Below are 72,089 nucleotides of genomic sequence, written 5' to 3'. Positions count from 1 at the left end.
CAGATTCCATATTTCTGACCTATTTTCCTGTATCATGTCATAAAAACAGAAAAAAAAATATACAGCTGTCCACCCTTAACAGAACAAACTGCTGAGTTTTTGCATCAATCTGACAAGCAACCCAAATGTTTGCCAGTCCTGCACTGGTTTTCTTCCCCTTCCTTTGTCTTTCAGCAGTGTATATCCGTGAGCCCACGGGCAACACTTGTTGCAGGGACAACTGAAGGCACCATATTCCACTTGGGACCCTTCATCACTGTGACACAAACAGTAACATCCACTGAGTCAAATCAGTTTTCAAACAGGACTCTAAAATTCTCAAAGCCAAGTGAGTTAAACAGGTAAACCACGTTCATGATATATGATTTGATTTTGTCCATTTATTATTCTCTAACTCTGCAAGACAGTTACTCTCCAGTTCCTAAATTTATCTTTCTTAGATTTAACTTAATACTAATAATATACATTAACAATGCATATTTTGCTTTCCTTGTGAGATGCTGCTCCACAATTCATTCACTATTTGTGTTCGTTTAATATGCTGTAGACAGCTGTTATGCAATACACTGGTTTCACCACTCCAAAACATCTTCAAAAGGCATGATGGAACCTCTGATTTCCCTTTAAGGGATTTTGGGTAGAATTAATAGTACATATTAATAATTCAAATTTTCCTTTTGCCTGTTGGTGAATAAGTAGTTTTCACAGTGGCTGAACTGTTTTAGCACAATATTACCAATCTGCATTATTAATGCTTCCCCACCACCCGCTTCCTAGCTGGTTGATGGGGAGGTTGCTTATGAAACAATATGCTTTGATAATAGGTAGGTTTGATTTGCAGTGACTCAGAACCAGGACAGACTCATGATGTGTTGTAAATATTCACTAAAGATAGTATCTATCAATCTACTACAGTCTTGTCAAGAGGAGCACTGAAAGTACGTATCTACCAAGCACTTCTTTTAAGGCTTTTCAGTACTGTCTAGGTAAACACTGGAAATGCTCCTTGTGATCAGTGGTCGGAATTTCTACCCCCATCTACTGGTAGAAATGCAATTTAATATCATTTCACACTCATAAGAGAGAAGGGGTGTGTGTGTGTGTGTGTGTGTGTGTGAATCAGTGATAATCATTACATCGCTCTAATTTGTTACCAACTTAACAGGATCTAAAGGTTACAAAAAGACCCCCAGAGGATCTGCAAGGACGGAATTTACATTAAACCCAAGGGCACTCTGAGCCTTAAGATTTTTTCTTTGGAATTCTATTACCAATCCCTTTCCATTCTTCCTCCCCCTGACAATTTTTTCTGGTTTACAAGAAACCTGCTTAGAAGTATTACCTGTACTTAATGGTTTCCTGTTTTTTTTGTGTGGTGTTATAGGGCAGCATGTTGTAACAAAAGCATATGATAGATTTAGGTATTGATTCTCTTTAAAGCTGGTTTATCAGATGGGAGACAGATTTTTTTATTTCCCAGCCACCTTGGGGCCAGAGCTCTTTTAGTACATTAATGATTATGAGTTTGAAACTGTCCACTTAAAAAAGATATGAATATATCATCCTATATTTATAAAATACATTAAACTTAAATGCTGCTTAATTGCTTAATCTTTACAGCTGCTGGAAATGTTCAAAACATTTGAATACATAAGTGCACTCATTCCAGAAAGACAAAACAAGAATAAACAAGGAAGAGAAGGGAAGAGTTTTATCTGCCTTTGCAGTTTAACTTGAATTTATTTTTAGTTAATGATAATAGACTCAAAAAAATCCAAGCACTGAGCAATACCAGAAGTGTCATTCGGAACAGAGTTAAACACACCTTTACTATCATTAATCATACAAAAGTGACAGAAGAAAAATGAGCTGACTTGGTATATCTAATATATTAACTCTCCCTGCAGATTTGATCAATGCATGAGCAACTAAAAGCAGGTAAACCTTTGGAAAACTAGAACGTCAGTATGAGGCTTTCTGTTAGTAAGAAATAGTATGATCTTTTCCTCAAAGAAAGCCGCAAGTGTTAAAATATCCAAAGACACTGCTTTTAAATATGAGTGAATAATTACAATGAAAGAAATAGCTAAACCGAAACAGCTTAACCCCATTTTCAGAGTGGCTGAGCACATCCTCCTCCCCCCAGCTCCCATGTTTCCTGCAAAGCAGGATTCATATTAGTTTGCTGGAGATCTGGATGACTTCCTTCCTTACAGCTACCCCAAAGCTGTGACTTTGTGAATTCTCCTCCACATTATTTCATTTTATTCCTGCTTCTTAGTTATATTTACATAAACAAATCTTATTTGATGCTTTTTATTTTCCCCAATTTTAATAAAATTACAGACATTTGAGATGATCTTTGCCTGCTTTTGAAACACATGCAAGGTAAGCAGAGGAAACAATAGGTAATTTTTTTTTCTTTAATTCAGGTGAAATTCAAAGGTGGTAATTTCAGATCTGAACTTAAAATTCCTCTTTATTTCCTGATATGTTTTAGCAGATATAGTGCACATATGGAGCTTTTTCTAAAATTATAAAATGGAGACCTACTTGCAGAACTGGTGACTTTGCTGACATGATGAAGAAACATTACTGTACAACTTCTGAAATCCAAAAATAATGAATTAGAATTCAAGGTTGACCCAAAGGCACAACGGAAACAAGAGCAAAATGGGGAAGTTAAATACATTATAAGGATCGTTTTCTCTCTGCTGGAAACATAAATTTCTTACTCATTTTACCGAAGTTTTTATACACATTTATTTTACTGCATCACATCATTGAATGATGAGCTCCTGGCAAAATCAAGAGCTGGATAACTTTGTAAGATTCACAGACTGTTCTCTCCAAGGTATTAGTGTAATCCACCTGCAGCTCAGATTTTCCTTTCCTGGCCTGCTTTTCAGTCTGTAGGTTATAGAAAATATTTTACTAATAAACAAAAAGTGCTAAAAGCAGGATGACGAAAACAGGCACAGTACTGTAAGATATAAACCCACAAACAATAAAAGCATTTCAATTAGGAAAACTATAAAAGGCTTAGGGAAAAGTTCTGTCTGCACCTCCAGATTTGTGTGTCCTGTGCTATATTGATGCTGTCATCTTCTGGCATTGTTAAATAGCAGACAATTTACTGATCGATTTTTGGACAGCATCTGTTTGCTACTCAGACATGGCAATGACAACAACTATTTGGTGGAAGCAAAGCTGAATCAAAAATGCTTCAGATAAAGACAGGAGGTACACACTGCATTCACGCACCTCAACAGAAGTGGTGACAGGAACGTTCTGAGTGAAATATTCAGCAAACTACATAGAATCACATTCTTAGTTATTAGGAAAACCAAATTAAGTCACATTGAAATCAGAAAGAGTGATGTAAAAAGTAATAACAAAATGATGGCAAAAATGGGAAGGATGCACTGTGGATGTCATATGATTCCATTTTACAACCAAACAAGTTGAAACAGCTACTTTAAGGTTGATTTACAGCAAGCCTACAGCCCATCTGCTTTGTAGAGCCAAGATTCTAAAGATAATTTCAAAATTAAACAAAGATAAACACTGATCAGGAACAAAGTTTTCTTTTTTAATCTGATAAACTTTTTTTGCATCTCATCTACTAAAGGGTAAATAAAGTGGAGAAAAGTAGATTAAAAGAATTTGTTGATTTAGTTTAAAAATTAATTAAGCAATTAAGCTATCACTTCAGTAATCAATAAAAGAAAAACTCAGCTTTACAACAATTATTATTATTATTGGGTGGAACCCTGTAGTGGTTGTTTCGGGTGAGAGGGAAAACATGTCAATAGCTGCATTGTGGACCCCTGTAGTGGTTGTTTGGAGTGAGAGGGAAAAAATATGTCAGTAGCTGCATTAGGCTCTTTTTTTTTTTTTTTAAAGACCTATGTAAGTAGAGAACTACTGTCCTCAGGGATAGCTTTAGAACTACTTTATCTCAAAAACACCTCTCTGAATCCTAATTTTCTGTCAGCTTGATACTGAGGGAAAACATTAATAAATCTGGTGTCAGAATTTTTTTGTTTCTACAAATAATTTGAGTCAGAAAATGCTGACATTATCAAGCCAAAACTTTTTTCCAAGAAAGACAGTTCTGACAGATTTCTCACACTTTTTCTGTAAAATAGCATTTCAATTTGGGAATCACACTATTTATAGCAACGGAAGCAAGCCACTTGAGGAGATTTATTTCATTTTCAAATTTCCCTCACTCCCTATGAATTCAGTCTTTCATTCTGATTTGAGGAATTGTTTGAGTTTTATTGCTGACTTCTATATCCAGGAGGTGGTAATTCCAGGAAATTCAAGGCAAGTACGATATAGCGAACGAGAAAGTGAGATCAGCTCCAGTGGGCTGAAGTAGATTCTCAGACCATAGCAATCAATCACAAAGGTGAAAGTCCACTTGACTTGCCATAAGTGGGTTTGCAGTGTGAACATACGTTCTATGTGTTGTAGTATACTAGCTAGAAAATATGCAAAGTGAAACTACTTTTATCATGATTTTTATCAGATTATGCAGTTTCATATCTTTCTTGAACCTCCTTATAGGCAGAGGTGAGTCCTGGTTTTCTTTATTCCCATGTAATGCAAAGGACTGTGCCAGCTGCACAGAATATATACAAAACTTATAAGCTTTTAAGGTTCAACCTTCAATTTCACCACAGAAATTTATTCTTTCTGTTTCTTCTTGACTAAATAAATTCATTGAAATTGCAGACTGACTTGACATAGGTAAACAAACGTGTCTTCAATCAACAGCAGAACCCAATTTATTCTAGATGCCTGGATAAAATATTTGATATTAGGTCTCAGAAATAGAATAGCTGCATAATTTTGAGCCATTTTCAACTTTAAAATTATTTTAAAGGCAGGTGGAAGTTGCAATTTAGCTCTGGATCTAACATTTCCTATCTGAAAAGGTTGTTGTGGATCCTGGATATAGGTTCATATAGTGAAGAACAGATATACAAAAATTGGTTTGAAGAAAATTACATACCTGCATATAACAGGTTTTAGTTCTTGAGCCTAAAACCTGTTACATGCAACTCTGAGGTCTTAACAGTGTAAAATAAATATGCAGATATAGTTAACACTTTTTTCAATTATTTAACATTATGAGGGTCAAAATATAGTGTGGAAGTTCGTTTTCATGCTCTTTAATCTGAGAGACAAAATACAGAAACTTTACACCACTGTCCCCAGACTATGAACCTTGCAGTTTTGGACGTCACTCAATGTATGAACACTAAGATAGCTACCAGTGGGTGTTGGAAAACAACCAAATCGCAAAAGGACCTCTGCATTACAAAATGCTTAACATGAAGAAAAGTTTATAAATCTTCATTCATAGTTATCAAATCACTGCAAAAACATTGGGTTAAAAAGTCACAAATAAATGCTAGTTTAACCTTCTGGCACTTGACAAATACTTATCTTCTTAGTTCCCCATTTGTTCACTAGCTATTACACAACTTAACAAAAAAATACTTATACAAAAAGCCATATATATGTCTTTGCCAATTAGGAACCATATTTGAAAAACTGCTCACTAGAAAATATTGTTGCCTAAAATGAGATTCATCATGTACTAAGTTATTTATTTGCCTTCATAACCATAGAGGAACAATCATTTTACTTAAATCAATCTTACTTAAATGGAGTTTCTTTAAGGAGCATTTTGTTTCAATAAGATCATTATGTTTATTAAATAATTTGAATAACAAAGGCTAAATTCTTACTTGATGTAGTAAAAAGTATTTTTGTCCATCCTTGAAAAATAGATAAAGTACAAATGTAGGTTTGAAGAATAGTGAACAAAACACATTTATATACTTTTTGACACTTTCAATTGTTCACTCATATTTCACATTGACACCACTCAACAAGAGGTAAGGACTTTTTTAAATTAAGCCCCATTTATGCCTTTCAATTTGTTTCAAATAGATGCATCTATAGGTATGGCAATTGCCTAGATAAATAACACAGCCTTGACACACCCTGTCCTGAGTTCAGCAGTAGCAGTCATTTTTCTCCTTCTTAGTAGCTGGTGCAGTGCTGTGTTTTTGACTTTCATTCTGTGAACAGCGCTGATAACACCGATGTTTTTAGTTACTGCTCAAATGTTTAATCTGGCCAAGGACTTTCTGAGCCTCATGCTCTGCCAGGGAGGAGGGGAAGCTGGGAGGAAGCAGAGACAGGACGCCTGACCCAAACTAGTCAAAGAGATATTCCATACCACAGCATGTCCTGCCCAGGATGTAACTGAGAGTTACCTGGAAGGGCTAGTTCACTGCTCAGTCAGACTGGGTATTGATGGGTGGTATTGTATTCTCTTCCCTTGTTATTTCCCTTATCATTATTATTGGTGGTAGCAGCAGTGATTTGTGTTATACCTTAGTTACTCTGCTGTTCTTATCTCAACCCCTGCGAGGTACATTCTTTTGATTCTCCTCCCTGTCCCTCTGGGAGTTGGGGGGGGGGGGGGGGGGAGAAGGCGGGGAGAAAGGGTGGGGAGAGGTCATACTAAACATCGGTGTTATCAGCGCTATTCCCAAGTCAAAACACAGCGCTGCACCAGCTGCTAAGAAGGAGAAAAAATGACTGCTACTGCTGCACCCAGGACAGTATGGACCAGTCCTGCACTTAAACCATGACATACCCTAATATCAGCATATGATGTTAACTGGAGGTGATTTCACAAGTCACCTGGTATATAAACTTTTACACACAGAAAGATAACATAAGAACATAAGCTGTCCATATCTTCCTTTTACAGTACACTTATAAATAACTTTTAAAGTAAGATTTTTGAGTTTTACTTCTCAAAATATTTCCCTCTTTGGGACTGTTATTGACTAATATATCAAAGAATACAGTTCCCTTAATGATGCATCAATTCAATACATCATTATAAATGCACTACTATCCCGATGATGTATCACTCAATAACACGGTAGCAGCTGGCAAGGACTTCCACTGAATTGGATGATGCTAGTTTTAGCCCATTTAATTTACATAGTTAAGAATAAGGATGAAGAGTTGTTAACAAGAAGAGAAAGCAAGTTCAGATACAAAAAGTTACTAACTGGCTTAATAGAAGCTGACAGCTGTGGTATCGTAGTTTGGAAAAGCAGATGTTTTCAACTTTCCACCAGTTTCTTAAAAAAAAAAAAAAAAGCTCCCCCACGAAACAACCAAAAAAAACCCCACTGTATCATAACCCCATATCATTCCTCTTTCTGATCTACTACTACTACTACACTTTCAGTTTTTCAGTTTAGCACCTTAAACAGGGCTGCAAGTGATGAGCTAGCCCCATGCTTACCACTGGCATTTGCAGCTTTTATTTCAGACTGCTGTGTTGAAAGCAGCAGCACGTTCTTTAAGCAGCTCCTACTGTTCTATCAGCCTGCTCCTGGCTATTCATTCATTTCTATTTCCTTTGCCAGGCCTAGGGTCCTTTAACAGTTTAAAAACTCTTTGATGTTTGTGTCCATCTAGGAAAGATTAAACAATAAACTTAATCTGGTGGGAGCAGAGTGAAGTCTCTACTCATCAGCCTGCCCTGTTCTGCTCTCATCTCTGCCACTGTACTTGAGCTTTCTATTTCCGTGTTCGCTGTCTACATTTACCAAGGTGACATTATTTGATCTAACAACATGAAGTCTGAAAGTGTAATCTAAAATGAAAACTATACCTTATTTCCACATACTGATCACTCTTCCTGTTAGTTTTGAAGAAAAGCTTAACTAACTGGAATTAGTGCTTAACATCAAAGCAAAGCAGCTCTGTCTGGATGCTATAGCACATTTTGCAATTGGGAAAAAGGCACTTCCACAGCCCACACTGTCAGATTGAATACCACTTGGATTACTGCATATCTCCGAAAAGATAAAATGATTACACAGGTTACAAAGAAGAGAGAAAGAAGCAAAGGAATAAAAAGGCTGATAAATCAAAAAGAGGTTTGTGGTTCAGCCAGAATAGGAGTTAGGAACAGCTACTGAAATTTTCCAGGGAGAAATATGGCATATTCATGAAGGAAGCTGAAGATGTAAGAAGCCATCAAAAATAGTAGACAGAATGGACAATTTGGAGAGACCACAGATGTTACTGTGCAACACTTTTAGTCTGAAGTGGTGATCAGCTATATAAAAGCAGACCCCAGAGGCAGCTGAAGTTGCAAGCTAGGTATACTGGGGGAAAAAAAGGATATAAAGATACCTAAGATCTGCGGATTCAGACGGACTTCTTATTGAGGCACTTAATAGCTAGAAGAGCTTCTGATGGCAAAGGAGAAACAAAAGGTTAGGCAGCATTACAGTGGCTCTTTTGAAGCAGATTGTTTTGATGTGATCCAGACCTGACTACATGGGATGATGTTTATAGAAAAATCCATTTGTAACAGCAATACCTTCATGGTTGAATGAATGAAAAGATATTTTCTGCACTTAAATGAAACTCAGATGTACAATGTAGCTGGGAAGCTAAGTTCTACGAATGCCTTTAAAATAGAAAAACAAAAGAACTAAAAAGAGCACAAGGGTCAACAGCCTTTGCCTATAAGACTTTTTAATTTCTGGATTTTCATTTTGTTTACTGCTATGGAAAATTATCCTGTGCCAATTTTTTTGCTGTGGTATCCATGAATTGGAAATGTAGGCTTATGGAAACTGTCAAGTGCTGCACAGAGGACTTGGATTTCATTCAAAAAGCAATCTAATCATAGTGCTCAGATAAAAAGGCAAAAACATGAGATCAAAAGACAGGCACATCCAAGGATGAACACAAGTTAACTAACTGGATGTCTCAATTGAAAATAAAGACCTGAAATCATATTCTGGAGCTAGAGATAGAACAGGCCAGAAACGCTTCACAGAATATTCACACCACACAGGAAACCAAAGGGGGGAAAAAATAGCTAAAATATACTTCTCTCTGTACCATGAAGACATCAGCTGATACATGTCTCTGCAGATGAATCAACAAACCAAGTTTGGAGACAGCACAACTAGTGACTGCAAGTGTATCATAAAGAAGAAAAAAGCTAAACCACAGTGGCCTGGTATCATACAACATGCTTCACAGTTCTGTTCATGTGTTCCATCACTTATTGCTAGTGAATAGCATGGTCAGAGCAGAACAGAAATATGAGCCTTGCAGTCCCAAAGCAAGAATCACCTTTCAGGACTTTATTTCTCATGCTGAAAAACAGTTGGTGTACAAGCTTTTCATATGGCACAAAATCACAAAGAAAGATAATTCAATTGCAAGAGCTCACCTTTCTTTTCCCTTACCCAATCTCTACCATGCCTTTGGGTCTTTCCTTCTCACATTGCAGCACTCCTACTACTGCTGATCATTGCTGACACTTCAGCAAGGGCTGCTGAATCGCTCAGGAAAACACACTGATCTCCTGTAATTTGTATGGATTAGAATTCTTTAAATTTTTAAAGGCACATCAAGATTACTAATTGGAACAGTGTATTTATGAAATCAATTCCAAAGTGACTGCAAGTGCATCATGGCCTCAGTTCAAGCATGTACTGGTATTTAGTGAGGATGTATTTTCCAATTGATGAAGAATAATAATTTTAGGGGAACACTCTGAGAAGAACTTTATTCAAGTCATTGCAAATACTTATTAAATAAAGACTTTGCAGTTTGACAAAACAAAGAAATGGAGGTTCTTAGCACAAAAATCAAACATATAAAATAGAGAAATAAAACAGATCTATTTACTTTCTTTCACCATTTCTAGTGATAGCACATTTTGATGTTAATCCTACCTCTTTCTCAATGACTAGTAGTTTCTAGATTACTTACAAAACAACTTGTGGCCTTTCTGTTGAAAGATTGATTTTCAAGAGACTATTTAGAAGACAAGTGATGGATACCTATTCTTCAAGCAAAAGTCATTTCCATTCCACACAGAAGACAACAGAGGCAACAATGTTAATCAGATCTTGCTTAAATTTATTTTTGAGGATAACAGGACTCATAACTGCTAACAGAGATTTTTCAGAGAATTTGCAGGCGCAAACAAGCATTTTATAGTTATGTTTATTTGATAAACCACAGCCACTGCATGGGAACTGCTATCCTAGCCTCAGTACGTGGGTCAGCATTGCTGCAAAAATAAATACTCTCTACCTTTGCACCACAAAGATTGAATTTTGCCCAGGCTAAAAATGTTTTGCAACCAAGGTACAACTAAATCACATTTTAACCAAGTTCCCTACTCATCCCTATTTTTATGTCTAAAATGTAACTTGACTCAGGGGCAGTGTTATAACATGGTACCCATCTACGCTAAATAGACTAAATCACATTATCCATATCAAGTGATGACAGTGGTCTAACTGGATTTCATACTACAGAGGAAGCCCAAATGTTAAAGAGAAAAATCAGTATCAAAAGTGTTTGTGTGAAGACAAGTATAGAACCACATCACCTGATGAATGGCAGAGATTTATGGTAGAGGGAGTGGAGGGGCTAAGAAAAGCAGGGAGAGGGGGGAAAGGAAATATTTTCTCTAGTCCCTCTAACTAGTTTATTAGGAAAAAAGATGGTGGGCCATCAGATGAGTCCTATTTTTACTGTTAAAAAATCTGTATATGCTATGCAAGTATAAAGGAAAAGAACATGAATTTCCAAGGATTAATTGAAATATTCTTGTATGTAGGTGAGGCCAGAGGTACTGGCAAACAACAATGTGTTACAGGGAAAATAAGCATCTAAAGGAAATCTATTGGGTCAGCATGTTGGAATTACCTGGTAGACAAATGAGACAGAAGTGTTCAGTTTCCAGAACGACTACTTCTAACAAAACCACAAAAACTGTAAAATACCACAGACCTACCAGATACACAGTGATTGAGTAGATTTGCTTCATGGGTGGATAGAGACAACCCAGTGTTGGCAAAAGCAAGGCAATCATCTAGGTACCAAAAATAAACATGGAAATCATTGCTGAATACAGAAATCATATGGGAGATCTTGTGGTGATTGCAAATAATAAAACCATCTGTCCAGTAGTAAGAAGCCCTACACTGGGCAAACAAGAGAACAAAGCATAAATCACAGAAAGGTACCCTGGCAGTGGGAAAGTTGCTACTGAAAGCTCATTTGGAAAATTATGTGCAATTCTCATCACCACATAAAGTCATTGCAGAAATGAAGCAGGTGCACGTCAGAGCTATCAATTCACACAGAATTTTGGGGAGTTTTAGCTATGCAGATGAATTTGCCAGGCTAATTCTCTCAATCTTAGAACAATGGAACCAAAGTGGGATTTTTTGCCAGTGTTTATGAGACCTTGATGCTAGTATGAGTTTTTAAAAGCAACCAATTCAGCCTATGCATCCCAAGGGGTGAAGGAAAAGAGCAGAAAGGAACAGTATTCACAAATTCACCGAAATTAACAGGTGTCCATACACAAAGGTTGATCTTAGTCTTATGCAGAGATCTTTCTCCTATTTTATTTAGGCTTCAAGTAGGCATTTCCAACAGTATTCTCATACCAAAAATGTGCGGGACTATACATAGAATCATAGAATGGTTAGGGTTGGAAAGGACCTTAAGATCATCTAGTTCCAACCCCCTTGCCATGGGCAGGGGACACCTCACACTAAACCATGTCACCCAAGGCTCTGTCCAACCTGGCCTTGAACACTGCCAGGGATGGAGCATTCACAACTTCCCTGGACAACTCATTCCAGTGCCTCACCACCCTCACAGTGAAGAATTTCTTCCTTATAGCCAATCTAAACCTCCCTTGTTTAAGTTTTAACTCGTTACCCCTTGTCCTATCACTACAGTTCCTAATGAAGAGTCCCTCCCCAGCATCCCTATAGGCCCCCTTCAGATACTGGAAGACTGCTATGAGGTCTCCACGCAGCCTTCTCTTCTCCAGGCTGAACAACCCCAACTTTCTCAACCTGTCTTCATACAGGAGGTGCTCCAGTCCCCTCATCATCCTCATGGTCCTCCTCTGGACTTGTTCCAACAGTTCCATGTCCTTTTTATGTTGAGGACACCAGAACTGCACACAATACTCCAGGTGAGGTCTCACACGAGCAGAGTAGAGGGGCAGGATCACCTCCTTTGACCTGCTGGTCACACTCCTTTTGATGCAGCCCAGGATACAGTTGGCTTTCTGGGCTGCGAGCTCACACTGCCAGCTCATGTTCATTTTCTCATCAACCAGCATCCCCAGGTCCTTCTCCGCAGGGTTGCTCTGAATCTCTTCTCTGCCCAACCTGTAGCTGTGCCTGGGATTTCTCTTTCCCAGGTGTAGAACCTTGCACTTGGCATGGTTAAACTTCATAAGGTTGGCATCAGCCCACCTCACGAGTGTGTCAAGGTCCCTCTGGATGGCATTCCTTCCCTCCAGCTTATCAACCAAACCACACAGCTTGGTGTCATCAGCAAACTTGCTGAGGGCTCACTGAATCCCACTGTCCATGTCTCTAACAAAGACAGGCATATAGACAGATGGATTACCAGAGACAGGTTTCCAGCTTATTTTATTCTATTTCTAAAAAGCAGCTCAAATGGACAGACAATCCAGAACTGGATCTTCCTCTACTGACTACATACTGCTCCTGGTTTGATTAACTTACCAAGAGTTGTACCTGGGTCCCACTCCCTGATGTCCTCTTGCTTACTGGCCAATGGTGGGCAAAGATGGAAGAATACAGATCACTGCATGGTATATTCTGTGGTTTACACAGTAGATCCACAGATGATAGGATCAGGATGAATTTTGACAAAGAGAAGGAATACAGTGTCTGCACTCTGAACAGGATGTATTTTATATAAGAAGGGATCCAAATATTCTTAAACTATAATTCAAAAAAGGAACTTCTGTGCACATACTACTACTGCAACTTAAAGTACATTTCAGGTTTCTGGGAATTTAAGGTTGAATCATTGGTTTCTTTCAATTTATTGCTGTATTCTATTTCCAGAAAGGGTTGTAGCCTTGGAACAATCAGAGACCTGGGAACTTATTATCTCTGGTAAGAATACTTAAACAATTTTACCCATTACATTTAAAATTTTGTTTCATCCACATGCTTAGTGTGACTTCACAGTTTCAATAATACATTCAAAATAAAAAGCAGGATGCACAACTGTAAAAAGGAACCATAAAACAAATTAGGTGAGAAGAAAAAGAAAGTGTTGTTTATTTTTCTTTCATATTTATGTTTCACTTAGATGATGGCAGTGATTGCTGAGAAGATGGAGCAGCTGGAAGTACGTTAAAGGATATAGCTGATAATGGAAAGATATACCTTTTCTTAATTTCTGCTAGTGTTTGTACTTCAATGTTAGCCCTGTAAAAGCACACAGATGCTACCTAAAGCATTAAGAACAATCTAATCATCATGCTATGATAAATAATTCTTTTAAAATCTGCATAGTTAAATAAAATAAAAATACATAATCTTCCTATTATACTTAACTAAATTATAGATTTATTTTCAAAAAACTGACTTTTGCCAGTGTAAAGAGGTTATTCAAACCTCATCTCACCTTTCTAACAAAATAGATGTAAGAATACAAGAAAAAAAAGAGAAGATACTCAAAGTAGCCTGAGCACCTAACAACAGAACACAGCACTGCTGGGGCTGACAAGTTATGAAGCAGTCTAATGGGGGAGATGTCAGTTTTTACATGCTCTCCATCTCTCCTGAAGTGCAGTACGTACGTATACAAATATATAAATGGTGATCTTCTTTTGATAATGTTTTTTAATACAAGTAGCATCAGTTTGCATATACCAAAATAACAGTATTACAAGGTAAGTTTCTACTTCCGTTCATATATTCCTGCATTTCTTTCAAAATGTTAACGCAGACATTGTTCTTTTAATGATTCAGGATAAGTCACACATTACATAGGAAGTGATAACACTTAACTCTGCAGAAGGCTTCATTATTCCTATTCATTTCATAGTAAAGTATGAACCTTTAAAATTTTCCATTTTGCCTGCTTTTTATCTGTGAACAATCCTGGATAAGATTTACACATCTGTCAACTAAACTAAGAGCAACCTAGAAACTGAATCTTTCAGAGAAGCCCACAAGATTTATGCCCTGCAGTAAAATAAAAAAAATAATGTGGGAGTCAAATTGCCTAACAGTCACAGCTTCAAAACACAATTGTTGACATGAAAGTTAAGAACAAATCTTTATAAAAGGATCATGCTACTTGTAAGGAAAACAGTTCTCAATATTTCTTGCTTGACTATAAAGCAGTGGAAAACCAAGACACTATCTCTTTAAATGACATGCAACAGTGGAGTATTTCCAGAGTAGAAAGTACAAGTAAATTCACTGCTTTGAAGTATATGAGAAGAGAGTAAGCTCTATTGTCCACATAAAAAGAGGATCTCTTCATTCTTTAGAGACAGACTGGAACTCCATGGGACACTTTTGTAATCTGGCTGGCAGGAAATGATACATTAATGAAAATTATAGTGCAACTTCAAAAAAGTTGGTAAAAAAAATATTAAGTAACCTACCTACTATTTTTGAAGTGGGAAATACAGAACAATTACACCTCTTCTCTCTAAAAGGGCCATTTTCAATAACAAAGGTGTACAGAATTCCTCCACTCTCATTCCACAGTATTCTTCCAAACAGTTTAACTAAATGAAAAATTCACATATTTCACAATGGTATACGTGTATTTCCACAGTTTGGCAAAGAAAGAAAGAAATCAAGCAAAAACACAAGCTACAATCTGTCAAATGACAGTAACCTATATAGATGGAACCCTTCAAGTGATGCACAGAGCCCAAGTCAGAGTCCCAGCTGCATCTACAGTCATACGAACTGTGATCTTATTTTTAGAAAATAATGAACTACCATTCTCTGCCTAAGTTCAGCATGCCATAACTTTCTTATCTGTACTCACAAGGCAGTGTCTTTGGGCCAAGCACTGTCTGTCTGGGCAAAGTTATGTCAAGAAATGCTGGCACAGTGGGACTCCCACTATAGCTGAGTCTGTGGGCTTTCTAAAAGACATAATAATTGAAAATATATCCAACATTTTAGAAATATATACAGATATTTCATATTACTGTAAAAATAGCTTTAAAGCAAATTAGCTGATGAGAGGAGCAAAGGCAATGAAATAACACTGCTGTGTCATAACATTATATCATAGAATCATAGAACAGTTAGGGTTGGAAAGGACCCTGAGATCGCCTTATTCTAACCTCTGTCATGCACAGGAACACCTCATCATACACCATGTTGCCTGAGGCTCTGTCCATTAGAATTTTGCTTCAGAACCAGGTAGCCTCAAAAAAGCAAATTAAACTGAGATTTACAAAGTCTGGTAAGAAAAGACAAGGGTAGGTATAGAAGGGACAAGACAGAGTGGGTTAGAGAGGAAAACGTATCATAAAGGAAGTGGCAGAAGGTGCTTAACCCAACCGACTGAGGCATCCTAAAGATGTTAAAACAGAGCTGCTAAAATAAAGCTTGCAAATTTATAAAATGTATCATATTGTTATGAATGGACAGAGGCATGAACAATGTAAGTGCCGTGTCAACCCTTCTTTTTCATTTCTTTATTCTCCTTTTCCTTTCTAATGGAAAGAGGGTTTCTTTGGGGATGGTCTTGAGGCATACTCCTCAAGTACTTAATCTAATACCTGTTCCAGAACTCCTCCAATCCCACATCTCTCTAAAGAACAAGGTGGACTTAACTGATACAGAAAGATTAAAGGGAAAGCAAAGACCAAACTCTAGTCTTCTACAATCCCTTAAAATATTTAAAAAAATAAAAGCTATGAATCCAAGTCCTAACTTTGTAATCTATGACCTCCTCAACTGTACACCTAAGCTATAGCATAACCTTGCATTAATAACATTTTCAGATGATTTTATACCTTTTTAATAATGTATGTCACTTATATATGGGTTTAGGAAGGATAGTATTCATTTATCGATCATGGTGCATTATCTCAAAACTGGAAATTTCTAAGCAGACATCATCTCCTGTGCAATTCTAAATAATTCAGAATGTAATTTTAGTCAGGTTATTATGTTTGTATTTTTTCTTATTAAATTTGAATTTTTTAATCAGAATAAAAGCTGACAGACGTATAGCAAAGGGTCAAATGTCCAGCTCATATTACCCAAATAGTCCCTGAGAAATCATCTTGAAAAGTCCCATGAGTGAGGATACTGCTATTTAATTCTTTGGTTTTAGAACACTGACCTCTGTACCCACTGGATTTGTACTGTATTACATGCATATTTAATAATGCTTATAATAACAGTAACAAGTAACTTTTGAGCTCTCGTTAAAAGGACATACATTATCATTTCTTAAAAGCTTTTGGTCATTTTGCCTTAAGATTGAAACAATTCATCCCTGCCAACTCTCAGTATGAAAACAGAAATTCTGTTCAGGTTTCTAAGTTGAAAAGTAAACCTAAATATGCAATAAATGTTTACTAATTTGTACTGCAGACCTTCATTCACTCCAAAGGTGAATTCCTGAGCAAGATACTGAAAACTACGCACCTTAGAGATTTACAGGCTTATCTGGGGAATAGTTTAATATTAATGAATTCCCAGCAAAGCAGATTTCTTTCCCTTCATATAATTAGCAGAGAAGAAAAGTTGAGAGTAAAGAGATACCACAGTGACACTAAAAAATAAAAGAAAAAAAAAAAAAGGCAAATGGAATAAACAGTGTCTCAGAGAAGTTAATTAGGAGCACTCTGCAGTTCCAAAGGCCTTTGAATGGTCAGTTCAAGAGATAATATTATCATAAAGGGATTACTGTAGGATTTTACAAATCAATGGTCAAGGATTACACAAGATTTTAGGGAGAAAAGTTGTGCTATGTGAAACTAAGAAGAGTATGTTTTCATCATTACAATCAGAGAAGGCACAGGAACAAATCCCAGAGTCATACATCAGTGGATGCAAATTAATCACCTTACAATAACTAATATTCTCCTTCAAGATTTCTCAGATCATCAACTAAAGTGATGTTCTGAGTGCTTCTGTGATAAGAGAAGATTTAACAAGATGTAAAGTCATAAAACAATAATCTAAGAAGTTATTTGATTAGATGGCTGTGCAATTAGAAACCCTGTTATTTTCTAATTTATGCCCACTCTCACTTAACTGGTGTCCCTTTCATCTTCCCAGAAAGTCACTTGCACCAATTTTGACCACTATACATCAGGGCATTTGATGTGATTAAGCATAAAGAAATTTAATTAAATATTTATGTCATCATTCAACTGCACATCTATATATGGACTGTTATGACAACAGGAGAATGCAGATATTCCCTGGATAGTTTTAAACTTCTTGGTTAGGCACTGACAGAAGCACATATGCAGCACCCTGGAGCTCAGTGCATGCTGCAAAGTTGAGCGAAGCACCCGGGTTATAAAAATGCCCTACACACCCCTGCTAGGAACAAATAACACAGTGTTCTTGTTTCCTATTTTGGAATCATCACAATTTCTTCTAAAACTGCTAAAAAGCTAAAACAATTCTGTTGTGTTCAACTATCCCTGAATTAAACTTTCCCGTCTTTCATACTATTTTCACACTTTGGACTCTTTCTTTGGCGAACTGACATGGCTAAAAGGCATTGCTGCTCCTACAAGGAATTCAAAAGCATCTATGAACTTCCACAATCTTCAGAATTGCCTGGCTACCTTAAATCAGCTGGAGATGAAGCAGGCTCTGGGAGTGGTTGTTACATTTATACAATGATGGAAAACCTGCAAATATCCAATTCCCATCTTCCTAAGCATCAGAGTGAGCAGGAAGTTCAGATATAAACATACAGATATTCCAAAAAGAGAGTGTAACTCTGGAGAGGTAAAATCCATGGTACAATTCAGTCTATCTGAAAGAGGAGCTTGGACACTTGCTAAAGCTGAGCTCTTCAGTTTCTTTCTTACTAAAGACAAACCCCAAGTGGTCACATTTTCAACATAACCTGGTTATGTTGGGGCTGTGTGAAGGTCCAAAATCAAAGACAGAACTGACAACCCCTTGTCATGAACAACATCCAAACCCACGCACATAGAGAAACTCGAGTGTTTTTACAACTCCAAACAGCATCAGCAGCACTCAAATGTAATTGCTGAGGTTTGGGTTTCACAAGGCAGTACCTCTAGTCATAATGCTGCAAGGAAATTAGATTAGAAACAGTTGAAATCATGCTTGTTCTGTTCTTGATTGTGTCTGGGAGCTCCAGAACATCAGTGAAGACCTATTAACAAAGTTTCTGTCCTGGAAATTCAATTATCAGTCCTGCTTCCATGTTCTACAGCAAAAGTCTGCTTATAGAATATCTTAATTGCTACACAAATCTAGGGAAAGCTTAAGCTGTCATTATCTCTCTAGCAGTGCAGTGAAATCCTCAGGGCAGAAATAACTTCTCATTGGCAATAAAGCCAGATGACCTGTATGTGTTGACCACCTACCATCCTACAACTTCCAGGAGATGCTTTTGCAAGGCCACAGAAAACCCTGGAGGCAGAGGAAACCCACAGGCCCCTCACCAAGCACCACTTGCATAGTAACACTTAACATCCCCTTCTGCTGACAGCATGACACTGAAGCACTTCCTGCACCTACGTGGCCCTGACGTCCCTCAGCATAGAGGAGATCTATAGGATACAGATTTTTTTTGAGATGCAAAAGGTACCTGTGCCCGTTGCAGACTTTTCAGATCCCACGCTGTTTGCTAAGGTGAGTGACAAGAGGGAGGTAAGCACGAAAGACTCTCCAACATTCCAGTCTGAGAGAGAGACAGCTCCAGAATTAAGACTGAGGCATTTCAGGGGCTTTGCAACAGCTGAGCCCTTGCCATATGTAACCTCAAGGGCCAAAGGAAACTATCAGAAAAGTACCTGATGTTGACCATAAGTTAAGGCAATGGACTTCAATTTATGCCGCTATTCAAGTCAAGTTTAGGGCTTAACTTTCACTTGGATTTATGTTTAGATGGAACAGATAAAAGGATAATCTCTGATTTTCTACCTGCAGTCCATGTTTCCAGAAAGTAGTAAGGAACTTTGGTCCTACCAGGTATAAATATTTTCACAGCTAAAAGCTTTCCATAACTTACATTGGCTTTAGTAGTACATCTGAAGACAGACCTTGCAGGATCAATGTCACTGCAAAGCATGAGTCACAGAAAATATGTATCATAATTCAGACTGGTTATGCCCAATCAAATTGGAAGAAATTGAGAGCAAAGACATGGAGATGTGAACTATGAAGCAGAGATTTAGCATAGCACAGATAATAACCAACTGAAGAAACTAGTAAGTAGTGCAAATCTACATGTAGTCTACACAAAACCATTCCACAGGACAAACAGATGCATGCAGGGTCCAGCAGGCATCAGCTAATGCTGAATGTCAGGATCATCCTTGTGAATGTGTATTTGGAGTTTTCTCTTTAATATATCTGAAGGCCTTCTTGCCCACAAGTATTTGATGCTTTACTGGATTTATACAGCTTCGGTTTCTCCCTCATTCTCTTCTCTTTCTTTCAAGCAACAGAGTAGATGGGAACACAAGCTGCGCAATCATAGGGAGAACAGGAAGCTGAAGAGAAAAATAAAAGGAAAAGAAAAATGCTGGTCCATGAAATCTGGCAGGTGGCAAGTACACAGTAGATTTCAGTAACTATTTTGCTATAGTACAATACAAAAGGAAGTAATCATTATATGCAATGTTGCTGTACAATACAATACAATAAGCAGGAAGACTTACTTTAATAAAAACACATTGTGATTTGTGATATAATGAACTAAGCAGAACATCCTCAGATGTAATCATCTTTTAAGATGTTATTTCTTCAGAAGAAACTATGAATTATTTAGAAAGAATCATAAACACACCATAAAAGTCAGATTTTAAATTGCCCATGCTTATGCCATCTGTCAAAATAATTTTTAAAAACAAGTTGAAGTTTGTAAATTTATTTCACTGCTTATGGCATACGGAAGAGGACTGGGATCAGTATGGTGATAGCCTATATACAAAAAAACACTCAATTTAATTTCTCACTCAGAGCCTGGCCATCACAGACAGAAGATGAATGAAGTAATCATCCTTAAAGAGCTTTGGATCTAAAAGAAAATGATTTAAATGGCAAAAATTAGCAGTTACAAAAAATAAAACTGTTTTACTCTACTGTGTCTGTTTAAAACACTTTTAAAAACTACCAAGGATTTTTAAAGTGGATCACAGAATTTCTTTCTGGAAGCTCAAGTTCTCTAAGTGCAGTTCTTATTGCTTCAGTTATTAAAATGTAAGGAATCCAAAACCAATATACTTCTGGACTTTACAAAATGAAGAAACAGGAGCTATGAGCATTGAATTAAAAAAAAAAAAAAAAAAAAAAAAGAAAAAGACATCTGGGCTTCAATACAGACATCAAAAAGATCCTTCTGCTTCCCCACACTGCCTTCATGGGCATAGTGATTTCCATTTCTTGTCTTCTGATCTTCACAGCATTCAGATGCTCTGCCCAGACTCAAAGTTAGTTCAGGACCTTCTTTCTCAATGATAATCCAGATTCTAATTTAGGCTTTTATTTTCATATTAAGATGTACAAGCTAATAGTAATTTCCTTTCAATATTTAATACCCATGAAGCCAGTCTACTCACAGCCCAAGACAGCCCTCTCTGATGGGGAAGATGAGACAGGCAAAATGATTATGTAATTACTTGAGGTGGAAATGCATTTATTTAGGGAAAAGGGATTTAGGAATGGAATTCCAGTCTTCACAAACACTCCACTGTCTCTCATCCTAGTTGTACCTCCAACCAGCTGCCAAGGAGTTCTCCCCCATGTCCATGGACTTGCATTACTTTTGGGACACTATTTTCGTTTTTCCATGCCTTGGTTAATATACATTGAAGTTTACACCAGAAGCTATGATAATCTACAAACAAGCAAATATAACCTACAAAAATTATAAAGGAAAGTTCCAGCAGGAACTCAGAATAATGAAACATTCTCCATTTAATTCATAAACAGGCATAATAAAGCATATTATTGCTTTATAATTAATATTGCTCCATTCATTTATTAAAAGCTGCAGTGCAAAACAACTGTGAATTCCTTCCTCACTAGTAAATAAAGTGGCTCCATTTTATGCCCGAGTATAAAAACCCAATGCCATAAACTTTAAAAATTAAACTATATACATTTAAAATAGTAGAGAAATGGGATCAAGTAGAAGGTGAAGATATTTCTGTGAATTGATTATCACACTAATTTTAACTTGTGAATTTAGTTTCTAAATTTTAGTTAATTAATAGAAGCAGGTTGTTATATACACAAACACAATTCACGTACAGATGACAGATTAGGGAGAACACTGAGCAGTGAACAGTTAAAGAATCTCAGTTCATTTTATGCCAAAGGAAATTTTGCTCCCAGTCTCTGTATAACAAGGTTTCCACATGCAGAAACTACAGATCTCATTCTTATGTATGTCTTGTGATTAGCTTCACTGGAAGAGGAAACAAAGGAAATTGCCAAAAATACACACTTTTCTTTACTATTTTCCCATATAAGCACAGGACAACATACGAAAGCATATGTCACAGATCATCTGAAAGACTGCCTGTTCAACGAAGGAGGCATAAGCCTTCATTCACATGCAGCAGAAACATAGCTTAGGTAAACCTGCAGTCCATCTCCCAAGACTCACCTCCCTTTGCACAGACTTGAGAGCACAACCACAATCTCAGACTTTCAATTCCTTATTTTGTATTTATGGAGCAATATTTTCTGTTTCAGTTCTGTTCTAGATGCAGAAGACTGTTTATAGGTAGAGTACCTGTGATGAGCAGATAGATTGCAGAGGTGCTACTTGCTGCTCCTATGCCAAGTTTTAAAACAAACATGCACACACAAAACAAAAAAACCTAGTAAGAAACCAAGAAAATCACAAATCACATACATGCTCCCTGGGTCTCCCCACTTTCAGGGTTTAATACTGATGCTTTCCATAATCCCATGAGTGCTCTCACTGACGGCTAAACACATACCTCCCACAGAATACAAATCTTTACATATTATATATAATGTTATATAATGTTATATATAATATTATACATATTATAGATATGTAATAAATTATATTGTTATTTCAGTGATTTAATATCAATTCTATCCATCACATGACATGAATGGAAATCCTACATAGTATGACTGAGCTGGGATTTTATTTTTTTTTCCTTACTACACTATTAACTATTCTAGAATCACTACATTTAATTTTTATTTGCATATACAATCCATGTTTCTCTCGAGGTGTCATTAGAAATTCCATTGCACTTGTTTTAAAATATGTATTTTATTCAAACTATCTAAATAAGTAATAAAAAGAAAATCATCAATAATTCTTAATGAAGTCATATATCAGCTGGTTACATTAAGAAGAACTTGCATTTATTGCTCATCTTGCACTATGGACATGGTGGAAACTACTAAGCAGCTTCCGCCTCCTGTCAATACTCTAAATAATTCAGAAAGGAATCTTGATTGACTTTTCATCCATGCATATCCCATTTAAAATGTGTGTACATATTTTTTCAGTATAATAGTATCAAAACTATTCAAGTAGTTTCCTCAAATTTTCAACTTACTTTCCCGAATCACAGAATAAACACTATATTATGATTCTGGGAAGTTTTTGTATGCTGTATCCCTTAAAATTCATGTTAAATAAGGGCATCTCAATTACACTGGCAACTATAACTTTCCTCTGTGACACCTTTATGATTCTCCTCCCCATAACTCTAATTTGTGAGAGTGCAGGAGACATCTCTTGTTCCTGATGAACAACTTCTCAGATGAACTTTTAACTTACAGTTCTTGAAGCTCTCTTTTGATGACTTTCTGTGCCAGCCACAAAGCATATGCAGAAGAGAACCCAACTCTGCCTCATTTCAGCTGTGCTCTCAACCTCCAAAACAGCATTTTCCTTAATAACATAAACCAATTAAGGGCACATTCTTGAAATGCTAAACATACAGTCAGGCAATATAAAATTTTAAATACAAAATTCATTAAGACTTGATTTGGTATGTTTAAGCATATGGGCAAGCTGAAATTGGGATCCTTGCCACCCTCCTTCCCGGTATTACAGTAGGAACGCTGCTCTAGAGACAGAAAAAAAGTAAAGACCCTTGCAAATAATTAAACACTGCAGTTCAGTATAATAATTTATTAATGAAGACAAAGTACACTAGTGCTAGGACTTTTAAAACCTGTATTACTGTTATGACATAGTTGATCTTTCCATGCATCAACTAAAGATTGTCTCCTTTAGCTACTAGCAATACTTAACTACCTTCCCCTGCAAAACTTTGACGAGGTCTTTGCAGATCAACATTCCAGTTTCAGCAAGGTTCTTTTAGACCTTGTTGTTAATATTAGAAAGGGGGAGTTAGTCCTGTGTAACTGGGCTGAAGTGCAGCTAAAGTGGTATAACTAATTTAGCAGTATTTTATCAACACAGGGGTGTCAGTATACAGCAGTGATGAATTTCCCTGGTATGGTCTGTGCCAGCAGAGCAGGTCTTGGCACTTCAGAAGAGCCTGAGTTCAGGTTAATTCCCTATTGTGCAGGCTTTAGGGCTACTTAAAGTGCAGGGAGACCATCCAAAATGTCTTGCACACAACCCACAGAAAGCACTGCCTGGCTTCACTGAGGAAGAGGGAGATATTTGCTCCCAGGGGATGACAATACTTGCAGCAAAAGCAGGGAACACTACAAGCAAACTGGTTTCAGGACCAGTTTACTTTTCTTACTTGTTTTCTTTGATTTATGTATTTGGCTGCCAGAAACAATACGGATCTGTTCCTTGTTTCAACATAACAGTAGTACAGCACTAATGGTTGCTTAATAGCATTACTACAAAAACAAATTACTTTACATTTCAAGCTTTACTTACTAGTTAAATTGTATTTTAGCTACTTATGTTTTCATTATTTAATGTTAGTTTCAATGGAATCCACACACATAGCACCTAACAGTAAATAAGTAAATTAATTTTCAAATCTCAAACACTGTAACACATATACAGTAAAACTTCTTATTAGAATAACTTCGCTATTTTTTGCACAACAGATATTATCTGAGCAAAACTTATACCTATATTCCAGTTAAATGTGTTAGCAGAAATACAGGATAATATTTCTAATTATTTCCTTTGTGGATAAATTTTAACTTTAATTGCCAACTATTTCTCCATGATATAATGAATGAATATGCTCTTCCTGCGGCAAGGGAATTCTTTGAGAATCCTTCAATCTTTGCAACTGAACATGTTCTACATATTTATTTCCAAAGAGCAATAGTCAGCCCATCATCTCCTCTGCAACTGCATACTTGAGCCAAGCTCCAGCACATCCTAAACAGGTTCATGCTCAAAGGAGCTACACCCCAGCGACACGTGGGAAGAAGAAACCCCTTGTAACACAGACAGCACAAGTGTTCATGACAACCAGCTAGCATACTGGAAAGTGCATTGGAAAATTCAAAACCACAGCTGATGTACAGTATTATTAAATCTGAAAGTGTATTTTCAACTTGGCCAATTTAAAATCCACTGAATTGCCAACGTTTTGAAAAACATGGCAGAGCTTTGATTTCTGGTTAAGATGTTTGAGATGAACCAAAGGACAGCCTCAAAGAAGGATCCTGAAATTAAAAGGAAACATATTACAGAAATAAAGAATTTCCTTTATATCCTACAGGATCATTTCTTTATATTACATGATACATGACTGCTGTGGAGACTTTGCTTTCTCTGAAAAAGAGAACCTGAACAAGGATCATGGTGCCAGGAAAAAAGTCTTTTGTAAGTATAAAGCTTCACCATAGTCATCTGCAACTACTGCATCCACAGAAGCTGAAAAACTGCAAGAGAAGTACAGAAGTGGGAAAATTAAGACAAAAAATCATTACACTCTAGCCAAGTTTTCAAGAGAAATAATTGCACTGAGAAAGCACAAGATTGTGCATCTCCAAGGACTTACAAGGACAATTTTTCTGTTTGCTCACTCAGAGACAGATCAAAGACCTTGAAGTCCTGAAACGTTCAATTTGAAGATTCATTTCTAAAACATGCAGGTGGGGGTGTCTGCCTACACAGGTCCCAACAAAACCAGTCATGCTTCCAGAGCTACTAGAAAGTCACAGATACCCCATTGACCTAAGTGTCACTATACACAGTGGTGGTCATCACACCAACTATCATTTCTTTATTTTGGGAGAAATTCATTTTTGTTACCAAGCTGACCTTGGGTTTTCTATTTTAGGTTCTCCATGCAAAAGCAGTTACCATCTGTGGTGCATTACAACACCCACTGTCACTAAATCATGCTACCTAATGGCAATCCTTTTTTCATCCCTTTTATACAGAGGACTCCTTTCAGGCTCAGGTAGTACACTTTGAAAATGTGACATCTTGCTTTTGGCTACATTATATGGACCTGACAGCACTGCAGACAAGTGACATAGCTTCTCCCTGCACATTTCTGCAGGTACAAGTTTGAGGTTTCTACATCTCCCATACCATTTGCAAAAAATCTTATTACATTTTGATAAGCACTTTTCCTGCTTTGTTCAGAGTTTAAGCTGAACACATACCTCATCTTTATAAGGGCTTGTTGCCTCCAATTTTGTTTTATGTTTTTTATAGAAACTCTAAGCTTACTATTAACTGGAAGTTACTCTTCAATGCTGCTTTGAAAAGTATCACAACATCAGTTAGCAGCAAACAGCTAAATGTACTACTGACATCTGTTTGATATCTCTGTATCTGAGGAGCAGCTGAGTTTACAGACATAAAGCCTGCTGCTCAGCTTGCTATCAACTTATCACCAAAGAGCTCTCACTTAGCACATACCTTGCCAATGACTATACAGTATGTATAATCATCAAACTGTAATATACAGCACTGCAGCTCTGTCTGAAATTCATAAATGCAAAAGCAACTAAGATTCAGAACGCCTTGGTAGCACAACTGCTGTGTTTATGCAGGCATATATCAAATAGGTGCTGGATGTGGCTCCTTTTAATGAAACTTTTTCTGTAGTTTGCAACTGATCTAAAGATCTTTTAAGTCTCCCTGTCTATTGTATGGTCTCTTATTTTTGGAAAAGACAATCAGTATTATACTTGTTTGTGACTAAGCACCTATGGTGACTTCTGAATTTGCACCAACACTGAAATTTGCATGTTTTAAAGTCCCTCCAGAATGGTAAAACACAAAATACAAATAGCAAGAAAGCAAGCAAACACAGCTGTGTAAGCAATACCAACAGTATTGTGAGTCATTGGCTCATTTTATACATGTAAGATCTAGAAAATACAAGTTCATTTCAGTACATTGGAGACATCCCTCTGGATTCAGGTGAGCAGAAATTGGCAGCTGTATATACTTTAAAATTCTCTAGCATTTTACATTGCAAAGAATGAGCTCAGATTTTTTTTTTAAGTTTTTGCCTGATCTCCTGTGACAAACACTGTTATTTTAAGAAGCCTGCTGCATTGCATTAAGATAGTCTAAATGTTCATCGAGAAAGACAGCTTCATTTTTTTTAAGTGACCACATCAAAGCTGATAACACGCACAACTATTAAAACCTGATCTTTACAAATTTCAGAAACAAGGGAACCACCTTATTGGTTCCCTTCTTATAACACTCATCCTGGATTTCATAATATCAGTTAAAAGGTTTAGGGCCTAGCATAAAGAAAAGAAATGCAAGAGATCAAAGATGAATTATACATGGAAAAGTTAGAGATTTGCTTTAAGTTTTTAAGAAAGTTTCCAATGTGACCTTCTCAAGAAATGGAGAAGTATCCCTAATAAATCTGAGCTAGTTCTTTCCCCATTTCCTCAGGGGATTGACTCCCTTACATGAAATGTCATGTATGCTAAACACCAAAGGCTCAGTGTTTTGCAATAACAGTAGGCTTTTTTGCCTACCTCTTCTCTTTTGGAATAGTTTAATATGACCTAAATAGAACAATGCAGCCCAGTATTATTTTACTTCAGAAATCAATGCCATCCAATTATTTTCCTTCTTGCATTCCACCCATTAATTTATTTTTCCTAAGACACCATTTTGTAAAATAAGGATTTTACTGATAAGGTAAGAACCGTTACTTTATTTCAAATGTTGCAGTAAATAATTTCATCAGATCAATTGACTTAAAAAAAAAAAAATCAAACCTGAAATAAGAATTTATTTACTTTTCTAGCAGCTTTTACTTATACCTTCAGCTTGTTATTCACCTGGAGTTTTAAAAAAGTGCAGATTTAGCAATACTTTTACTACTACTGAAGTGAAACAATGCAAATAAATATTTTTCTTTAACTCTTTGGTTATTTTTTGGTTGGTTTTTTTTTTGTTGCTTTTAAGTCAGGGGTAGCAATCTGAGGAGAAATCAGCAATTTACAATAAACAAACTCCTCCTGCTCAGGACTTCAGTGGGAGAAAGTTTTTCAACTTCTTGTTATTGCTAACACAGATTTTTGTTTCAGATTTGCTGACCAAACTGAGGTTCACCATGCCTGAAGTGCAGGAAGCAATAACTGACCAGGCATTAAACTCACCTTTCGGGTTTGTGCTGGTATAGACTGGTGTTTTCCAAATATTTGTTTTTAAACCAAAAATCAATTTAATTGAAAATTAGTTGTTAAGAGAAAGGATGTTATTTTGGGGGTTTATTTAATACATTACTTACACATGTTTCAAACCTTTATTTTAGCAAAGTACCTGTGAGCTTGAAGATCTTCATGTGCAAAATTACATCAAAATCCCTACCAAATCTATGGGTTTGCTGTTCACTTGGGTAAGTTAATAAATTAAACATCTGTTACTCTGAAGGATATGAATAATTTAATCAGGTTCTATAAAATAAGTATAAAAGTACTATTTCAAAATATACTAATGTTGATACTTGAACATTTTAAGTTAGCATGACAAAAAAAAGTATTTGAAAGATCTGGTAAATTAAGTTTGGAAGAGTTATACTTGTGTTATTAACTCAGAAATTGGCATACTAATATCTTATTATTTAAAAGAAGAAATAACTCTGGATAGGAGATAATCTACTCATCTTATATTCCACATCTCCCACCAGAATTTTCTTGCTCATGCATAGACAGGGTCTTATCTAGTCCTTACTGAAGTCAATAGCAGGCTGCTTGTTTGGTTTTTAAATAGCAGCTGCATTGCGTATCTACAGGGAATGAAAAAGTGAAAGGATTACAGTTTTGACCTGTTAAAATTGATTTATAAGAGATTTTTTTTTTTTCCCCTCCTATTATGTCCAAGTGATAAATTAGTCTTTCAGTCAAGGCTGTGTGAAAAACTGATCTGTCAATTGCAGCCTCACCAAAAAAATAGAAAATTACCTACTTCAATTAAAATATGTAAGGATTTTGTGGTTTGTTCCTTCTCCACAGACATGAAAAAAAAAAAGAAATATTTTTGGAATGTTTAATGGTGGGAAACAACAATAGAAAGACTGAAGGAGGCACCATTTACAAAGGGAAGGATGAACAGAGGACAGACACCCAGACAGGATTGCTGGCAACATCTCACCTTCTGCTTCAGAGGAACGGAACAACTCCAGCAGTCTCTCAGGACTGCTGGAACCAGTACAGCATCAGACCTTTTCATAATCTACTGAAACATGCATTAAAGGGTGGGGAAAAGTAGTTAGGAACTTGCACCACAGGGGGGTTAGTAAATCTGAGGAGCGTTCACACATACTACACCTAAAGTTAGGGCAGTAATTTGAAGCCAAAACCAAATAGGACTCACCTACGTAAGAAGAAACAGGAGGCAGCAAATTCCCAAAACTGAGACATGCATTTCAAAATATGTTTGTGTATATATATATATATGTATCAGATCCACACACAGCAAGACCAAATTGTTCCTAGCAGCAGTATATTCCCACAGCTTTCTAACCCCATCAGATCATGTTTGTACCTAACCATAAATTCCAGGAAGCAGCAAAGCATTCAAAACTTCAGAGGTTAAAAGAAGAGAAAAATATTTGAAAGAATATTTTCTGAGATCCAGACCTACATATTAAAGCACCTAAGTTCCTGTTATTCAAAGAAAACAAATGACACAGTCAAGTTCCGCCTATATTTACTGGTAATAAGAACTGGATGGGAAAAATTCATGCCCATGGCAGGAGGGCTGCAACTAGATGATCTTGAGATCCTTTCCAACCCTAACCATTCTATGATTCTATGATACTATGTCCTGTATGAAGGCAAAACTAAACTTGAAGCCTTTTGGTTCCAGCTCCTGGACCTGCAGCAAGGCATAGCATGTGTAAAGCTGGCATTCATCACTATACCACCTGGAAAATTTTGTCTAGCACTTCTGCTGAAATTTGCAGTGCCACATTACCTAGTGTGGTATAAGAATTAGGTTACAGCCTGGAAAGCTCCCACCGGATGCATATATACCTGCTGAGTACCTGCAGTAAGTAATAAGGGATGGGTGGGAGAATAATAGGATTTTACAAAGGTGTAGCAGTATTACATGAAAGGAATTGAACTGCAGCCTGTACTACAGGAGTTAGGAATGCTTCAGACACCAAGAAAATTTGTCTTTGGGCTGCAGCAGGTAGTGACTTTCAGTCCAGTGTGTGCTCATACATAAGATTCTTGCATACAGTTAATCACAGAGTAAAGCAAATCATTGACAAAAGTAGTTGCAACATAAAAAAATATCATTAAGGAGTCTAAGGAAGAAAAATGAACAGTTTATATTTATCCATTGTTTGGTATGGATGATGACATTCTTCTCAGTAACCCACTGAATGGCAAGTGACAGGACCAACCCTCTGGGTGCCAGAGTGCCACATTGAAAGGCATACATGACCCATGCGAGTCTGATTACCAGTGTGTAAGAGCAGTCCAAAGATAACAGCAAATAATACAGCTTACTTTATGAAGCTAGAATTTATTTGCTGTCTAGTAGTATAACATTGTGAAATTTGTGTCTATGCAGTGCATTAATAAGAAGTGACTTGCAGTATTCCCACCCAACCCATTTGACCCTCTCTAACCAAAGACCAGCATCACAAGCGAGATGTGCCTGCTAATGGCTCCAGTGATCATGGGACCACTCTACCTCAGCACTCACCTTTGGGGTTGCTACCAAACACTTGGCATGTTCAAATGAAGGGGCAACAGCCTTGCTGCTTCTGAATAATAGAGGAGTGTGAAGTCAAAAATGGGTTATGAAGTAACAGATCTGATTTCATACCCCCCCAAAAAAAAATAATTTAAAATAAAAATAAGCTTAGAATATTGGCTGCAAAAGCTATCAGTAGCGTTTAATCAGAGCAACACTGAGAATGACACAGATGAGATGCTAACACTGAAAATCAGCGCAGTCCCAGGCTTGCAAAGCCAGAGCACTATCAGCGCAGGCCATAGGTGACTCCAGGCATGCAGCACCCAAGGATGCACACAGGAGCCTGCCCTTACCATAGAGCTTAGACTCACATTTTCACTGCTACTGTTTCCAGCAAAACCTGGGCCCTCTTCACTTGGGCTTTTCAGACCCTCTGCTCTGTTGAAATGATGGAAGAGCCACACAAGTCTTTTCTAACCAGACCCAACAGGCAGTTCACAGCTGTTTGCCTGGTGGGTGGGTTAATGGTCCATTCTACCAGGCAGAGAGGGGAGGGTAAACACAGGTTTGGAGACACCAAACAAAGAGTCCTGCAGCTGGCCTGCATAACACAAGCACCCTGTTGGAAATCTGACTGCTGTCTCCTCTCCTGCACCCCACCCAGGTGCACGCAGGCACCCCTTTGCCCTCCTGAGCCACAGACCCACTGGGGCAGCAAAGGGTTTATAAACACACTCAAACAATTTTCACTCCTGACTTGTGCAGACTTCAGTTCAGTAGAACTGGGATTTTGCTTGCTGCATTTTATTTTTTTCTTCCTCTTGTGATATATTTCATTTCAATAAATATGAATAATCTGAAATTAGTTCTCTCATCTTTAACAACAACAACTACTTAGAGGCACATTGAGAGGATTAATTCTGAAGTACTCTGAAATGTCAAGTGCTTATTAATTGTAAGTTAATTGGAGTTAGAATTACACTATGGTAAACAATAAGAAATTAACATAGCTGATGGGCAAGAGGAAAGGAACAGATTTTGAATAGTATTGTTAAGATGCACTCTTTAACAAGCCTTTTGAAGAAGCAAAGTCTGACTGTTCAATAAATTTACCTCTATAGAGTAGTCTTAAATATGTGGAGAAACTAAAATTATTTCTTCTCATATGTCAGCTTTGATGCACTCTCTGATCCATGGCTAAGCAAAAGGCCTCCATGACTTTTAGGAAAAGTACAAGCTTTAGCATCCATTCATCTCAGCTGAGAGCCTTTTAGAGAGTGCTAAATGGCTCACGAAGGATAAAGCATATATGGAAATCATCTTTATTCTTCAGTGGGAATAATAATAGCCATAGCAATCGTGAGGGTAGCATGGGTGTAATAAACCAGTTGAGTGCCTAGAGGTGACTGGAATTGAAAAAATGAAACTGAAATCTTTCCTCCGCAACCAAATCCCCATCTCAAGTTTTATCTGTGCTTAAAGGCTCCAGACAGGCGTCATCTACATGCTCAAAATAACAAACAATCACAGAATCAACCAGGTTGGACAAGACCTTTAAGATCATCAAGTCCAACCGTTACCCCAGCACTGCCAAGGCCACCACTAAACCATGTCACTGAGGGCCTCGTCTACAAGGTGTGTGAACACTTGCAGGGACAGTGAACCCACTGCTGCCCCAGGCAGCCTGTTCCAAAACCTGAGTATCCTCTGGGGAAGGAACTGTTCCTTCTTGAGGATGCTTCCTCTTGTCCTGTCCATTGTTCCTTGGGAGCAGAGACCAGTCCCCTCTTGGCTCCATCCTCCTGTAAGGCAGGACATATAAATGTGTTTATCCTCCAACAAACTACTTGTAGTCAGGTACAGCCAAGATCAGATGGTGCAAATAACTCCTTATCTTCTTCCATCTCCTCCATCCTCCTCTCCTACATTCCTTCACTGGGGCATTTCAGAGGTACCTCTAAAACCAGAAGATTTCATTCAGTGCGTAATCACATTCATGCTAGAAAAGGACTGGGCATGGAGCAAAGGAAATCTGAGGGACCTTGAGCTCAAGCAAAGGCTTCAAGAAGTCTCTTTTGCTCAGATCATTTTTCCTGCTTGAAAACAAAACACACCTCCCTTGTGGTGCTCAGAAAAGCTTTAGTGGAAGAACATGTAATGAGATGAATAGCTGCTTCAGTAACTGCTTCCCATCTGCAAGGATAAACACAGCTTATGGTACTACACCATTTCCTTTTCTCCCCTCCCTCTCTATGGTCATACAAACTACTCACTGCTGGGGAGGTAAACCCAGGAACCCCCCAACTTGGGAAGTAAAACAGAAGCTCTTGGGCTTTCCTATCAGTGAATCCCTGAAAGCAAAGTGAAAAGGAGCTTCCTTGACTAGTATTGTCATAATCAATTCATTGACTAGATTATGCATGAGGTTTTACCACCAGTTACCATTTCTCTTTTTCACATGAGACTGTTTTTTGTTGTTTCCTCACAGCAGTCAAAGGGCCAGTGAATATTAAATGCGACACACACTTTCCTGACAAAAATGAAGCTGTCAGCCAAGGAGTTACTTCCATATCCAAAGCTGCTTTGACCTCCCTCAACTAAGCTTTTTCTAGATGCATCCAGGGGACTGTGCATCCCTCATCTGCAGCCTAGGGAATGATGAAATTCTTCACGGAAGTTTTATTGCTGAAGGGGGGGGGGAGGGTGTGCTAAAAAGCTGACAAAGTTATCGGTAATAGTCTCCAAGCCGCCATGTCAAAGAAAAACAGAGGGCTTCCATACTAGAAAAACCTCTATCCCTCCTTATTTTGGCTCATCGCCTTGAGGATGCTGACATAGTATTTTTCTGAACTGGGCCTTAACATTATTTCAGGGAACCTTTACTGAAACATTAAATTATTTCAAATACATCTTGTCATTTTAGATTGAGCATTAAACACTTCAACGTATTACAGACCTGTTTTACCCTTAATGGTATTAATGAACTGACAGTATTAAGCTTGAAAGTCATAGAATCATTTAGGTTGGAAAAGACCTTTAAGATCATTGAGTTCAACCACTAACCTAGCACTGCCAAGTCCACCACTAAGCCATGTCCCTAAGTGCCACATCTGCATGTCTTTTAAAACCTCCAAGGGCGGTAACTCCACCACTTCACCGGGCAGTCTGTTCTGGTGCTTGACAATACTTTCGCTGAGGATAATTTTTCCCAATATCCAATCTAAACCTCCCTTGGTGCAACTTCAGGCCATTTCAACTTGTCCTATTGCTTGGTACTTGGGAGACCAACCCCACCTCTCTACAACCTCCTTTCAGGTAATTGTAGAGAGTGATAAGCTCTCCCCTTGAGCCTTCTCTTCTCCAGACTAAACAACCCAGTTCCCTCAGCCATTCTTCTTAAGACTTATTCTCCAGACCCTTCACCAGCTTTGTTGCCCTTCTCTGGACACACTTGAGCACATCAATGTCTTTCTTGTAGTGAGGGACCCAGAACTGAACATAAGATTAGAAATGCAGCCTCAGTAGTTCTGAGTTCAGGGGGACAGTCACCGCCACAGTCCTGCTGGCCACACTATCTCTGATACAAGCCAGGATGCTGTTGGCTTTTTTGGCTGCCTGGGCATGAGCAGGCTCAGGTTCAGCTGGCAACCAGCACCCTCAGGTCCTTTTCCTCAAGCCTGTAGCATTTCTTGGGGTTGTTGTGACTCAAGTCCATTAATCCACTAAGTGGATGACCTTGTCATAGAAGGATATCACGTTAGTCAAGAAGGACCTGCCTTTCCTAACTTGTGCTGACTGTGCCTGATCACTTGGTTATCCTGTACATGCTGCACAATGGCACTCAAGGTAATCTGCTCCATCACCTTGCCCAACACTGCGGTCAGACTGACAGGCCTGTAGTTCTCCAGATCCTCCCTTCCATCTCTTCTTGTAGATGGGAGTCACATTTGCTCACTTCCAGTCAAACAAGATTCCCTAGTGAGCCAGGACTTATGGTAATTGATGGGAAGTGGCTTGTTGAGCATTTCCCATAAGCTCCCTCAGTACCCTTTGGTGGGCCCATCTAGCCCCATAGACTTGTGTGTGTCTAACTGATGTAGCAGGTAACTGACCTTGCATTATGGGGGCTTCATTCTGCTCCCTGTCTTCCAGCTCAGGGAGCTCGGTACCTTGAGAATAACTAGTCTTACTACTTACTAGTTATACTACTACTTACTACTAAGGGAAAGAATACATTAAGTACCTCAGCCTTTTCCTCATCTTGTGTCACTGTGTTTCCTCTCACATCCAATAAATGATGGAGATTCTTCTTAGCTCTCTTTTTTGCTAATGTATTTCCAGGAACATTTTTTATTGTCTTTTACAGCAGTAGTCAGATTAAGTTTTAGTTGGGCTTCTAGTATTCTCCCTGTGTAACCTCATGATATCTTCACAGTTCTCCTAGTGATGTATTTTCAGGTCAAAGTTAGAATGAGAAACCTTCATGTTTTTACTAGACTTTTTCAAAGAAAGATAGCATGAGTGCTAGGCTTCATATCTATCACAAATTGGTATTCACTGTTTCATAATCCATGTAGATGTCAAAAGATTATACGGTTATAATTTTGGGGTAATACAGATTGAGTTTATTTTTCTTTATAAATGAGCACATGAGAAACTATTTCATTCAATGGGCTACCATCATTCCAGAGGAAAACAACTTTTTAAATCATTTGGCCTTAAAAATCATACTTTAGTAAGAGATATTTTTGTATATTCTTTGTTGCCAGAGGTTTGTATCTTTAACTTGCCAATATTTAAGCCTCTTAACTAAAACAAAAGACCTTTTAAATCAGAAAGGTTATTGGCATCAATAGTCTAAATCACTTTTTAAGACCATATGAACTAAGTAAATGTTGGGACTGAGCCTGCCAGTGCATTTACATACAATATTATGAGAGGAACTACTGTGCTTACATTTTACAAGCTGTTACTATTTTGTAAAACTATTCTGAATAAGTCCTTAGATGACTAAAATGTTCAGCTTTTTAAAATATAATTAAACAGAATGTATCAATAACATTCAAGGATTTTCTTTTCCTTTTGTTTAAGACTGCAATAGAAAGAGCCTTTCATTCTAATTCTTTCAGTTGTTAAAATAATCCCCCTGTTTATAAAGCATTACTAGCAGATTAATTCTAAATGTCTTTAAAGGACCAAAACAAACAGTGCTGAAGTGAAAGGGAAAAAAATTCCCTCAGGAGCACAGTCATCGTCTGCATTCCCCTGACTTTATTGCTGGACACAGACCTTTTTTCAAGTATTCCAATGGTTTCTGCTATGGATGAATCACACTTCCACAGTTACAGCTCTAAGGCCTACGGTCAAAGCTTTAAATTATAGTATCTCCTGAAGAGATACTGTAATTTAAAACAAGTAGTATCTCAAATGTTATACTGATTTCCTCGATAAAGATCTTCTGCTTTATTTTTTCAGCATCCTGTCTAAAATCCATGCCTGCTCGATGTAATTAGTGATTTAATCAGAGAAGTAACATGACATAAAAGCCTATTTCATCTGTGACATATAAAAATTACCTTGTGATCTTGTAAAGTATAAATGCAATGGTTTACCAAACCATAAGTGACACAGTAGATTAATGCTTTACTATTAATGCATAATGTATTAATGCCCTCACCCCAGTAGTGTGAAGTCAAAGGCAACTCATGAGAAAGAACCAGAAGCCATTTAACACGAAGGTTATACATGTTGTCATCTAAAACAATGGACATATTAAAACCTGATAATGTTATTTGAAAAGCATACGCAGTAACCTGGGAGAAAACTTACTGACACTTCACAGAGATAGGCAGCTACAACCTAATTTAAAAATTTCTGGACATTAGCTTTCTGAGGTAGGAGGAGGGAAAAATCATTATGCAACCGCCTTTGCAGTTCATCTGTCTCTAGCCTTGAAAGAAATGCCACTAATATGTCAGTGTATTAATTGATTGGTGCTTCATAACTTGCATCAAACCCTTCATAACTTGCATCTGCTCACTGCCTTCATTATTGTAGCTGCATAATTAAAGGCCAAACAGTATAAAGGCTGTTGATAGCACGGAGAGATGTGTATGTCACACAGAGACAAGGTGGATGAGAGCCAGGTGACATTATGAAGTTTCATTATGAGGTGGTTTAAACCCAGCCAGTAACTTAGCACCATACAGCTGTTTGCTCACACCTCCTTTTCCCCCCTCCAGGTGGGATTGGGAAGAGAACTGAAAAAAGGTAGAACACATGGGTTTAGGTAAGAACAGGCCAATCACTAAAGTGCAATATAATAATACTAATAATGATGATGATGAGGGAACAAAGGGGAGAGTATATAAAACTAAAAGGGGAAAGGAAAAAAACTAAACCAAACCAAAACAAAACCAATAAGCACAAGTGGCGCACAGTACAATTGCTCACAACCTGTCATACCGGGCATGACGCACTGTGGTATGGAATACCCCTTTGGCTAGTTTGGGTCAGGTGTCCTGTCTTTGCTTCCTCTCAGCTTCTTGTGCCCCTCTTCACTGGCAGAGCATAAGAAAGTAAAAAGTCCTTGATCAGAGTAAGCATTACTCACCAACAACTGAAACATTGGTGTGTTATCAGCATTGTTCTCAGACTAAAGCCAAAACACAGCACTGCACCAGATTCCAGGAAGGAGAAAAAATAACAGTTACAGCTGAAACCAGGACATGAGATAAAATAAATAATTAGGGCATGATAGCTAAAATAATCCATCAGGAATTTAGCCTAGCCTTCTCAGTACTGCTTACTAGCATACCTGTCCTAATTTTTATTCAAAAGAAGTTCTCGATTTGTGGACCTGAATTCTAATAGTGCTTCTAAATCCTCACAATTGATTAGAACATGTTATAGAAAGCACTACATGGACTGCACAAACCATGGTCCCTATCCCACAGAGTAACTTATAATTTACAGATTAGACAGAATCCAACAGGCAGATGCAGACAGGATTGCATGAGAAACCATGATAATTTGTCTATGGACATCAGTGAGAGCCCTCAGCTCCCTGCTGTAATTACTGGTCATCTGCTATTGGCACCACTGCAACAGCCAGTGCTAACAAGGCAGCTGAAGGATAGCACTGATGCTGACCGAAACCATTTCTGTATAGAAGAATTCAAATTAAAGATGCACCCCCAAAAGCTACAGAGAAACCAAAAACCCCAGTCACTACAAAGAAAATAAATTATTTTTCATTGTAGCAGTTGCTCCCCATGTTTGCTGGCTGTTGCATGGTATTGGAAGCACAATGCTTGACATCATCTTTGGGAAATGCAGATTCATACCAAAACTCTGTGTCACTCCCCAGGTGACACTTTTTACATATGAACTTACTGAATGAAACCTGATGCTACAGTTGCTCAGCATTGGTCTTTTCTACTTCACACTGAAAGTCAAGACTAAAAAAGCACTCTGGAAATTACATTTCAGGTCTGTACTGGTCACACTGCAGAGCTGGGGGAACAAGCACAGGCCGTCTCAGAGTGTACAATATTTGTTTAGCTTCACAAAGCTTTTCACAAGCAACTTTCATTTTCCAGCTGGGTTTACAACCAAGAGCAAATCTGAGGACAGCACCAACACGTACACCACTGAACCATAGGGAAATTATTAGAAGAGCCAAAGCCAGTACAATAAGAAGCCATTCTGAAATGAAGTCACTAAACAGAGATTTTGTTTGAAACATTAACGATGCATGAGGATGTTGCTCTGGAAGTTTAATCTCAACAACAAAGTAAAGCTTTATTTCTGTATACCAAGTCCTAGAAACCTTAAACTGGCTGATATATTCAAAGTATGATTCCATTGTGATCCAGACCATGGTTTGCTTTTACTTCTTAAAATAAAACCAATACTTGATTAGTAGTCTGTAATACAAATCAGCTGAAGGAGTTTTAAGTTGCTGGGTTTTGTTTGTTTTTTGTTGTTCCCCCTCCACCTCCCCAAGTAGATATTAGCCATCCTTTTGCTAAAGTATCATCTCAAAGAAACAATGAAATATTCCAGGAGAAACCATAGGAAATCCCTTGCAGCCCCTCTTCAGCATAGTACTTGTAGTAACTGTTTTGTTGATGTGGAGTACATGCCTCAGTTCAAGGACTGTCTCTAATTTGGACTTTTACAACCAAAATTCTACAATCTGCCTACAGTGTGTTGGCAAAATGAGACATCTAAATGTACTTGGAAGTTATTTGGGGGAATATCCTAGTTGTAGTTTACAACTAGCACAAAAACTGGCCAAGTGCTGGCCAAAACTTTTATTGTAAGATAGTTAGGATCACTTTTCCCTATTGTTCTAGAAAAATTACAGAGGGCACCACTGTTCTTACCTTTCTGAGAAATGAGACACTGGAGGCCTAAGTCCGATTCTGGATATCATCCCCCCCCCCCCCCCCCCCTTTTTTTTTTCCCCCTATTTTTAACTTGATTTCACTAGGCATGGAAAAATACTCTCAATCTTTACAGGCATTCAGCAACAACAACAACAAAAAGTATCAAACTACTTTCCAAAGCTTAAAAGCAACAACAAAAATCAATACTATGCAAACAAATCCACTCAGTAAAACTCTGCAATGCTCTTGAAACACCACAAAGGAGTTACTATAGTCAAGAAGAGACCCATTGCACACGGTGAAGACGCTGAGGAGCAGCAGATTTAGCACAGCCTGCTTTAAGGCAGGCTTGTAGTAAGTATCTCTAAAGAGGCTGACAAGAAAGCTGGAGGGGGCTTTTTACAGAGGCAGGCAGGGAAAGGACAAGCAAGAATGGCTTTAAAGTGACAAGATAAATTTAGATTAGATATTACGAAGAAATTCTTCACTGTGAGGGTGCTGAGACACTGGATCAGGTTACTCAGAGAAGCTCTGGCTGCCCTATCTCTGAAGTGTTCAAGGTCAGGCTGGATAGGGCTTTAAGTAACCAGGTCCAGTGGGAAGTATCCCTATCCATGGCAGGCGGATTGGAATTAGATGATCTTTAAGGTTCCTTCCAACCCAAACCGTTCCATGATACTGACTCAGAAGACTCCATCTCTCTCTCTGACCTACTGCAAAAACACCAGGATCCCCATATCATTATTTTAATCAATGTTTCTTTTCACTGGTTTCTCAAACAAAATTACAGCATCAGTTTGTTCTTCCTGAGCTGACAACATTCTGAATTTTACAACTGGTGGCTTTACATTAGTGCCTGTGAAAAAAAAATTGCCTTACTCATTAGTGCTTTTTGTTTAAAGTGAGTAATCCCATTCATCTTTCCCATCTGTTCAAGGATTTCTCTGAACACAAGAACACACGAGTACAATATGCTGTCTAATCGGTCTGAGGTCTGCTTCACAGTACAGTTGTGGGAACTTCCTGTGTGCCCACTACAAGGCAACTGTGAAAGCCATGACAAAGCAGTGAATCTAACGTTGACACCAGGGTTTGACAAACCTCAAGGTAGCAAATATCTTAGCCTCACAGGCAAAAACTTCATCAGTTTGTGGAATTCAGCTATGAAAAAAGGATATCTTCCAACATATATTTGCAAGTTACACCAGGAAAATAAACAGTATCCATGGGGTATAACTCCCTGTACAAACTGACCACTTGGCCAAAAATGTTCTTGAAGACAAACCAATGTTCCATTTTAAAATACACCTTTTTCTCAAAATACCCAGAATAGTAAAAGACCTTTTCTATTTTGCCACTTTTGAAGAAAATACTTTTCCAACACTTATTTGCTCCCACAGCCATAAAACCAAATACTCTTTGCATTTCTATACACATTTATGTCCTCAAACAGCCTAATGAGTGCCTACATGACATACCAAGTACCTGCTTTACAACTCCTTCTGAAGTCAACAGACACTCTTACACAAATGCTAGTGGCTGGTTACATGGATTTGTAATACTACAGCAGCTGCATGGAATTAAAAAAAAAATAAATAAAATTACTCACCGACAGACGAAGAAGAAAAACTGCTGAAGTGGGTTTATTTGTTGATTGGGGTTTTTCTGCTTAGGCAGATGTTTTTTATGGGAAGATAAGGTTTCTTGAGGTTACTGCCTTACAGCTACCATTTCCAGTGGCTAAACACCTCCATCCCAGGAGCTTGTCTGAATACTACTTGGGAAATGGTGTCCCTACCCATGGCAGGGGGGTTGAAACTATATAATCTTTAATGTCTTTTCCAACCCAAACCATTCTATGACTTACCTTCTATGAAGGTATGTTTTCATTCAAATGAGAATGAGGGACAAAGAGGAAGAAGTTTCTTCCTTAGGTAAGATGATACTAAGCCTAACCTACAACTTACAAAATCACCAAACTAAGTGCTGCTGCACTTGTTTTGGGTGATCTGCCCAACTCCAAATGCATCTTTGAATATTTGCTGACTCCAGGCCTTCAACTCACTGACAGCAGTAAAAGTATTAAGTGAACAGGTTCTTGGTGTCTACACTTCCCTGGTCCTTTTCTTTCTACAATAATTTCTATAAATAAAGATGAAATATGTATGAAGTCCAACAGTAGTTTTTTGTTACGTTGGGGGGGTGTTTATAAAATGGTGATTTTTGGTCTGTTTAAAAGATGCTCAAGGAGAAAGAACTTGATGTGAAGAGCTCACATCAGAAGGACAAACAGCTGACACAGCATTTATGTCCTAGCTCCTCTAGACATGGGAAAAAGAAAAACCTAGATTGAGGTGTAAGTCAGTGAAAGGAGTTTAGATACTCCAGTGATTTCCCCAAGCACCTTTGTATTAAACTACAATGATCTTCAGCCAGGGCCCTGACAGTGACTGCCAAATTTCACTCATTTCTGGGAAACTGGAGAAATTGTACCATGAACATGGAAACTATGGATAAATTCTCTATCCTGCTTGCATAATTCAAATTCTTTCTCAAGTAGCAGCTAAGAAATTTGTGTGTGAAAGCCTGAGCAAATGGGATTTACCTATTCAGCAGAAAAACCTGCTTTTCCCAGCTATATTAATTTAACTTATGAGTTCATGATTAATGAATTTTGAGTTCATTTAACTAAAATGACTGTAAAAGAAAGTGATCTCAGAAGGGAGATATCTCTTTTGGACAGGAATTTGAGATACTTAAGAGTTTGCAATATTAAGGTCATCCTAAAAAACAGGCAGCAGCTCTACATAACACAGTCTTTAACAAAATCCACAAGAAAACTGGGTGAGGGGGCAATCTACCTGAAACACTATGGAAAGAACTCTCTTTTTATCTTAAAAAAAAAGAACAAACCCAAACAACAAAACCAAACAAGTTGTATTAGCTTTATTCAATTAAACTAAATAAAAATACAGACCAAAGGATTGTATCAACCCAGAGACATCATAAACCTACACACAGCTGATCAGGCAAAGGCACATATTTGTAGCTTATTGGAACTCAAATGGAAAAGATCTAAACTGAATGACCAGTAATATGTTCTTGGTTTATTTAACTCACAAGATGAGTTAATGCCAGACCACTGTATGATTTATTTTGTGCTCATGACATCAGCTTTGGAAATACGATCCAAGCTCAAAAACTAAGACACATTATGGATAATATTCAAAACGCTATCTGGCATTGACTGAAATACATTATACACCAAGAAATACAGAAAAAAAGAAATTTTGTCTAATATATCTCTTCCATGGTACTTATCTAGACTATTTCTTCTGCATGCTCAAAATTTATCACCCCATGGTTTTGCTTGCAATAGAAAGCAAATGGTACAAGAATTTGGATTCCATTTCAAATTCAATAATTTAGTAACCAAATCTGCTCTGTACTTTCTTAATAATATGTACAACAAAACCAAAGGGCAGAACATGAGGTGGTTAACAATGAATTCACTGTATATAAAATAATTTACAGTGTTGCAATGCTTTTCAGGACGCATAGTTGTTCTTCTCTTGGTGAACAAAGGATACAGAGGCTGGTCCTCCCAAAATCCTGTAGTAGACTCATAAGTGAGAGCTGAAGATAAATAAACCCCTAATCAATCCCAAGACTTGCATCTGAAAACTGTTCCTATTGCTGTTGGGTGGAAAGTATGTAACCGTGAGATGAGGGACAGAGGTACAACAGAAGACCTGGTATGGGCTACACTGTTTTCCCTAAGCAAGCTGTAAATGCTACCAATGGGCATAGATAACTAATGGCAAGGGGGAAGTATGCACAGGTGAAATGAAGGATCATGAATCTTTAAAGCTATTTTAGTAATTACAGCAAGATTCTCCCTCCTAAAGGGAAATAAAAACATGTTGCGAATCAAGAAATTCTTACCAGTTTGTTTTCTTACTGGTAACAGTGTAAGTCACTTATCTAACTACAAGAAACAGCGCATGATGTCACATGCCATGATTCACGATTATTGCAACAAACGAATCATTAAAAGTTTTCCTTGTTTTTGTCACCATTATGACATCAACAGAGACAGGAGGAGACACTGATGGACAAATGATGTGCTTTGAACTTTCAAAAACACTTCAGTTTCCTTTTGTAAATCCTGATTTTTCTACTTGGATTGTCACAATACTTTCAAGTCATGGCCTATTATGCTACATCTCTACAAAAACATTATACTGCTGTACTACATTTTTGTCAGCAAAAAGAACATGCACTCAGTTCTTTCAAATTTATACAGCTGTTAACAGCAACAGTCAACTTTACAGGATGAAGACCAGACCAAATAATCAGACCAAATAATTCTTAACACAGACTACTATTAAGATGCTATGAACCTAGAAAAGCAAAGAAATAAGAGACAACATGCAGACATTTAGAACACCTTAGAATATTTAGAAATTTAAGAGAGAGGTTTGGAATCCTTCATACATAAACGTCTTCCAGGAAAGTCAATGCAAATTCTTCAACAGTGACCTTAGCACTGTGCTTTAGACAGCTATTTGCATGAGAATGATGGTAAAAAAGAAAACCCCACATCATAGTAATAGTACTTTTGTCTTACAATATTTTAAGCTTGCCTTTGTTACTGGACAGACTTGCTCTGCTTGTTGCTTCAGGTATTTCATGTGGACTTTTAACAACCCACTAAGGTCAATTTTGGTAAGTCATAATAACGTTAAAATGATGCCTAAAAATCCCTTATGAAGGCTGATATTCAAAAACATGAACCAAAACTGAGATAATTCTAATTCACTTATAAATGCAAAACTCCTGCAATTCCATATTAGAAGTTATGTAAATTTTTACATTATAGATGGACACACTTAGAGAGCTTCCAATCTACCTCACAAGTTTCGTTCTATTTTTAGACCTGGTGACTTGGTAAAACTATACTGGTAAAGAGACACTTTCTTATTTAGGCCCCAGCTCAAGATTGTCTTGTACATATAAATATATTTGTGCATACTTGACTGACTTCCAACCAAGCCCCATCCTGTTGACAAGCATATTAGATCTTTTGTTAGTTATCATGAGTTTCTGTACCTAGAGACACAAATCTTGTAGACAGATCATTAGGAAAACACAGTAGCCCAAACACAACCAGTACAGGTGTGTGCAGGACCATGAGGTCCCTTAGAAGCTTCACATTCTTTCTGTCCATACCAAACTTGGAATGCAGCATGGCACTGTCATATTTTGGTCCACTATCTCACAGCCTATGTTCCAGATGGCACTGAGCAGTCACATCAGATGATCCATCAGATCAATGCACTGATCATTTAACTTACATGCGGGACATTCATTGCTTTGACTCAGCAAACAGGGTCCTTCTTCCACCAGGAACTTAGGCACACATCCCCAACAAGCAGTTTTTGCAACAAGACAGACCTGAGCCACTGTCTAGCCTCACAGGTGGCAAGATCTTGTTCTGTTGTGAGGAGAAACCTGAACTGGCCAGGTCCTCCATCCTTCAGAAACTAGAGCAAGGTTTGCAAATTGCTGACAAAGAATCAGTTAATCCCACCATATTTTATCCAGTTTCCACACCTTATCAGTCTGTGTGTGAGTGCCCTTCTACAGGGGCAAGGAAGTAACCATCTAACAGTATCATCTTACAGCACTGAAGAAAAATTAACTCCTCAGTGTGATGAGGATGTGAGGTTATTAAGTCCTCCAGTACATCTTCCAAGAAGTAACTGGGTCTAATGTCAAGCAGTTTAAATTTATGTGCTGTACGCATTGTGGAGACTTGATGGGTAGATGGGGCACTCAGGGACGTGATTTAGTGGGAGCCTTGGCAGTATTATGTTTATGGTTGGACTCAACAATCTTAAGCGTCTTTTCCTACCCAAATGATTCTATGATAACTATGTTAATGTATCTTAGCAGCCAACGTTTGAACATGGTTTAAACATGAAGATACACTATCTTCTTATGCTCTTGTTTACAATGTAAGAAAATGAAAAGCAATACATAATATAGTATACTTTCCTCCTTGAACATAATTAATGTTATGTTTGGAGCAGAAATAGGAAAAAGATTCATGCATCACTTGATCAACAATGCGAAGTATGTGTATCAATACCCACTTGAAGTATTTTTCCTAGGCTTAATTTCTACCCACCCTGTCATGATAATCCACTTATCTAGGTTTCTTTAATTCAGTGCTTCAGTAAACACTGTGAAATCTGAGTTTCCTACTAACCACAGAAATCTGCCTACAGCCACAGCTGACATGTCTTGTTTTCTACATTTTAGCATGTAACAAATGTGAGAAAGTCAAATCAAATTCCATGTTATCCACAGAACAACATCCTAAGAGGCTGTTCAGTGTAGGTTTGAGAATATAATCAATGAAACAATCTCCTTTATAAAGCAGACATTTGATTACACTAAGGAGCACTGTAGCTGTGCTGGGTGGCACATCCCCAACTGCTTCCATACACAGCCTGCACAGGAAAGACTGAAAATGTTCACATATGTGGTTCTACTCACTGCAGCAGAAAAACAAAAGCTGATAAAACAAACCCTTTGTTCACAACAAGAGAGCTGATGTCCTCTGCCAGTCCTTTCAATGTATTTGTTTATCACGTCATGAGGAGAAAAACCCTCAAATCTTTACAGCAGTCGGGTACTTGGGAAAGTTCTACAAATTGCCATTGTCACCATGATACTAACTTTCAAATAATCAGTACATCAAATTAATTTCCTATCTTAGCGTTCAAAAATGAAACTCTTTAAAAATTCCAGATGGAAGGAGAACAACTCAGTTTTGTTATTATTTTCTAGAAGCATATAAATAATCAGATAGTTTAACAAAGTCAGGGAGTTCTACTGCAGGAACTTCAAAGGAGAGTAAATCCCCATACCCAGAGATTACTATGGCTTTGATGTTCCTAAAACAATCTGTATCTTTTCCTACAAGTTTAAAAGAACATATTTTAGAGAATAGGCATCCTTTGACAAATAGCAATCTTAAAAACAATTTACTGTATACGTATGTTATATAAATTGTGTGTGATTTTAATAGTGAAAACATTATTATTGTCAGTGCCATATTAAGTAAAAACAATATTTATAATAGAAACACACAAACTGAATTCGCAAATATTCTAGTTAATTGGTACAAGTTATCTTGTGTGACCTCTGATTTTCAAATTAGTTCCAGATGGGCACAGCCTGACAATTATGTGAAGAAAATGCTAATGGTGATATCAAAATGTAAAGCAGAGCTTTAGAAATGTGCTAATGTACAGCCTTGTATGATTTATTGATATTTTCCACCCATCTGTCATTCGGTATGTTTTACTTTACAGTGAGGGAAACTTGTAGAAATAAAACATCTCTACCTGCCTGGTTTGATACATTCTTTTTATTTATAATGCCAGAAAATGCTGTGAACTTTCAGAACCACATAAAGGACAACAAGGTGTTACCAGACACTATGTACTTAACTACTGAGGTGTTTGCATTAAAATATTGTCTTTTTCCCCCGTTTTCCAGGTCAATGCTCCCAAGAATTGTCCCATGCAATAGTGTTAAGTACACCCCTTGGAGACCATTCTGAACAAAAAAAGCAGATTGTGCTGTACCCACTTTCCTGAATAAAGCACTAGAAGCCTCCACTGTGCCATTGTGAGAATTGAAACACATGACAGTTACCTCCCTAGATGTTACAATAAGCACAGCCATTTTAAAATGACCATTAGACTGTTAAATTGGAAACTACATACCTCAGAAATTAAAAGGAAGATTGAAAATACAGAAATAGTGCTGCCACTGCTGTGCAGACTGTTATATCATTATATATATGCACTATTACACATATATATTTTACTTTTATATATTATTTTAAATAAATGTTATAAAGATATTTATCACAGACACATTAAAACATTATAATCCAAGGGGGAGGAGGAAGTGACAAAATTAATGCATTTTTTCAAGCAGCTTTAAGGCACAGCTATTAATCTATTTTTTATGTAATAGAGTTAAACTTAATAGCTGTGCTTTAAAAAAAATGAATTTCCTATCATGTGTCACTAATAAAGCATTAGTCCAACAAAACAATCAAACCTGGGGATTTTTTTTCAACTCTTAATTTATTTCTTATGCATCTATCACAAGCTTGAATAATAAGTAAACTAATTCCTGAATATCCAGTCCTAGTCAATGAAATTCCACAGATTTTCTTTAAAAGGTAATTGTTTTGTTGTGTTGAGCCATTTTTATGTACAGAAGACAAGAAAGCTGTGCTTAAGAGCAGTGAAGTTACACTTCTCTGAACTCACACCACAGAAGAGCAGCAGAGCAGCAGAAGTCCAGCTATGAATTCGGGTTAGATCTCAAAATAACTTAAAACCCTTTTCTTTAAAAAAAAATGCTGTAGATGTTTTATGCTGTTAATGTAATAGTTAAAGCACTCAGCCTGGAATACCTGGACTAAATTCCTCCCAGGGAGGCCCTCACATCTATGTCATTTTTCTCACTGAGAGAAACTGCCCTGATTTTCCAACACAAGAATACACCAACGTACCCTCCTCTCTGCTTTGGAAGCCATGACATCGGACAGAAAAGAATTCAACATGCAGCAAATATCAGAAAAGGAGCATCAGAGGAAAGAAATAGAAAATCTACATCTTTAGGAACCATATTTAAATTATCCTTAATTGATCTTTATTAAGCTAAATCTTCAAGACAAATTTACTAAGAGAATCTATCTAATGACCTAAAACCTACCGCCAGGATGCTGGGAACTTAGTGACTTTGCCACCAAGTGTGTTATAAATGACTCACCAACCCAACCCACCAGTGACAGGTTTGACATCAAACTTTGATCTGTTTGCTACCTTTGAGCTGAGCTGAACAAATTTCCCAACATGAAATACTGTACATGCTGTGAAACTGAATATGGTTCAACTTACACCGCACACAAAATAATTTTCTGGGATGTCTCAGACTCTGAATTACTCTTACAGTCCTACCGATTTCTTTCAAAAGGAGGGACAGCCCCAAACCTGGATCTGTGACAAATCCCAGACAGACCAGCCTGGGCTCTGCTCTGCTTCCCTGCCCATGGCAGAACTACTGCCAACTGGCTAAATGGTGACAAACTCCAACAGATGTGTCTTCATAACCCATTCCTGATGATAAGAGCAGATAGCACTGTTGCGCTAGCCCCTTTAGTATGGTAGATTAAATGTATTGAGATGTGTTCATACTCTTGACCTCCTTACCCCAACAAATGAGTGTCAAGCAGAATGACTTAATGTGCTGCCACAGCCCAGAGATAGATATGACTGTGTTGGTGCAGAGACAATGCTCCAGAGCTCTCAGCTAGTATATGAAGCACCAGCCTTTGCTTCAGGTTGAAGCGCTCTTTAAAATTCCATTTATAAACCTGAATGCCTGAAGTCCAGTTACTTAATTCTCCTTTTAATTTTTATGGAAATGTAAATATATACATACCTACTTTTTATTCACACTATTAAGGAGCTAACTTTCTACTGACTTGCCTAAAAGCTAAACCTGGTTATTCACCCAGTAATGCTGTGAACACTGCAACAACAACCACAGCCTTCTTCATCAATGTGCCCCAAGATGCTTTGCATCTTCTCTCCCAGTAAAGTGTAGTCTTTAGTTCTCTTTTCAAAATGAGCCCCATAGAAACATCAAATTTCATCACGCAAGTTGTCATTCTTTGACTGAAGTTGCAATATCAATTTTCCAATTTTACAGTCTACTGCCTCCCAAACATTATAATTTGTGGTACTCTTTAGCAAGCCAATTCCTGTATACATGCAACTTTCTTCATTCCACTAATACGCTGATACAAACTCCAAATTAAATACCTATTTTAGGATAAAATACAGTTTAAAATTCCAGTACCTGGGCAGTAAACCTTAAAACAGATGGCACTCCATCTTACAGTAAAACACTCCTTAGGGCTCTTTTTCTTCACTATTACTTCTTAAGCTCCATCAGACTTTAAATCCATGGGTTCTGACCACTGCCAAAGTAGTTTAATTTGATGTTTTCAGATTACCTAATCCATCTGTTATTTTTTTATTCTGCTTAAGTCTCATACTTTTATGATATTTAAACATGCATTTTCTTCATGCTCCATTACTGATCCCCAGATTTTATAGAAGAAATTACATTTGACTATTAAGGTTAGATTCTAACTTTCCTGAAATACAGATGCTGCCTTGGAAAAAAGCAATCTTGTTATCACTTCATTTTAATCTGTCAGATGACAATTCTGATAAATAAATCAAAGTGAGTATACCGTGATCTACCTACAAACTAAGTTTCATATTCTGCCCTGACCAGTCTAGCCTTTGTATTTAACGTCAGTTTTAACTCTACAGGAACAGCCCCATTTTAACCAATCCCTGACACATTTCTTTATATTTGTTCAAATATCAATTTAATATATTTAGGTCTTATTTTTTTCATCAAGTTGTTGAGTGTTTTTTTTTAACTGACAAAGTCATCTTATTTCACCTCTCTGCAAAACCTGAAGAACAAATTCCACCTGGTGGTTTGGTTTTGCTTTTATAGAAGCATCATTTTCCCCTGCTCTCTGGCTCATTTTTAGCTTAATGTCTCCTCATCTTTCCTCTCATGACAAATTCCCATGTCTAAAGAAATCTCTGGGCTTTCACCAGTGAAATTACACTAGGATTTTATACCTCCTCATAGAATGTCTCTCATACATCCCTCAGCACAGATACTTGCATTACCAGAACAAATCCCCAGTGAACTCCTTCCCCCTTCCTTCTCTTGTCCTCCAGACTACATGAGAAAAATCAGGAACAAGAAAAAAGAGTAAGGAAACCTGTTGAAGTGCCTTTATTTGTGTTAATGAAATCAACAACTGCTATCATGATGTTTCTTTCCTGCCTTTTTCAGCTTTCTCCAACTCGTACTTCTCCAAAGACCCATTTCTACCTCATTTTTCTAAGAGATGTATTGCCTTTGTCAACATGTTTGAGCTAAGAACGGCGTTAAGCATTTTGAAATGCCTATGCATAAGGATGATGACACCATAACACATGAGACTTTTTGTTTTTTAGAAGTAAACTCCAGAATGCCTGTAAAGGGTGGGCTTCCCTCCAAAGACGCTTACCACCCAACAGTCTAAGTTATTTTCCTGTAAAAACTTGAAATAAGCTGAACACTGCACAAGTTACAACGCATACCCAAATTAATAGCTTTGCACAATGTTCAAGAAATGTACCAACTGCAATCCTTAACAAACTTGTTAATAAAAAGCATTTTGCACCACTCCCCATGTCTCCCTGCCCCCCACTTGAGCGTTATTGCAAAGATCTTATTTTTGCTCAAGCCCCCAGAGGCCCAAATGTCTCTCTCGAACATTTCATAGCACATAAGCAGTGAAATTACTGCTTATTTCCTTCCCTTGTTTCTAACTTATGGTTCCCTAACATTTGCAATCGAGTCTCCTGTTCATTTCCTCCTCTTTTTATCCCCAAACACTGAGCATCCTGATGTCTGAGGAGCAATGAACTTATTTCCCAAATTCACAATGCTATTATAAAGAATGCAATTATTTCTAGAACTGCAGTTGGCTACCTATTTATTTTCTTCCTTTGTGATCTGCACTCAGTCAAAATTCTTTCATCCTATAACTAATTATTTATCTAATTAAGAAGTTTTACTCCCTCCCATAATTATTAGCCATGCAGTTATTACACAGTCCTGTAATAATTTTGTAACATGCAGGTAAACTATGTAAAGGACTTGCCAGATGCAGATATTTCAATAGGTTTGGGTCCTTTTTACAACCCCCATCTCATTTGTTTCAAATACTGTTATCTTCAGAAATTCAGATTTAACAATGTCTTTTGATGCTTGTCCTTAGAAAGACAGACAAAATTTTTTAAATGTTGCTAAAAACATGTTCTACCTTCTCTGAAAAAATGTCACTATTATTAAAAGGTCTGACACTTTTCTTTGCCAATTTGTTTATGGATGTAAAATATAATCTCTTTTAAACTCCCTCTTTGCTTGTATCTTGTAGCTTTATCTTTCCTACCATCTGGCCTGCTAGTTACTCTCCACCCATGCCAGATTTCTGTTCTTCTGTACCTGGATGATGGGTTTGGATTAAAAATCTGTCAGTTGCATAAAAACAAATAGAAGCAAGGAGGGGAGAAAAGCCCTGGAAGATTTTTTGAGTGTTTTGGGTTTGTTTTTTCTTTTTTGTTTATTTTTTCTTCTTAAGGGTTTGGTTATGTAACTTCTCTAAATTATCACATGCACTTTCTTATGAATTTACTTGAATCCTTTTCCTAAATGGTAAACAAGCATTAGACACTCATGCACCTCTGACAAAACCCTTTGTGTTGTGCATGGGAGTTTTGTTTGTTGGGGTTTGCTTTTGTTGAAGTTTTTAATAGACGCACCATCTTATCCCTTTGTACAACAGAGGACTAAAACACCCCATGTGCTTTAAGTTTGCCATCCAGTCTCCAACCTGTGCCTTTGACAGACAGGTAGCAGAAGCCATAGAGCAGAGTTAATTCATTTCAGCCTAGTGATTTGTCTTCAAAATACTAGATGGTATGTTTCAGATGACAATAAGGAAATTTCTGTTTCATAACGCTGAGTCAGTCACCAATATGTGATAGTTTGATTGTTTTTTTTTTTTTCTTTATAGTAATTTTAGGATGTTTCATTACAGAAACTCACTTTAAAAAAATCCTGACCTTTTCCTCAAAGGGATACAGGCTAATTGAAATTTTTGGGCTCAAACCCCAAATTCAAGTTCCTCGATGATTTGACCACATTAGATTTCTTAAGATTCATTTTCCCAACAAATGAACAACAGTAACAGGGAAATACTAACAAAATACCTATCTGCAGCTCCTCATGGAACCCCAGTATAAAACTGCTATTCAAATAGAGTAGTAGGCGTATTGCACTTCAGATCTGTATTTTTGCACTACTCTTTTTCAAATAAGAAATTGCTTCTCTTCCTCAGCCTTTGCTTATCTCCTCAATCAACAGCCGCAAAAAAAAAAAAAAAAAATGAAAATACAGAAACCAGCTTGCAACTCAGAAATAACACTCATTTCATCAGCTCTGACTACTACACATTTATCTCCCTTCTTTTCTACTATCCATTTTTTAAGCATTCTTGTTCATCTCAACTAAATCTCTCTTGTGAGATGCTGGCTGACCTGAAGACAGAAGATGCTATGGAAAGGAATGTTGTAATCCACAGCCATGCGGATCATGACCTCCCCAAGCACAAGTCATTGTAAATCCCCTCTTTCACAGTGATTCTCTTCAACTCAGAGCTACTGCTCCTGTGAGCAATCTCCTTGTCTTGCATCTCACGATAACGAAATTTTCCCATCACAAGACTGCAGTTCCTTATCTGCCAGGCAGTGTCAGAAGCTGAGGCATTTAGTTTTACATACAAGGTTTCCCTGGAACAACCAAAACACTCTAGTGAGTAACATGTATGTGCTCCTCCAACAATTTCTTCAGAATAAAACAAAGGTTAACAAAGGTTTCCAAACATTTCTACCACAGCTATTTAAAACTAAGAATATTTTCAACAGAAATTTCACCCACTATTTTAACAAAATTGGTGTATTATCTGACCAATCATTAATACTCTTCCTCAGAGTCTTCCTTCTATAGACATTTGAAAAATACCTAACACCTACTTACCCCAGACAACTGAAAATCAAGTTTTTTGTATGCTATCTCATAATATGAATGCTTTTTCTCAAGGCCCAAGTTGTCAGCTTTATGAATACTTCAAGCTATCGGTAGTAGACAAGACTTACAAAAGCTTTTACAGTGGATTTTTAGAAGGATGGAAAATCATGCTTCTGTGTCAGCTGCTGGGCAGGCAAGTACCTTATCAGATGGATGAATATGCTTTTGCTATCTCTATTAACTCTCCAACTCCCCCATGACACATTAAAAGGACTAGTTCTAGTGCCAGTTTTTTGATTCTAACAGAAAAATAATTATTGTCTGAGAAAATTAAATCTTCCATGCTGAGACCCTGAAAAGTTGCAAAGCTGATCACTTGCGAACTACAACCCCTGCATGTGAGTCAATTTGTTCTTACACTGAAGAAGTTCGGAGTACAACCTCTAAAATTACCATTGCTGGGAAGGACATTGAAAGTATTAAGGCTAATTAAACAATAGACTTTCTGGCAATGTGAAAATAACATCTCCAGGACTGCCAATGATACTGGGTTTTAAATGTAAACAATCTGTAGTATAGATTTTCTAAAGAGAACGATACAAGAAGCAGCTTCTGAAAAGTCTTTTTGGTAACACAAAGTCTCCTATAACATGAATCTCCAGATACATCTGCTCTGATGTCTTTTGCTGCAGCACACCTCCTCTTAATACTTTTAATTGTTACCTTTCCCTTCCAAACACAAGATCCCTTCTACTTTCCTTAAAGATATACTTGTCCTTTTGAAAAAAGGTGAAGAAATCTTAAAGACATGAAAGACAGTTTGGCAACTAAATAACTCCCCCACCTGCACAGCCTTCACTCTGCCCCTCCTACTCACTCATCCGCATTGTGCTCAGTTGGAAATTTATTCCCAGTAAAATTTAAAGCAAGTACAGAAGAACTAGGATTGAAAATAGGCAGGAGTATTTTAGTATCCAGATTGTAGGAACAGATTTTCCCACAATGTGAACAATAAAGTCATGGAACTTCTTCAGATAAATCTTCATTTGAGGGATGCTCACTTTACAACGGTCTAAAACACACCCGAGTCATGTATCAGCAAGATTTCCCCCAAACCTTTGAACAGATGATCATGTTTACAGCTCAAATAGAAGCAAACTCAAAACTTTCAAGGTGGGATTTGATTACTGCCTACTGATTACATAGGGAAAGACACAGATATCATCAGTCAGGCTATAAGCAGGAAGCAACAGACCTCATCTTGGCAGATACTTTGTTGTTTTGTTTGGGGTTTTGGGTTCTCTTTTTAATACCTACATGATGCCAGTGAAGAATGGGAAATAAATAAATAAATGAATAAATAAATCAGTTGCATGTACACTTCATCGCCTAAATCTGATGCTTTTTAACCATGAAGATTAGCAACATAGTCCCAGCACTGATATATATATTGTCTTGCAAAGACAAAATAATCTTGTTCTGCAATGTGCTGTTAAAAACTAGTTTGCACACTGCCCATCTTCTTCTAAAAGTCAATGCCATTGTAGCTTTAAAAATCCTCTGCAAAGACCTGAATTTTCCTGCTTGCCTCCTGTTGCTGAGTAAAGGATTAGTCCAGTAATAGAGGATAAGTGATTTTGTATCCAGGATTTAGGAAGGCTAAGGAGAACGAGCTGTAAAGCAGCACAACCCTACTAAATTAAGTACCCCAGAGCTGTTTCTCAAGACCACATTTAAGGACAGACATCCCTGCTTCCTAAGTTGGGATCCAGCCCTTCAGCCTGGCCAAAAAGCAGTGAAGCAAGCAGGAAGGGGACAGAATTGCAGGGCCAAACAATGCCTGAAAGATTTCTCCACCCTTCAGGAACAGAAGCTAAAAACTGTCAACACAGCAAAAATCTTTTCAAGATATTTTAACAAACAAAGATTTGTGCTATTATAATACTGAAAAACTTTTGAGCACAGTATTTTTAAACCTACAGCATAGGACCATAGAATGGTTATGGTTGGAAAGGATCTTAAGATCATCTAGTTCCAACCCCCCCTGCCATGGGCAGGGACATCTCACACACTAAACCATGTCACCTAACACTCTGTCCAATCTGGACTTGAACACCGCCAGGGATGGAGCATTCACAACCTCCCTGGGCAACCCATTCCAGTGCTTCTCCACCCTCACAGGAAAAAACTTCTTCCTTATATCTTACCTGAACTTTCCCTGTTTAAATTTAAACCCATTACCCCTTGTCCTATTACTACAGTCCCTGATGAAGAGTCCCCATCCAGCATCACTATAGGTCCCCTTCAGATGCTGGAAGGCTGCTATGAAGTCTCCACACAGCTTTCTCTGCTCCAGGCTGAACAGTCCCAACTTCCTCAGCCTGTCTTCATACAGGAGGTGCTCCAGTCCCCTGATCATCCTTGTGGCCCTCCTCTGGACTTGTTCCAACACTTCCATGTCTTTTTTATGTTGAGGACACCAGACCTGCACACAATACTCCAGGTGAGGTCTCATGAAAGCGGAGGGGCAGGATCACCTCCTTCGACCTGCTGGTCACGCTCCTTTTGATGCAGCCCAGGATATGGTTGGCTTTCTGGGCTGTGAGCGCACACTGAAGCAGGCTCACGTTCATTTTCACATCAGCCAATACTCCTAAGTTCTTCTCCACAGGGCTGCTCTGAATCTCTTCTCCACCCAACCTGTAGCTGTGCCTGGGATTGCTCCGACCCAGGTGTAGGACCTTGCACTTGGCATGGTTAAACTTCATAAGGCTGGCATCAGCCCACCTCACAAGCGTGTCAAGGTCCCTCTGGATGGCATTCCTTATGCTTAGTGAAGCCATGCTGGCTGTCACCAACCGCCTCTTGTTTTTCATGTGCCCAGCATGGTTTCCAGAAGAATCTGCTCCAAGATTTTGCCAGGCACAGAGGTGAGACTGACTGGTCTGTAATTCCCTGGGTCATCCATTTTCCCTTTCTTGAAAATGGGGGTTATATTTCCCTTTTTCCAGTCATCGGGAACTTCACCTGACTGCCATGATTTCTCAAATATGATGGCCAGTGGCTTAGCAACTTCATTTGCCAGCTCCTTCAGGACCCGCAGATGGATTTTATCTGGTCCCATGGACTTATGCATATTCAGGTTCTTAAGATGATCTCAAATTGATCCTCTACTACTTTCTCACAATCCCTGCATCTGCCTTCTAAATGGCTAGATCACTTGCCAGTGAAGACTGAGGCAAAGAAGCTATTGAGAACATCAGCCTTCCCCAAATCCAGGGTAGCCAGTTCTCCTGCTTCCTTCCAGAGAAGGATATTCCACGAGGGCTACAAAAAGGGAAAGAAATGTTTTGACATATACTACTCAAGTGTGAAAGTAACCTTTAGCTTTAATGGTTTATTCAGGAACTATCCTGAAGTTTTTAATTAGCTAATGCTTCACTAAGATCTGCAGTCCCCCAAAGAACATAATAGTTCCATAAAATGGCTCTGTTTTAATTTCTGTAGTTTTAATGTAGCACGCAATCTCCTATCCTATATCCCAACTGTAATTAGCATAGCTATTTACTGAATCGTAGTTGCAGTTGCTATAATAAGTACATTTAGTGTATTCCTAAGTACATTTAGTGTATTCCTAAGTACATTACTGGTATTACAGAATTTATTATGAAGACAGAGTAAGGAAAACAGGGTGCCAAAGCCATTTCTACTCAAGGGACTGGCAGAGGAAGGTGAGGGGATGGGAAAGTTGTTCTTATGGAAATAGCAGATTTCTTCAATGAATTAGGTGATTTGCAGAGTCCCAAGTGTTTATGAAATTGTTACATAAAAATGTACTTATCGGAGGGGTAAAAAAAAACCAAACAAACACACAAAAAAACCCAAACCTCCTCAAACAACTGGTAGAACACAAATTTAAAACAACTGTCCTGAAAGTGAAGAAAAAATCTTTAAAACACATCAATAATATTATTTCCTGACAGAGCCTATAAAGTCCAAAACCTATTAAAAATGGTTTTCACATCTTTTGAGATCTGATAATAAATTCCAAAGATATGAAATCTGTTTTTAATAGGCTTTGGATATTAGCAGTAATATTTCCTTATAGTAAGGATATAGATATAGATGCTGAATTTACAGATCGCAAACAATTTTAGAATGAGCCTACAAGGACCAGCTCTCCTCACCCAGATCTGTGCAACAGATGAATCAAGTGAACGCTCTAAATTTATCTTGCACTGATAAATATTAATTGGTGTCAAAGGTCACTTACATGTACAGCGGAATACTAACCCTCCTTCCTTGCAGCTATATCATACAAACTACCCCAGAGAGAAACAAGTATATCAATCTAGCTATACTTTGTTAAATGAAAGTAAAAACAAAATTAGAAATATAGCAGGTAGTGCTACAGTATCTTGGCCCTCCTATCATCATATTCATGAATTACAGATACTCAGTTGTACACCTCTGAACTTGCTTTTTCTTCAAACATAAAGCAACTTTAAGACAGTACCATGGCAAGAACATGAACTTAATAGCTAAGTGTTTCAGTAAATACAAGTAACCAAATCATGCCAACACAGATTCAGCTTCAAGTCACCAGTACTGAAAGACACATCTTCTGGTGAAGGAAAATCTCCAGAATAATTTCCAAGAAAGAATAAACAAACAAACAAACCGAAAGCAAAACAAAACCAAACCAGCAAACACAACATACCACACAAAAAAGACGAAGAAAGACCCACAGACCTGCTGCAGCAACCTCTCCTCCAGTCTCACCAGTTGGAGGAAAATCCTGGCTGACCTGGACACCTGCAGTTACCCAAAACCAACTCCTGCTACGTGGTAAACCCAATGCTATTTGCTCTAAAGCCAAGAGAAAAACAGCAACAGTAGCTTCATGACACCATGTCACTGCTTCCTTAGGGGAGTACTTAGCAGTGGCAAAAGCAGGCACTTCTGGACAGTGTGATGAAAAAACCTTGCAAATCCATGAAACAAGATTTCTATTGAGCAAGGAATATGAAAAGGACCTCATTCAGGAGCAAACTAGAAATGGTAGTGCTGCACTTCATGACATGAGCAAGGGTATCTCTTTCCAAGGGTATTTTTAAATAGTACTTGCACGGCTAGTTGGATGTACTCAAAAGCATCCTGCTTCATTCACACACCTGCCCACTCTGCCCTCTGCAGTCACAGCGATGTGGATCACAATCTATTCCATAAATTAGCATTTTAATTTATTTTAAATGAAGCATGGCGAAGAGAAAGATGAGCAAAGTCAAGAAACTACTAACAAGCTTGGCCAACTTTTCAATACCCCATGCTCCAAAGCAAGATTTTGAAGACAGCCTTCTTCTGTAGGGAAAAGTTCCTGAAAGGAAAGGGGGTGGGGGAGAATCTTTCTCCCATTGCCTCTCTCCCTTTGCTTTCCAAAACAAGAAGCCTCACTTTTACTAATCAGTAATTAAAGCGTGCACAGCAATGTTATCATTAAGTCTATGTGTATATGATAAAAATAATTGCTTGCTACTCCATGATGCACAGTTGTCCTGTGCTCTAACTTGGAAGTAAGAAGTAAGACAACTTAATTTCAACAGAAGATGCTCACATGAAGCTTGCCTCTCTAATAACTTAGTGGGAAAAACAAAATAGCATTTTAGTTCAGCATTACCACACTGAATAGAGTATCTGTTTTCATTAACAAGTCACACAGAAATATTCCAGACCAGTAGCAGTTACCTGTACGTTGCTTTCATCTCACCAACAGTAAATCCATTTCTTAGTCCTATGGGGATCTCTATCAGAAACTGTTGGTCCAGCTCAGCTTTCTTTTTCTGTACCGCAGAACAGCAGAACCCTAAAAGCAAATGGCAGCTCATGTCTTAAGTAAATCTTGCCCTTATCTCCAGATGGCAAGAGTAGACCTGGCTCATCATCTGCACTACATTCATTATAGTCCCTTTCTGTTTATTATTGTAAAACATTTTTAATAGGAGGGAGGGGGAGTGAGGAAGATTATTACCGTATTATGTTGACTCTGTATCAAATTCTTATGCAAGCAGCCTTTTTCAAGAACCAGGTGAAGTTATGCTTCATTGGAGAATCCTTTGGGTATAATGCATGGTTAAAACTATGAAATGGGGCAGCAAGTTGTGACATTTAGAGTTAAGATGCTGAACTGATTAAACACCGATTTTTTCAAAGTGTCAGACATACAAGATTTACTAATTTTCTCATCTAGTATGTCAATAATTCTAATTGATGAGCCATCATTAAGCTCATTATCAAAATTGAGATGCAAGTTGATGTGGAAACATTAAAGATTATATAGAGCTTTTGAAATTATTAAAGAAAAAATTCTATCAAATGCAAATATTTAAAAGTTTAGCATTGAAGAAACAATGTGACTGAAGAACTGAAGCATATAAAATGTGAGACATCAAATGCATAAATTCTTAATCTCTTTAAACTATTAGAAGTATCTAATACATCCCAAAAATCTGTTACTTCTCACACGTGCTCTGGAGCATTTCTAATGCAAGTTACAATTTTGTGATTGATTTTTAATGCAAAAGTTTATTTTTCCACTCAATCTATTTGGGGGATTCCCATAAAGTCACAGTAACCCAGTGACCGTTTAAGTTCTGGGGCATGAAACATTCACAGCTAAATGCAAACTACATTGGTTTTGCTACTACTACAATAATGTAAGTGCCAGTTATCCCTGACATCTGGATTGCACTAGCACAGCTACTGAACCTGAAAATTGTGCTGATATCTGGGATCCTACAATGTTATCTTATGCCTTCACTGGAAAAGACTGGATCTGCTTGTTGCCAAGCAAGCATATTAACTCTTGCAGTAACTCAGCCCCAGGATGGGATAACTATGGATGTGTCAATTCTATAACCTTCCCACATACCCACCAAAGTGCAGCACTGGGAAAGGCAGAAGTCAAAGATAGCCATTTTGACCTGCCATGAATCTATGGTCTTTCAGATGTGTTTTCCATTATTCCTGAACGCATGCTGCCTTTGCCTGGAAGACTAAACAGTTCTGCAACTCTGTTGCTTTTTAGCTGTGGCATGTTGGCAGCTTTTAAAGAGAGACCATCATTGTGCCACATATTCCTGTAAGACCACTTGCTGATTCAGCAGAACACCACTATCTGGGAGCTTTAGAGTTGAACACCACCTTTCATATGGGCCAAATCATGAAAGCTCTCCAAAAGGTAAATCACAAAGCTATAAACTACAAGCAAACACACACACAAAAAAAACCCTGTAATAGTCTATAGCTGCAGTTCCCCTTCATGTCTCTTACTTCTGCCAAAAAGTGTTTCATGAATTGGAGTATTTTATCCATTTGTGCTGAAAACAGCACAATGCCCTATATTAAATAGTAAGCAGGAATTCTCATACTATCCAGCACGAAGCATGTCCTAACTTGTTATTACACACAGCAATAGTCTACAGCAGTTCTTCCAGATCTAGATACACAGCTGCTTTCTCAGCTCTCATTTTACATTAAAGGGTCACTGAATCATTGATTCTCCATCATTCAGGTATCAGTCTGCAGGAAGGGATACATCACAGGGCTACCATGCTCCACAAAGAAGTCTTGCACAGGAGTGTGCAGTGTGTCCAGCCATCTGCAGGAACCCATGCTCTGCATGCTGCACTTTCTATAGGTGTCAGTTCCTTTCCTTTCTGTTGCATTCAACTAGTAAGAAATCAGCAAATGCCTTGAGACAACTTGCTTGGAGAAATATTCATTACTAATTTTGTCTTTGATGACTATAATTTTAAGAGTCCATACTCCTTCTTATAGCATCTGAAATTCTGATTTATTTTATCCTTAGCCTGGAACAGGAAGGTTTTTGTCTCTACAAACCTTTGCTTGTCACTCATTTCCCTGATGCTGCAGCCAGGCCAGCATCAGTCATGCCATCTGCCACAATGCCACAGCAGCAGCACCTTTACATTCAGACTGTGTTTACTTCTCTGTTAAAGGTGTGAGTTTCTGATAAGAGCAATCTCTTGACTAAAGCTCAAAATACCAACCCTGACTTCCTTCCTCAGTGTCTCAGGTAGTGGATGAAGACAAACTGAATAAAACATTCTATTCTGCAGTCGCTGCTTTTGTCATCTGCATGAAAACTCTATGGAGCTATTTTTGTAAGAACTAAGTAATACACCATTTCCCTCCCTCCCTTAAGAACTTCTTCTGAAATCGGATTCTATACTGGCAGGGCAGTCAAATTAAGATTTTCCTAAATAGTCCACACATTGTATGATTTTATAATACAGAATCATAAAACCCGATAGAGAATCATGTTTTCACCAAAACATTTTTCCTACCAAGCCTCAAAGAATTTACAAGCCCCAGTATGTGATTGCAGAAACAGAGAAGTACACAGAATGCACTGGTTTTCACAGTTTGAGTTTAATAACAAAGTATTTCTTGGTAAATTATCCATGCTGAAAAAAGTTTTCTCATTTAAATAGTCAAAAGGTGAAGAGATTCAGAAGTACAAAGAGTTTAGTACTTAATTCAAAATTGCTTTTCTCATTAGTCACTGGGTGTGAAGAGAATCAGTTTCTCAGCTCTCACAACTCTACAGACCAATTGAGCTACTGACTTAACAATGAAGGTATAGACATATTAATAGCTCTTTTCAGAAAAGAAAATTGATAATGATAAAAAATACTGAAGTAGCTCCTTTTAGCTAGTGTCTTGCTGACAGGCCTCCCTTTACTATTGCAGCTGAGAAGGTTTTCTCTTAAGTGCCACATTAAAGAAGGGAGAATGACATTTCAGGAGTTGGCACCAGTTTGCATAGACAAAACTATAGGTTCAGCAAGACTGAATGTACTTTACATGGATATTTGCAGATACTGCCGGCTACAATTGTCAGGAATTACTGAAAGCCTTTATGACAATGCATGTTGGGCATTTCTCAGTATCTTCTGTTTCAAAGCTTTGTATAATAGACCAGCAGCAACATATAGAAATAGCAACGTTTTCATACAGTGTGACAGCTTTTTAGTAATTTATGGCTACTTATGCCTTCCTAGCATATAACAGGCTAGGATTTTTTCTTTTTTCCCATTATTATTTGAACAGTTAATCTTAGTACCACAAACTGTGAAATCTGCAGAGCACAATTCACATTTTGTTCTGGCATTTCTTCCAAACATCCTCCAGATTCAGGAAGAGCCTGTCTTCAGAAGGCTGAGCCACCATGAAGGGCAGGTTCTGATCACAGATCTGCCTCTGCTGATCTTTCTGCAGCTAACTGCCATAGATCAGCCACTCTGTATTGTCTCATGAGGAAATTTACACCTGTGCACCGCATTTCCAGCCCACAGGTGCCTTCCCATCCCCCTGCTGCTCACCTGCCTCCAAACAGAAAGCTCACATCAGCACGAATAAGAAAGCACAGAAAAAAATAAAAAATAATCCCCTGCCTTATACTGACCCTTCTGACACAGTATGCAAATTCTTCTCATTTTTCCAGTGTCTTTTTTTTCCTGAGCAGCCAAGTTATATCCATTCCTGTCAGCATAAGAAAGCCTCACATTTTATGCTTTTTTAAAATAAAACACACTCTAACCAGCTGACAGTGTAAATTTCAAAGTGACAGTAAACACTTCTAGCATTTAAAACCCACTGTTCTTGAAAGTCATTCGTTTTGTGGAAGCAAATGAAAGCAGATTTACTTGCTGTGTAATTCCACACAGTTTTCACATCCACTGTGGGTTTTGTAAGTTCCTTTAGTTATGAAACTCAGACTTGAGTTTTCTCAGAGCCTACCTATGTTAAAGAGAATTTTTCCAATTACTTAAATAGGCAGTGGATTAGGTTCCACATGAGACATACATTAACAGAGCCTGATTAACAGCAGTACTGCACTTGAACCTGGTCTTGTGCTGGTGTCGATACTTCATAGGCAGGAGCTCTTCAGCAAGAAGCACAGCTGCTAAAGAGGGCAAAAATAAACAGCAATTTCCCCCACAATATAACCTGTGAGGAAAAATAAATAAATAAAAGGAATCATGGAAAAGATCAGCTTTCCGTGAATTCATTCAGTCTGCACTGCAACACACAGAGGAAAAACCGACTGAGAATATAAGCTCTTTATCAATTCACCTTTGAACATTTGCTGCCCTAAAATAGATTACTACTGTTTTATGGGGAAATATGGATACGCCTGGTTGGAAGAAATATATATTACAAAGGTAATTTAATTCATTTAGTGATATAAAATATCTTTTTTTTTTAACTTCAGGAATGAAACTTAGATTTAAAAAATAATTTAAGATGCTAGTCTATTTTAACAATAAATGTTATAGCCAGCATCTGAGAAGCTGCTCATCCCACCACACTGTCAGGCTCCAATCTGGCAGAGGTCTATAAATGTACTTGTGTGCACTATGAGTAATATCACTGATTCACAGGGGTGGCTCAGACAATATTGCTAAACAGATGCACAGATTTGGGGCCTTAAAATACACGTCCCTCTGGTAGCTCAGAGACAGTTTGAGCTTCTCCATATTTCAAAATTTGAGTGTTCCTGGCTGGCTTAAAAATTGCAGTGACAACTTTGCTAACATCAGTGAAATGCATGAGGAAAACGTGTACATAAGCCCCAGTTGGGCAAGGGGTATAAGAGCACAGACCTGGAATAAAAACATTAACCGAGGAGTCAGCCACATGGGACCATCATGTCCCTTTCCACTGCACAAAGAGCTCTATTACAGTCCTCCCCTTGCTAAGACCATCAGGATACACCCAGAGGAGGTCATAAAGGTGCTCAGAGGGCTGAAGAACCTCTCCTATGGAGACAAACTTAGAGTTGGGCTTGTTCAGCCTGGAGAAGAGGAAGCTCCAGGGAGACCATAGAGCAGCCTCCCAGTACCCTAAAGGGGCTGAAAAGAAATCTGAAGAGGTGATTTTTACAAGGTTAGGTAGGGACAGAACAAGAATGAATGGCTTTAAACTGACAAAGAGAACAATTCAATCAGATATTAGGAAGAAGATCTTTCCTGTGAGGGTAGTGAGGCACTGGCACAGTTTTCCTGGAGAAGCTGTGGCTGCCCCATCCCTGGAAACATTCAAGGCCAGTTGGATGGGGCTTCGAGCACCCTGGTCTAGTGGAAGGTGTCCCTGCCCTTGGTAGGGGGGGTGAACTAGATGAGGTTTAAGGTCTCATCCAACCAAAACCATTCTATGATTCTATGAGTTGGTAAAAATAAAAAATAACCAATATTCTCCCTCCTCACAGGCTTTGTTATCCTGAAGAGACCAGTTCAATGCTCCCAGCACAGTGTCTTCATCAGGTCTTACAGCCTCCTAAACTCCTCTTTGGGTCAGAGCCTCTGAAACCTTTCACTGAAGACAGAACAAATACTTAATGGTAAAATGTTTGCACAACAACATTTCCATGAAGAGTATTACAAGAAGCCATTTTTTGTTCCACAGACCATCACTACTTGACATGCATTACGGATGATAATGTTTACTAAAACGCTATTTCCATGACACTAGTGTTTAGCTCCTTTTCCCATGCTTGCCTGCACATGTAGTTAACCTCACCCAGTGATAACAACTGCTTTTAAAGAAATAACTTTCTGTATTATTTTGTATATTGCATCATTTGCAGTCATGAGGGAGATCATAATCCTGGAATTGTTGAAATTACTTTAGTTTTTTTCTGAAAAATTTCAGGTTCAAGTTATTTGCAAAAGGAACCAAACAGAAATAGTGACTGATTAATGCAAGCCTTTGAGGTAAGTAAACAGAACAAATTACGTATCTCCCCACGCCTGTGGATTCAGATTTTTACTTGATTTGCTTCACTAAATAGTTTTCCCTGTAACAAACAGCAAATAGCCAAGTTCACTTACAGGGAGAATTTCAATATATGTGTTTGCTGGAGAGTGTAATCACATCAGAGTCTGAACTACATGAAAGCGAATATTTCTGTGGGTCACAGACCATTCTGCAGCTGTGTTACTTCACAAATTCAGTTTATGAAATACCTCCCATGGGGCTAGAGCAGCAAGACTTTGACAAAGGCTGCAAATACACATTTTCCATAAACCTGCAGAGATACGTGAAGTTCTGATAAGCTGAGGAATTCCTTCATGACCAGCAGAACCACTTACCTTTCTCTTTTTGGTTATGCGTGGTTATAGTAACCATGAAATCGGTGTTGGACTTCTTAAAAAGTATTAGGAAAAATCTAAAGGGATCATCTCTATTTTTGTATTAGACATTCAAGTAATGTTACTTTTGAGAGTCCACAAAAAGTTGAAAAAAGTTGCACTGAAATATAACTAAAAGCTAAATAAAATGCCATCAATCTTCTACATGGTTCACTAAAATGAGCCTCCTGATTATACAGTTAAAATTTTAAAGTATCACACACCATTTTAATGTAACATGTTTTGGCATTTAAATTTCAATTTTTACCTCCTCATAAATGGTGAAATTTCTTTACCTTGGAAGAGAATGGTTAAAACCTGAAGTGTGAGCACTGCAGATTTGGATGGGAGCACTGCATTCTGAAGGAGGTGAGAGAATGAACATAGTTCATTAAATAATGTGAGTAGTAATGAGGGCTTACACAAATCAAACAGTGTGTTAGGTAACTGTAATGTTGCTTTGTGGTAAACCACCTGTCAGGAAGCACTTCCAGTTGAAGCTACGGTGCCTCTAGATGATTTCTAATTAGTGTAAACTTCACTGGCATGGAATAAACATATTAAAAAAGTACCTGGGGTTTGGTTTTTGTTTTGCGTTGTTTGTGTTTTTGTTTTGTTGTTTTGTGTTGGTTTTTTTTTTTTCCTGTAGCTTCTTTCACCCTTCTCCTAGCACTGTGAAAAAGAAAACTCTTTTACAGAGAGTACTAAGAGAAGCTGTCCTGGGTTCAGCAATAGCAGTCAGTTTTCTCCTTCTTGGTAGCTGGTGCAGTGCAGTGTTTTGACTTTCGGCCTGGGAACAGAGCTGATAACAATGATGTTTTGGTTTGGCCAAGGACTTTCTGAGCCTCATGCTCTGCCAGGGAGGAGGGGAAGCTGGGAGGAGGCAGAGACAGGACACCAGACCCAAGCTAGCCAAAGAGGTATTCCATACCACAGCACGTCATGCCCAGGATGTAACTGGGAGTTAGCTGGAAGGGCTGGGAGTCTGCAGGGTTGGAGGAGGTATGGGTCGGCGCTTGGTCGGGCTGGGGAAGAGGGGGGGGGGTGAGGTGAGTGATCGGTTGGCTGGTGGTGAGGTGCTGTATTCTCTTCCCTTGTTATTTCCTTTATCATCATTATCATTGTGGTAGCAGTAGTGATTTGTGTTACACCTGAGTTACTAAACTGTTCTTATCTCAACCTGTGGGAGTTGCATTCTTTTCAATTCTCCTCTCTGTCCCTCCGGGAGTAGGGGGAGGGAAAGAAGGGGGGGAAGTGAGTGAACAAGCTGTCTGGCTGGGTTTAAACCACGACAGAAGCCTACCACACTCATCTAAGGAAAATGGCAGTCCTTCATTCAAACACATGAAGAAAAACTGAGCTCTAGAAAAGACAACTCCTAAAAAGATTTGTTACCAAATCATAGAATATAAAACTTAACTTCAAAAATTTAAAACAGCACCTACCTCTGACACTAACGTGAAAGGGCTCCATATCAATAAACATCATTAAAGTTTTCTGGGGTAGTTTTTAAAGATACCAAACATTTTTAAGTGATGGATGTTCTAATAATAATCAAAACCTCCAGCCCCTCAAAAAACACAAGGTACTGTAAAATGCAAAGATGAGTAACTGAGGGTAGTCCTGCCTGCCTCATCCACAGGACAACCTACAGGACCACAGTGCCACATCCATGAACCTGGAGAAGGCGAAAGCCATACCCTGGCACACACACCATCCCCTTTCAAGAAAAAAGGAACTGTGAGGAAGCAGAAAGTCTGTATTTAAAAAGTACAAGTGTATCTTCTGATATACAATTTTATAGCTTCAGTCTTCTAGCAGTTTTCTTCCTTTATTCCATACCTGGTTACAAAAAAAAACCAACAAACTAAGGTTACAGCAGCGGCCCCCTCTACCTGCCCCATGCTGCTTACTGCTCAGTTGCCAGGCTGCTGCCAAGGAGCTGCCAGCACTCTCAACAACTAATTTCATAGCAGCAGGATCTTCATAGCTCTTCATCAGCCAATTGACCAAAGAAACATGGATTATATGCCCCCAATTTTGAATAGGTTTGTTGTTTTCTGAAGTAATTAGAGGAGCATGGAACACCCTGGTACTTTGAAAATTAATAAATCTTTCCTCAAAATCTATACATGCTATGCAACGACAACAAAAAGAAACAAAACACAAAACCCAAAAATACACACACACTCCTAAGCAAACAAACAAACCAAACAAACAAAAAAAAAAAGGGCAAAAGGGGTTGAGCAGATGGGATAACAAGGTCCAATATATCAAACCAAAGAAAAAAGACTGAAAAAGACTGTTGCCAAAAGGCCATGGAAGGTACAGTCAAACAAGTGCTCTTCAACGAGGAATCTTCAGGTTGGATGTAACCTGAAAACTTTTGGGTTTATTAAAAAAAAAAAAAAAGAACAATCTCCAGATACAACATTCTCTACCTTGGAGCTCAGAAGAGAGACGTAAAACACTGGATAGAGTTTCCTTTTTTTTTAGTAACTGAAAACACCCCTGGAAATACAAAGGTATTTGGATAAAACAGAATCCTGTATGACCATTCATCCATGCTTTAAGTCATCTAACCCTGTCTGCTGTGCTGTTGAAGCATATCTAACACTTCTTTTGCGTTCTTCAGTACTTCCTTATTAGAAATAAAATAATAAAAAAAGGATTAACAACCAGAGTCTAGGAGAACATCTGTTCTAATGAAACTTTCAGACACAATAGAATTGGAAAGCAGAAGTCTTTCAAGAAACTCGAATATGTCAAGTTCACCTCTTTTTCATTGTTAAACAAGAATGGTAGCATGAACATTAGTTTTTATTGAGTTTAATCAGTGTGGTAAGAAAAATCATTTTGCTCAAACTTACCCATTTTATCTAGATATCACTTAACAGAATAACGATCAGATGCTATCAGATTATTTACTGGGTTATTCAAGTAATACTGCTAATAATTACAAAAAGCCCAAGTTCCTTGAGTCTGTGTAATCTACCTTACCTCTGAGCACAGAGACAGCTAGCTAGCAGTAGGTAGCTAGCTGAGGCATAACAAAAGCTCTCCGAGTTTTTCTTCATCCCTGGAAAGCAATCAAGATGTGTGTATGCTATGAGTTTTTCCAGAATGATTGGTTATGTTCATTAACTTAAGCTGCACAGAGAGTATCTTTCAGTCAATTAATCTCAAAGCATGGGGACAGTACTTGTGAATCATCTTGCCATTTCTCATTGCTTGGTTAGCTATAATTTTATGCTCCGCTACTGCTCACTGTTCAGAGAAGTTAAAAAAATGATGAATGGCAGCAGCTCTCATTACAACCACTTTGGCATTCTTGCAACAACCTAAAATAGGGTCTTTCTAATTAAAGCTCAAGAAAGTAAAGCTTCTCTGGTAATAATAGATGCCGTGTGCTCTGGCAAATAGCTAGATCTGCTCTAAGTTAAGTCTGAACCTGCATTTCTCAGAACACAGACTATTAAATTATTTTAATAGGTCAGCATGTAAGTTCCCACATCCCCAGATACCTCACTTGGATAATCTGACTCAGTTTTGAATTGGTACCTCACTCATTCCCCAGGAAGTAAAAAGCGAGTATCTTTGCTATGCATAAAATGCAACATAACAGCAAGTAGAAGCAGAATGCTGGTTCTGTAAGTATGAGATTTGTAATACTGAACCAAAGGAAAAACAGTGCCATTGCTTCTAATTCCATAAGAGACAGTAAAAGTTGTCACAGAGATCAGCTGAACCATCGTGCTGGAATTGTGCCAGTCACCTTCCCTATTCCACCACTTTTCATCAGTAAAGAGGCAATTTTTTTCTAGGTACACAGGTGACAGGGTGGAAAAGGCAAGCACTATTTAGTATAGCATCTAAAGAATACATAGCAAGAAGTATGAAACATCCACTTGAACAGACCTACTTATATTTCAAGAAATTAAATACTAAAATGGGAGTTCTCTGAAAGTCCCACCCTCACTTTTGTTTTTTTTTATGTTTTAAAGTTAGATGAAGTAGAAAGTTGGGGATATTTTCTTTCTTTTCAAGTTAGGTGCTGATCTCTTTAGTCAAAAGTTTCATTTCAGAACACAAGAACTGCCAGCAAAGGGTCTGTCCACAGGGCCTCTACAGCAACCTACAACAAGTACCTTTACAAACTAAATTGATCTGAAATAAAGTACTCCTTTTTGTCTATTTTCATGTTGATTATGACTGATAACATAATTCTTGTTTTGTGACATAACAACAGTGGATTTGCTTGTGGCCCTTTCTTTAAAAAATCCAAGATTAAAGCTTCAACCACACAAAATTACTTACATCATGCCCAAATTTCAGGTGTAATAATGCATTTCAGCTATTTGAATTGGTTCAAGGAATCTGCATTTGCGCAACGCTTCAAGTTCATTCAGTGGCCTGGTGTTTCTGGAACAAGCAAGTTGTGCTCGCTGTCTTTACACACAATCTCACTCCCTACAAAGTAGCACAGCCTAAATATGTAGGAGTAGAAACACAAATATTAGAAAAGTGGAATAGTAGAAATAAAGGTGACAGTTGTTAATATCTTCAAGAAAGATTTTAAATGGGCTTTTAAAATAAACTAGTCCACCTACTACATAAACCAGCACAAGCTTGGCTCTAAGAAGCAACTGATCATGAATTTTAATCATTTTCAGCCTGTGTAATTTTCACAGAAAATTATTTACAAGCTATACAAATTAATCAATCCAAACAGCAGCTTGCAATATTTCCCTGCTCATAGGCAATACCTCTATTTTACCTAGAAAGATGAGATGTAGGTATGTAGCCATCCACTGCAGAGCAGTGATTTGCATACCTAAGTGTGACAGCACCTGAAAACATCCTGGACCAGGGGCACTGTTTATACCAAGGCCAGGGCACTTTCCCAGGCACAGCCTTGGCGCCCCAGGCAGCTTCTGGAAGTTCATTCACAAGTTATGATGGCATTGTGGTGCCAGGATACTGCCGCAAACCCAATAAGAGAGAGATGGAGCCACAAATGAAGCACGGCTCTCAATAATGCAGATCTGCATATGACCACAGCAGTAGTTCCTAGACACAGCTAAGGTTTCCTCACTGCAGGAGAGAACTTTGATCCTCAGCAGCAGATCAGGCAAATCCCAGGATCCCTGAAAATAGTTTTGCAGATTCCCCACCACAGAGTCAAGTAAGAAGACGAATGAGCCAAACATAGCTCAACAATGACAGCTGGATATAGAGTTCATAGTTTAAAAACTTACATCAGTACCTCTCAAGGTCTATTTAGTAAAGAATGGAAACAGAAAGGAGCCCAGTTCCTCACCTGGCACAAACATCCACTGAAGCCAGTGATCTGTAGAAACTGTTTCTGCCCTGCTTTTCCACACATACTTTTCTTGTGGAGCTGCTAGGATCCAGACTGTAATTTTGCCTGACACCCGGCTTCAGCCCACACATGAGGAAGTTATCTGCTTCAGAGAAGACAACAATAAACAGAAGGGACAACGTTTTTTTACAACAGCATTTCATTTGCCAAAGTTGCACAGGAAAACACTGCTATGATATCACAAGATGATGAGAAAATGGTATTTGAAATTATTCAACATGTTGTGCAAGGAACTGTTAGATAAGAGGGACAGTACATCCCAGTGTGAAGATTAAAACTTCCACTTGATAGCACTGAGTTTGTCTTGGTCAGTATTTAAGACAATCTGCTGATATTTTGGGACATGATCCCCTCCCCAGAAATTTGTGGCGTTCCAGGTATGTGACTTTAAGATACAAGGGTCAAACCAAAACCAAACATTTGCCAGATTTAGAAAATGCATGCAATCCCTTCTTCATATCATTCTATCAATGGCGAGACATTGCCATCAGTGTTCCTTTTAAAGGTCTCAGTCAGGTCTATCACAAAGGGACAGCTGCGAGAAGCATCATCCCAAGAGACTCAGGGAGCATGTCACTACAGACAGGAGCACAACAGGTTCTTGGTGCCAGAGACACAGGCCCAAACCAGGCAGCAAAACTTCACAGAATGGAGCTTGAAGGCATCAGCTACTAAGCAGCAACAGCTCCCTCCACCTTCTGGGAACAAAGGCCATGAGATAATTGTGGATTTTCTGGAAACCCAGTGATGTCGCATATCATGTAAACAGCTTTGCATAATACAGTTCTGATTTACCTTGTTGCACCTGCCACATGCACTATTGCTTTAAGGGGTAAGGCTGGGACATGAAGTGAGAAACAAGAGCCTAGGAGAGAAGAGTGTGTCTTTTGCAGACAGCTCAAATTATGGGAAAAATCTCCCAAGTTCTGGTAAACCCATTATGCCTTTATCCTTTGTACTTCCAATTCTTAGTGTATAGGGAAAAAAATAAAAATAAAAAAAAATAAAATCAACCTCTGCAACATTATCATGAGCTCAAATATCTTAAGCTTTTAATCTACACACAGGAATCAGTACAAGACAGAACATATTTGCCACATACACTGCATTACAAAAAGCCAGCAGAGATTGAGAAACAGAGGTAAACTAATACAAAAAAAAAATTAAAAATCAAGAGGTACAAGAGATACCACTATCAGAAGCTGCCATAATTCTTCAAGATGACATCTAGAGCAGAACAGCACCCATGTAACAAATGGGAACTGAGGGGGATGTACCTTGTTCCTTATTTAATGTCTCAAACTCTTCACAGTGACACCATGTAAATAACACACTCTGAACCATCCTACCTCAGAAATACATCTTGCTAAGTTTTGAAACACAGATAGCACAATGATAGGACACTTTTAAGTCAGAGAGTGATAAAGTGATATGAATGAGAAAAATAAAAAAAATATCCATGGCCCTTTTCCATTCATCTGCCAACTTTGTGCAGAGTAAGACAATGTGCAATATCCACTGCCTAGCAGGGGAGGCAAGGAGAAAGGAAGGTTGTGTCTAAAGCAGAGAATTTGGTATCAGATGAAGAATTCTCCTGAAGCCCTTATTGAAGCCAGAGGACAAAACTTCAGGAAAAAAACAAACTTGTTCCTCAAGTGATTTAAAAACAAAGAAAACAAAAAACCCCAAACTTTTCCTGTAACCGCAAGCCAGCCTCCTGCTTTCTCCACATGAATGAGAAAGAATGAGAAACCAGAACGAGACTTCCACCACAATACTGAAACATAGGGGGGTAGTAATATACATTTTTAAAAGCTCAGACTCAAATTAAGGCGCATTTCTCTCCTGAAAATAAAAGTTAAGTCTTCATTTTTGTTACAAACCTGCATACACTAAATAAAATACTCTATTTCACAACAGCTAGCAATTACCTATTTAGTGTCTACCCAAGCTAAAAACACAATCTTTACAGCAGGGTTGGCATGTATGCATTTTTTCTATAACATCCAGCACACGGGCCTTAAATAGAAGGCTGTTGTTTCCAAAGTGACAATAAAATCTGGATTTAGGTCAGAACTGTCAGAAAACCGATAC

The sequence above is a fragment of the Pezoporus wallicus genome, unplaced genomic scaffold (assembly GCF_028554395.1).
Source record: "Pezoporus wallicus isolate ANWC-B61680 ecotype Strahan unplaced genomic scaffold, APGP_CSIRO_Pwel_v1 contig_7657, whole genome shotgun sequence".
Classification (NCBI taxonomy): Eukaryota; Metazoa; Chordata; class Aves; order Psittaciformes; family Psittacidae; genus Pezoporus; species Pezoporus wallicus.
This window is presented reverse-complemented; position numbering follows the sequence as displayed.